This window comes from Artemia sp. Qi Xiang Cuo, chromosome 2, assembly GCF_049724085.1.
Source record: "Artemia sp. Qi Xiang Cuo chromosome 2, ASM4972408v1, whole genome shotgun sequence".
Taxonomy (NCBI): Eukaryota; Metazoa; Arthropoda; class Branchiopoda; order Anostraca; family Artemiidae; genus Artemia; species Artemia sp. Qi Xiang Cuo.
This window is the reverse complement of record NC_142795.1, coordinates 41,600,768-41,672,856: the sequence shown is the minus strand read 5'-3', so window position 1 is coordinate 41,672,856 and position 72,089 is coordinate 41,600,768. Positions and strand designations below refer to the sequence as shown.

Sequence of the window (72,089 nt, the reverse complement as noted above, 5' to 3'; positions counted from 1 at the left end):
GTCTCACATAGTCCCAGAATACCAATACGATTACTATAAAGAACTGTGGATAGAAAATCTAAACTACTACACAGTCCTCTACAAGTCCACAACATGAGACGAGATGATTTTTACTGATCAAAGGTAAGAATTTTTTAATTATTTATACATTTACCACGCGGAAACGACTAAAGAAAAAGATCAAAAGTTTCATCTCCAGTTGATCCTATCGATTTAAAAATTTCATTTAGGTCAAGTTGTTTTTTCTCAAAATCATAGAGCCGGTCCGATGTTCTCTCATTTAACAATTTATATCATAATAATATCATACACATAAAACTTAACAAAATCAATATGAAATGATTGGCTAATGAGTAAAAGTTGGTACCTCGGATAATTCTCAGCATGCGAGGAGTGAAAAAACGAGCAGAACGAGAACTTTTTTTGCACAACTAGAGCTAGACAGAAAAGAAGGAAAACATGAAAATAATCACACATAATGAAAAGGCACAAAAAACACACTATGACGAGATCAAATCCAGTCTTTTTTTTCACTTGCGGAATATAATAATAAATCAAAATTGATGTCACAACTAATTAATTAACTAATTTTGACACTAGACCACGAAGACAAAGCAGATCCTATAATTTCCAGCCATGTGTCTATGCCTTTTTGACAAACCCGAGAAGACGGTATTTCGCCTTTTCTTTCCATCTCACGTGCTTTGGCCAATAGCTCACTTCTTTGGAAATTCAGTTCAGGCAGCAAGTCTGTGGAAATAACGATGCCACTGGCCTTAAGTTTACCGACGTTTGACATTAGAGCTTGAATCTTATTTTCGGACCCTCAAGATACAAGCAAAGGCTTCACTTCCTTTCGCTTACATTTACGTTGGTGGGAGTCAGTAATATTTGCCGAACGAAAATTAATGCGATAGCACTTCGTTATCATTACTGGCTCATCGATTCCTAGCTTATTCGCAAAAAGGTTTTTCACATTAGCTTCAGGCGTTTCATTAGATTTTTCTTCCGGTAATCCGTGAACCAACAAGTTAAGCTTTCGGTCTTTTACTTCAAAAAAATTATTTGAAAAAAACTACGTTTTCTAAAGAGTTAAAGAGGCTGAGTTACAAGGTCGAACCTTAAAACGTACAGGGATTAGGAGGCACAGTTGGGGGGCTACCGCCCCCCAAACCCCCGCTTTCGCAGCCTTTAAATATAAAAAAATTTTCTTTAAACTGAAAGTAAGGAGCGACATTAAAACTTAAAACGAACAGAAATTATTCCGTATATGAAAGGGGCTGTGCCCTCCTCAACGCCTCGCTCTTTACGCTAAAGTTTTTATTGTTTAAAAAAAGAGTTGTGAGAAAGTCAAACAATGTCAAACAATTTGTTTAACATTGTGAAATCGCATAGCACAGTTGGGGGGCTGTTAAAGAGGCTGAGCCACAAGTTCGAACCTTAAAACGTACAGGGATTAGGAGGCACCCTGTACGACGTGATTTGAGTATTCAGGAATTAAAAGCCTTAACACAAGAATGTTCAAGAGCGGGGGTTTGGGGTGCGGCAGCCCCCAACTTTAACTCCTGACACGATCAGCTAACAGTTAGTCAAGCAATAATAAGTAATAAATTGTGCAAAAACGTGCAGAAAATATTTGAAAAAAACTACGTTTTCTAAAGAGTTAAAGAGGCTGAGTTACAAGGTCGAAACTTAAAACTTTCTGTGATTAGGAGGCACTGTTGGGGGGATACCGCCCCCCAAACCTACTGCTTTCGCAGCCTTTAAATATAAAAAAAAATTTCTTTAAACTGAAAGTAAGGAGAGACATTAAAACTTAAAACGAACAGAAATTATTCCGTATATGAAAGGGGCTGTGCCCTCCTCAACGCCTCGCTCTTTACGCTAAAGTTTTTATTGTTTAAAAAAAAGAGTTGTGAGAAAGTCAAACAATGTCAAACAATTTGTTTAACATTGTGAAATCGCATAGCACAGTTGGGGGGCTGTTAAAGAGGCTGAGCCACAAGTTCGAACCTGAAAACGTACAGGGATTAGGAGGCACCCTGTACGACGTGATTTGAGTAGTCAGGAATTAAAAGCCTTAACACAAGAATGTTCAAGAGCGGGGGGTTTGGGGTGCGGCAGCCCCCCAACTTTAACTCCTGACACGATCAGCTAACAGTTAGTCAAGCAATAATAAGTAATAAACTGTACAAAAACGTGCAGAAATTATTTGAAAAAAACTACGTGTTCTATAGAGTTAAAGAGGCTGAGTTACAAGGTCGAACCTTAAAACGTACCGGGATTAGGAGGCACAGTTGGGGGGCTACCGCCACCCAAACCTCCCGCTTTCGCAGCCTTTAAATATAAAAAAAATTTCTTTAAACTAAAAGTAAGGAGCGACATTAAAACTTAAAACGAACAGAAATTATTCCGTATATGAAAGGGGCTGTGCCCTCCTCAACGCCTCGCTCTTTACGCTAAAGTTTTTATTGTTTAAAAAAAGAGTTGTGAGAAAGTCAAACAATGTCAAACAATTTGTTTAACATTGTGAAATCGCATAGCACAGTTGGGGGGCTGTTAAAGAGGCTGAGCCACAAGTTCGAACCTTAAAACGTACAGGGATTAGGAGGCACCCTGTACGACGTGATTTGAGTATTCAGGAATTAAAAGCCTCAACACAAGAATCTTCAAGAGCGGGGGGTTTGGGGGGCGCCAGCCCCCAAACTTTACCTCCTGACACGATCAACTAACAGTTAGTCAAGCAATAATAAGTAATAAACTGTGCAAAAACGTGCAGAAATTGTTTGAAAAAAACTACGTTTTCTAAGAAGTTAAAGAGGCTGAGTTACAAGGTCGAACCTTAAAATGTACAGGGATTAAGAGGCACAGTTGGGGGGCTACCGCCCCCAACCCCGCTTTCGCAGCCTTTAAATATAAAAAAATTCTTTAAACTGAAAGTAAGGAGCGACATTAAAACTTAAAACGAACAGAAATTATTCCGTATATGAAAGGGGCTGTGCCCTCCTCAACGCCTCGCTCTTTACGCTAAAGTTTGACTTTCTCACAACTCTTTTTTTAAACAATAAAAACTTTAGCGTAAAGAGCGAGGCGTTGAGGAGGGCACACCCCCTTTCATATACGGAATAATTTCTGTTCGTTTTAAGTTTTAATGTCGCTCCTTACTTTCAGTTTAAAGAAATTGTTTTTTTATTTAAAGGCTGCGAAAGCGGGGGGTTTGGGGGCGGTACCCCCCCAACTGTGCCTCCTAATCCCTGTACGTTTTAAGGTTCGACCTTGTAACTCAGCCTCTTTAACTCTTTAGAAAACGTAGTTTTTTTCAAATAATTCTTTATTAGATCTCCCAAAAATACTCAGTTAGCATTACCCATTGGCAAATCAACTGCCATTATTTCAGTTAGTCTTAAGTGAATGTAGGTAAAAAGAAGAGACGAAACTATACTCATTTTGTCAATAATAAATAATCGTGTCCCCTTAAGTGTCTTTCTCAATGTAAGAAGTTTTTCAGTAGGGAGAGATGTGTATTTTGTGGTAGATTCCTGATCAATAACTAGACTTAAACAACTATGTATTGTTAAACCATTTATGCTATGTTCAGCAATACCAGTAGGTGCCATAACTACAACGGGACAGTCTTCATTCTTGAATTTGTTGCAAAGTAGTCTTCTCACGACACTGATAACCCTAGATTTTCCTGTACCCCCACATCCAGATACAATCAATTTCAAAGATATTGCACCATTGCGCTAGGTAACTGAGTCTAAAATTTTGTCAACAACTCTGTTGATCAATATTGAGGGACTCATAGTCATTTTTCAACCTGTCTTCGGTGTCACTATTTAAAATCTGTTTGTTTGCGTCTAACAAATCCTCCGTAACATCTGCTGCTCTGTCAATGACTCCTCTCTGAATTGTATTTTCCGTGTCATCTTCAAGGTTATCGTCAATATTATCTCTGCCTTCAGACTTTTTTGCACGTTTTCTTCAAATTCTATATCGCTTTTGACCTTAACAACAAATTTTTCGTGGTAAGCTACCATGTCGGGATAGTTTACGCTTTCAACACAGTAGGTTTCGTAATTTTTATTGCCACTGGCTACTAGTTAATTTTCATTTCGCAAAGGTTTAAACAATTTTAAAAGATCTCCATAGTAAGCATCCTTCTTCTCGTCAGATTCAAATGGGTTTACCTTTCTTTGCTGTATGATATACGGTTTAAAACCTTTTTCTAAGGTAAAAAGACACGTCACTTAACATCGTATTACCATCAGAACCATTACGCTCCTCTTTGTACCAAGACAATAACTGAAAAAGACTGATGTTTTCCATATTTTCCGGTCTTTTAGGGTAGATACCAATAACACAGTGGGCAGTGTACAAATCACTACTCTGTGGATCGTTTTTAGCAAGCTCTTCAAGCTCCTCATACCTTCTCAGTGTCCTCATCACCTCGCTCTTTTTTGCAAGGTCAAGTCAATATATCTAAATTATAGAGATAATATAAAATTTAGTACCAAGAAGCCTATCAGCAGCTTAAACTGCTCAAACTTGACGGGTTCTTATGGACTTCAACAAGTAAGACATAGTTCGTTGACCAAGACTTTTGTATGTATTATTCACTTCCCCCATATTACTTCTATTTCGACACTCTCTGCTTTAGTCATGTAATCGGTAATGTAATACGGCAATTTAGAGCCCAAATGACCAATGTATTGAACATCAAAGTTTGCTTGATTAGTAATTAGTGACGCAGGAGAATAGTCATTTATGTAACGTGTAATTGCTTAGAGGCGGAGTTTATATGTGTCTCAAATAATTGAGACACGTTACTGCTAACCAGGCAGAATGCTGCTTTGCTTTCAAGCGATTTCTTTTAGTGCTTAAGAAGGACGCTAGATGTTGTGATTACCGTTCAAACGACCCTTCCCCTGACTACTGGTTCGATACAATCTCTCGTGGGAAAAAAGAGAAGCATCAGGGCTGTCCATGCACAAAAGGGATTTTCCTCGATGTTAAAGGTGGGGAACTGGAAGTCTCCAGTTTAGGGTCATTGAAAACGATGACTCCAATGATGCACTTTTAATTTCTATCTACCGCTAATTTTGAGAGGTTCTAAAGCTTTTTCACAAAGTCAGCGAAAATTAAGCTATCAGTAGCATTGCAACGATTTTGGATCAGACAAGACACTAACTAGTAACAAGCCCAACAAATCTTAGGACAAAAGGGACACCATTGAGAGTTATTGGCCATCTTTTGTTATTTTCTTTTAAAACTTTAACTAAAAATTATTTTTAACGTTAGGGATTCAATAAAGCGACCAAACTCTGTAAAAGTTCAGCAAAAATATGTTCTTAATCAAGGTTGCAATATAGCTATTCCAAAACAGCGTCTTCACATCACCCTGAACGCAACATAAGGCTCTTTGCTTTCTTACAAACATTGAATTATTCTAGGGACCAGGATCTAAGCTTGATCTTCGTCATTATTGCATATGGACATCCAAAAAAGGAAATTATTTTCTTTCTCGCGCTGCATACCAGGTTATTTTCTGTTCACAAAACATAAGGGGAAATATTATCTTCGTAGTCATAAAGTGCTATGAAGTTATCTTTTGAATTTTGGTGCATTTGGAGATAAAAGCGTTCCTTGAAAAACTCTTTTGCATGCAATTGTTTTTTCTTACTTTTAGTATAATCGGTACCAGAGGTTTGCGACAGAAGAATTTGTTCTTTCTGCTGGAGGAGTGCTTTGTCCACAACCAGGCTGTGGGATGGGAATACTAGCGGAGCGTGACTGCAAACGAATACAGTGCCAGATGCTAGGATGTGGGGTAAGTTTATTAGTTCTATTATTGACAAACCTGGTGACTTCAGTACGTGTGTACTTTTATTAGTAATATTTTCCTGACATAATGATTTTTTAGTAATTTTCTTTTGGAAAACGTTTGTTTAATTCTGCAATTCTGAAGAATGCTGTTTTTTAATGGGAAATTGACAAATTCTCATTGAACTGACGCTTTCTCACAAGTAGATAAGTAATAACACCAGGCACAATAAAATTTGAATACTCCGATAAAACGCAACTAATCGGGTGGACTATTTATTTTTTTTTATGACATTTCTTGCTTTATAAAAAGTCAAATTAATAATAATAATAATAATTTATTTTTGACCCACATCATATACAAAAATAATAATAGTGGAGTATAACAAAAAAAAAAAAAAATAATAATAATACACTATCTACGTGAGTACATAAAACTTAAAACTTCACAAGAGCAGAGTAACCAAAGAAAAGAAAAACATTCAAGATACAAAACACGAAAAAAATACAAAAAACAAACGAGTAAGGCCACTGTGGGCTGGCAGATACTTATATGTAGACTGGGGTAGTTTGCCGGCAAGTTCCGTAAGCCTTGATCCAATATCCAGAAGACTGTAAACAGATATGAAATTCTGATTTCTATACCATGGAGGCAGATACAATAGAAAGCGGGAAAGCCGGAAATAATATGAATGAACTGATCTAATGTCTTTTTGGTGAAAAATAGGGTAAATTCCAGACAGAAACAAAACCGAGTGATCTGTCAAAACCGAATATAACTTAGCAAGAGACTCTCTATTGTATCTACCTCGATTTGCAACAATTTTAGAATAACTTATCTGAATGTTCTTGCAATCAGCGACGACGAGCGTTCGGAAAGATTTTAGTGTTTTACTAACATTGATACCCAGCCACCGGAAATAGGGAACCGACGGGACAGAAAAAGATCCGCAAACTAGATGGGTCGTATTATTGCTATTAAATTAGAGGTATTCACACTTTGAAAGATTAATTGAAGAAAAAATTGTTTTCTTTTCTATGAATTTCTATCTGTTTCTATGAAGTTCTAAAGTAATTTCTCTTTTTCTAATTCTGCTTGGATATCACGATTAATTTCAACTCCATTTATAATTTGGTTGGAAAATCTGTTAGTGATCAATCTAATGTATAAAAAGCACAGCAGATACAAATTTGTAAATGATGTTTTAGATTGCAAAAGAATATGATTTTTTCATATATATAAAAAAAAAAATATTGTTTTTGTCCAAAAAGTAAAGAGCGAAGTTATAAGTTAAAATGAGTTAATGCTGCTATTTACCGTTCGCGGTAGTGAACGAAAGGTTAACAGCAACCCATGTCAATACCAAAGCGCTTAAAAAATTAAAGTTTGAAAACAATATATAGGCTATGACAAGGAGTCTGTTTTTTACACTGATTCAATGCTTGAAGAATAAATTAACTTTTAACTTACCCATTTAAAGTTACTGTCAAATTAAAATCTATACAGTTCTGGATAATGGGTAGTACGTCCTAAAAAAGGCGCACGATCTTGATGAATATTGAATCATCAAATTCAACATATTCGAGATTCCCCAAACATAATATTTCAGCTTGTATTTTGTAAAACATGAAATTCAGAGTATTTTTCGAAAAGGTCAATTACGGATTTTTTTTTTTTTTCTCGACATTTCCTCGGTACTCATCTTAGATAAACTTTTGTCGCAGAATATCGGGAGAGGAGTCGTTTGACAAAAAGTTTGGTCATTCGAAAATAATCGATTTCAATTGGATTCTATTTTTAATTTTTTTCAGAGGATCTAAGATTTCTCGAAACTCCCTGTAAAGCTCCCGATCAGCCTTGTAAAGCAGAGACTGCAAAATTAGGAGCAGAATGGATGATTTATTTGGGTAGTCACAACGTAGCCAACCAGCAGTTAGTCCATTGCCAGATATAGACGTGCGCCACTTTTAAAACTCCAATCCATGACCTGCTTAGTTAGCTACAAGAGTAGAGACATATCACTCAGTTTGATGTTAAATGAACGCCATTTTAACACTAGGGTTATTTAGCGGCAAATGAGTTCTTAATTTGCAGTTTTGGGAGCCCTGTAGTAGGACAAAACTTCCACAAATTTTCGATTTATATGAAAAATAAGCCCCTTCGACATCCACTCGAAATTTATAGTAAAAGTACTATTAAAACTTATAGCACACTGCTACTGCTGATGAAAAATTTAAGTGAATATTCAAATTTTATCCCAAATTTAAATTACAGTCCAATATTGTAATTCTAAAGTGGAAAACTGGGAAAAAACTTCAGAAATATTCCTAATATTAGCCAATAATAAAACTGCGTAATTTAAAAACGAACATATATTTTCCGAAAAAGGGAATAGCTTTTCCGATCAGGGAATAGCTTTTCCGAAAAAGAAGTTTTTCAAAGATAATAAGTCTCATATTAAAATCTAAGACGGACAGAAATGAAGCCATATAGTAGTTTAAGTTTAAAACGTACAGAAGTTACTATCAATGAAAAACTTTAACCAACAGTTATTAAAAGGAATGATCAAGCTAAATTAAAACGAGCATAAATAATCGCAAACAGGAGTAGAGCTATCGCCCCTGAATTATGGTAGTTTTTTTTTTTTTTTTTTTCAATTATAATACATTTATATAAAATCGATAGTCCAACTTATTTTCCATCGAGTGAGCTCCTAAAAATAGTTTTAGGATTTTTTTTTTTTTTTTAATAAACACCAAAGTTTTGAAGCTTGCATTGTAGTAATAAGCCAATCTACTAATGAACATTTCGGTAAGCAGGAAGCATTTATGCAGAAAAGAAACTTCATGCTATCTGACAGATATAATAACTTTGTTGATGAACAGAACAGTTTCTGTGGAGCAAAGTCGTTTTTTTTGTGAGTGCGCCCCCTACATTAATCCAGTTAGCTGTTAGTACTGGTAAAAAGAAACATCTCTGCTAACATACATTCTCTGAATAAAATGAGTCTCTGAATAAAAGTCTTTGGCCATGGTGTACTGTTGACGATTTTTTTCCGATCTAACGCGATTTCTGACGGGCTTTGGGTTCTTTTTTGAAGCACTTGAATTTTTCTTCAGACTATAAAATATTGTAAGCTTGATCCATAGAGCAATTATCTTTTTTAAGCATAAACTGCAAAAATATTTCTCACGATCTGGTTTTTCCAAAAATGTGCTTTATTTGTCGTTACTGTGGGTATCTGCTGCCACAACAATGATTAATCGTTTAAATAATTCCTGACCCTTGACCCTACAAAAGCATTAATTATGACACAAATTATAATTTTGTGAAAAAAGTTATATGAAGCCGCTTACTTTTCGTGATGTTTTCAGCCAAAAATAAGCCTGGCCCACAAAACATTTAAATGCATGACGGGCTACTCTTGGAGGAAAATTATCGGACTTTTCTTCACCAGTGTTGAAATTTGATGTTTTATTTTTTTCAGTTTGTATTTTGTCGGGACTGCTTGCAAGGTTCTCATCTTGGCGATTGTCAGCTCGTTGCAAATGGAAACTGTGAAAGTAACAATGGCAACTATAGTGTAAGTGCTGCAAGAGCGGCTCAAGCCAGGTGGGAAGAAGACAGTGAAACAACTATAAAAACTATTACAAAACCATGTCCTAACTGCCGAACGCCTACGGAGAGGGACGGTAAGGACTTTAAAACAAATTGTAAAACTACAAAAAAAAAAAATACCTTAGGAAAAATTATGTGGGTGCTATCTATAGAATGAGAAATAATGATCAGCTTCTTTATCAGCGTATTGATTTTCAGAAAAGAGAGTTGGCAAAGTGGCATTTTTTTTTGGGGGGGGGGTGTACAACTATGGTTCAAATTTGTGTATTTTTCAGAAGAAAAAGATGGATTCCCCGAACCTCTGGCTACAGAACTGACTAAGAAGTTAAAAAACAAGTCTACTTTTGGTGTTTCAAGTTTATATGGCAATAAACATGTACATTTCATATAAGGTTAAAGACTAAGATGTTAATTTTCAGCCGTCTTTCAACCAATCAATTTTTATTTCACAAGGTTCCTTACAGTATTTTTTACTGCAGTCAATAGGAATGCATCGGACAGTGAGTATATTGCCAACCTAAAATGTTAGAAGAGATTTTAGGCTTTCTAGAAAACCAAAATACAAATAAATAATCACTCATTGTTGTCAAATTGGTAGTTCCCCAATGAAAACCAACCAGCCTTCAAATCTGATATTTTACCTAGAATTTTCCATCGAGATTTGTAGTAATTTGTTGTAAGTTAATTATTAAATGAAAGAGATGGTTCATTGCCTCAGGGAAGCCTTATATGGAGAGTAAGAAAGGCCTTTTGTGCAGAGGTAAGATTTCACTCAGGGTTTTCAATCCGAATATAGAATAGTCAGTTATATAAAAACCAATTTTGTTTTATTATCAAATAAATTCACAAAAGTTCAAAATATTAAAAAAAAGTTTTCATTTTATGGAAAAGAATCAAACCTGGAAGCCTTGCATACTCTGAATTCCGTCTTGACTGCGGGTCCCATGGTTCTTCACGAGTTTTCAATACCTTAAGAAACATTTCCAGTTCTGTGGAAAAAAATACAACCGACACAGTCCCAAAAATTCAAAATAAAATAATAGCAATAATTGTTGTGTAAAGAGCTTATCCGTTTTTGCCGATGAAAAATCTTATACCTTTAACTTAGAACAGTTAAGTATTTGCACGAAACAAATGAAACTGCAAGCAAACAATGGCCACATTCTTCTGAAACCTTTGATACAATTCTATTGAGAGATAACAACCGGCAAAACTATGACACAAACCCTCCTTTTTGGATTAAAGCAACTAGGCATATGTGCAAATTTTGTTACTCAAGATCAAGGATATAGCTATGAACCAAAGAGAAAGGGCTTTTAAGTCCTTATACTAGAATAGTATCCCCAGGCTGTATATGATCATTGTCTTTCACACAGATGTGTGAAAAACAGTAAGAAACAACTCTGAAATTGTCTGAAAACTTCTGAAATTTTTTTCATGGCACTAGAACGCTAAATAGCTTCGCAGTCAAATTCACCTTGTTGGAGCAAAATCCCAAAAATAACATTTGAGTGAAAAAACATCTTGTGCTGTTTGAAAGATTAAAGTCGGAAGTTGCAAACGGAAACTACATCTCTAGAAGTGTAAGGTAAAAAATTTATGGTGAGCGAGGATGAGTCTTATCTATCCTTGACATGTAGTTTTTTTGCAGGCTATCCCCTGCCCCATCCAAATTCGTGTTTACACCCATTTATGTGTACACATATTGTTCTTTGTACATAATTATGTGCTATATCATTGCTGCATCTCAAACTTTTCTATTTATTGACAGGAGGATGTATGCACATGCAGTGTACACGATCAAGTTGTCACTATGAATGGTGTTGGGTGTGCCAAACGGGATGGACTCGAGACTGCATGGGTTCTCATTGGTTTGGTTGACATCGTTCCAGAGAAAAAAATCTACTTCTAAGTCATCTTGACTCTATCGATTGTTTTGTTCAGGGAACCACTTTTAAATTTTGTAACGTTGTTTTGAATCGAAATTAAAGTCGTAGAATACTACAAATGTGTCTGATTTCTTCTTTTCTATATTGCAATAAGACGGAAAGCTGAATCTTTATCTATAAATAATTGTTTTTTATTTCTCCAATTCGTCCAATGAAAAAAAAAAAAAAAAAAAAAAAAAAAAAAAGAAGGTGAATTTCATTGCAACTACCATACGGAATTCACCTTTAAGATATACTTGGATCTTAAAAAGTATAAAAGCTGTCTTGTGTGTTTTCTATTTTTTATTCATGGCTTGTTTACTCATTTCTTATTGTTCAGAAATTGGGGCTTTTTATTTTTTTTCTTATTTTTATCTTTTATTGTCTCTTTTTTATTTAGGTTGACTTTTTTTTGTGTATTAATTTTTTCTTTGCGGTTTTTCTTTGTTTTTACTATGTTCCTAACATAATTCATGTTTGTTCTTGTTCTGGCCATTTTCTAATGTTTCGAGACTTCTTGTTGCGTTAAGGACGATCTTTTAGAGATTTTTTTTTGCCGAAACATCTGTATTTTTCTTAATTTGCTCACTGGCTAAGATTTATTGCGTTTTTGTCCATTTGTATGTTTTGCTGCAATTAGTGGCTGCTGAAAGTTTTATTTTATACAGCAAATCTGTTTGAAAGAAAAAAATAATCTTCAACTTTCTAGAATATTTTAGTTATGTTGTAAAATGCATAATTTTGTATTAAAAAAAAAAATCGGAACTGGTGTTCTAAATTGTAGCTACCGCTATTTATAAAAAGATGAGAAACTTACACATTTTCAGTTTGTAATTCTTTGGAAATATTCATTTAAGGAAAGATTAATGTATGTAAGCAACATAACATTTAGCATTTCAGGTGTTGCATTGTGTATAGTTGGGACAAACTGAATAGAACGACAAATGGAACTTTTTACAAAAAAAAATATGTAATATATATTAAATATATTTAGGCCCTCAGCTGGCTGTTTATTAATCTTTAAAGGTTCCTGTTGTAGCGCAAGATCTTTCCTTCTAAAACTCAGTGACATTACTTATAAATCAAGTCGAAAGAACAGTAAATAGACAAAAATAAAAACAACTAGAAAAAAGCTGAGTATATAATTTCTGAGACCACACTGGCTAATCTTGATAAACAAAAAATCGCGAAGAAAGGAAACGAGGACAATTAACAGCCAGTTAAAAAATTGAAAAATTATGCAAATATTTCGGTCAAGACCTCCGCTTGACCGTCCTCAGTGCAGAATAAAACTGATAAAAATATAAAACCAAACCTTAAAATAAAAACACCAAACTAAAATTGGACGACCCTTTCCTAGTACCGGTGAAAGGGTAACTGAATAAAAAACACAAGTCTAAATGGCATTTCAAAATTTCATTTTGCGTAAAGCACTTTTAAAGGCTGATCGCTTTCCAGTTTGATTGTTATCGGAGACTCTATTCGATTGCACAATATAACTTTGTGGATGTATGTAAAAACGATCAGAATTAATAATTTTGTCATAAATGGGACTTAGAAAAATTTCTCCAGTGTCTCTATTGAGAGCTACCTTTTGGTGAATGTGCTTTTTTATTTCAACTGCCTCCCTGAAAACTTGCGTGAGACCTTTATTCTGCACTGAGGACGGTCAAGCGGAGGTCTTGACCGAAATATTTGCATAATTTTTCAATTTTTTCACTGGCTGTTAATTGTCCTCGTTTCCTTTCTTCGCGATTTTTTGTTTAGCTGAGTATATAAAAGACAATCTTTTGGGAAAGAATATAGCTTTTACAATGCATGGTTTTGTAAGTTTTGTTTTTCATGGTAATGACTTATGAACCATTCAGCGTTTTTGTAATATAAAGAATCGTGCCTAAATCTAAAAACTAGTTAGTAGAAAAAATATTAACAGAAAATCTTACGTAAACACAGAATGAACTTGAGCATGAGAATAATTGAACACAATTCATTGTGAAGGGGAAAATAAGAAATTGAAAAAAGAACAATAAGAATTGGCACAAGAGGAAATAAAGGGGAGAAATGAAAAATCGTTTTGTGGTCCGTTCATGCCATTTTAAATTTTCTTTTTTAAATGTGATCTTTAGGAATGATAGCATCATTTTCATCGGAGGAAAAAATAATTACTGGAATTCTGGTTAAGGATGGAGTTTCTGAGCTAACTCCTTCCCTCCCCTGTTATCAGCTTCATCATTGCTATATATATTAAAGAATCGAAACTGTTGCATTTTCCCTTTTGGGCTTTTTATCCTATTTTTAAAAATAAATTCCCTGAGATTTGTAATTCGATTTTGCTATTGGGAATCTCTTCATTTATTTCCAGATGTCATCTGTAAGCATTCAACTAGAAAAAGCTAGTCATGTTTACTTGCATAGTTCATTGTGATTGAACTTATATTCTATACTTAATATTATTATGACGTCTTTTACTGTTACATTATATCCCTATAATTAAGCCAAATGTTGTAAGCTTGAATGAATGAATTGATTAACTCAACTTAGCACAACATTAATACCCAGTAATAATGTGCCCCAAACGGTGAGTGGAATTCGTCATTATTGGGGCAAACATGAAACTTAACTAATCAATGTGACCAAAAAAATAAATGAATAAATAAACCACAAAACCTTAAAATGAAAGGCTGGAAAAAAAGGAAGTAAAAAAAAATAATTATGGCAGGCAAGCAGTGCAAGGAAGGTGACCCTGACATGGGCAAGCAAATAAAACAATAGAAAATGCTTATACTCCATCATCAAGGCTCAGTAAACAATACTTACTATTTTCTGTTTCAAATTATACTGGTAATATACAAATGACCCGTTGTTATTTTGTCTCTCAGTCTTTATTTATTTGAGACTAATGGTATTTGATATCTGATTGAAAATGTGATCTTTGAAATTGACAGAAGGAAAGGTGGCTTGGTGCTGCGGTGAGTTGTTAGTTGAATGAGTAGTAAATCAATACGCTCTAGAATGTCTAAGAACCAAAGAAGGAGGCCGAACCAACAGAGACCTCTGTCGATTGTACATTAATTTGAATGAAACACATGTTTGTCCAGATCAAAACATCATATATCAGCTTGTTCAACAGATTCGGTTTTTTAAACTTGTCTCAAACCTATTTTTACATTCATTTATCATACATAGCAGAGCCTATACCTGGGGTATAAGCCACAATTGGCCCTCAGTGACAGCAGTCTGCTTATATCAGTTGTTTATTATTATAAAATTGCTAGTAAGTTTAATTCTATCGTTGACCACACATAATGTCCTGTTCTACAAAAAAACATTGTGACATTTATAGAATGATGCATTTTGAATTGTTTCTTCTGTCTCGTGGCGAAGACAACCTCTGGGGGTGACATAACCCTTGCGTCAAAAATTCAAGACCTGCTAAACCTGTGCTCTCAAGTAAAGGAGTTCCCACGATGGTTTATTCTCACCACGATTGTTATTATTGTTATTATTGTTTTTTTGTGGCTTTTGGTGTTGCCGTCTATATGTGTTAATTTTCCTCGATTTTATTGTTTTTATACAAGCTCTAAACTACAGTCAAATTTGATTATGTCGATAATATACCAACTTATTAATTCTGTTTCGCAGTTTTAATGGTCTAAATTTTAGTTTTATTTACTTTTAGTATTATTTTAGTATTTGCTTTATATTGTCTAACCTTTTGTTGTTGCAGGCTTCAGTATAAGTCTACCCAACATCCTGTTCATTCTTTAAGAAGAAAATAAGGGAACATGTTTGAATTTTATTTAAGATCTCTTCGACCTATACTCCGTACCCTTGCTACTAAATCAAAGAATAGACAGAAAAAAGACAGAAAGAACTTCAATTTAAAATCTATCGTAACAGACATTGAGATAGAACCTGAGGAAAGTAATTTCCAATATGTAGACGAACATAACCAATACGACCATCTTCGTCGTGTAGTGACGCCTTTAGCAGATTTACCTTATGAGGAACAGCTGGAACATAAAACACAAAATGTTAATAATATTATGAAACAGTTTCAAAAGGTTTTGATTGATAATAAAGCAAGAATATCTTACGCACAAGGACCTTTGCCATGTCCTGTGGATTTTATAAAGCCTTCGGTAAGTAAAGTTGAACAATATTTACTTGATAAACAGAAAATAATTTTCTATTTCTCTTTGTGTTCAATTAGTAAACAAAGTTTTTTTTAATAAAAATTAAAGAGTGGTATTAAAAATTAAAATGAGTAGATATTAACGAGTTTAAAATTTTCAAAAATAGCAATTAATAAAGAACTGACTCCCAAAGACAAAAATTTAACAAACGATTAAAGGGAACTGAAATAGGGATCGAATTATCACAAATATATGATTTTACCATCACCCCTCAATCTCCCTAAAGGTTTGGCTATTTCTCGATTGATCTCTAAACGATGACAAGTCGAAAAAGGTGCGACGTGTCTATCTTTAACAATTTTTTTTTTGGGGGGGGGGCTGAACTTCGATCAAAGGTCTGGCTTTAAGCCATCAAATTATACGGACGAAATATTGCACAGATCAGAGAATCTGTTGATTCTATCTTCAGTAGGAATTGTAAGATGTTTGTTGATGATTTAGGTTATATAACGTGTTTTGTTTTAGACTACCTATGCTGCAATTTTAGCCTCATGTTTCTAATTAGTGACTTCAAAAATCCTTGCATATCAACTTCTGTTGAACCAATCATGTGTGAAATATCTTCCTACAATGAATTGGTTTAGGTCTGTCATTTGATCATTTAAGACCATTTTCTAAAATTTTTCTGATTAATTAGGACCTAATAAAGATGAAGTATTTTGATATTTTTTAAGCAGGGATGGGGGGGAGAATGGGTTCCATGATCCTGAAATTGTATGCTCCAGTAGTCCTTACCTAAAGTAATGTAGACCAAATAATCCTCTGTACAAACTGCGCAGGAAATTGAATGGCTTTTACTTAATTATACAAAATAGGAGTATCTGTAAAACTACCCTGAACTGGAAGGGTTTTGTTACACCCTTTTATCACACTGTACCGTTTAGATGCTGCTGGTGCTTCGCATATCTTAACAGCTACATATCTTCAATACTCAACGTTTCTGAAGAAACGATAAAATAATTTGCTTCCTAAAAAGGAAATTAAATGATAAGATTAGCTTTCAATTCTGCCTTCAGTCATATGTTTTTCGACCCTCAGTTCTACATAATGATCCGCTGAGGAAAAAGGCGACACGTCGCTGCTGTCAATGGTAAAATGTGGTTTTTGTTGATTTTCAAGAAGATGGAATTGTAAACCTTTGTTAATGCGTTTTCAAGCATTACAATTCCAGTGGTGCGCTTTCTATATCAATTTGCTATCATTTTCAAAAGGTTTTAGATTCTCTCTCTAAATTCTCGAAACTATCTGTGTAATTAAAAATTATTATTAAGCTAGACTAGAATGTTGATTCAATTTTAATTATTTTTTTTTCCATTTGCATCATTTCTATATCGTTTTATCCATTATTGGATGCATGTATTAGAATAAAAATTGCTGCACCCACTTCTATTTTTTTTTCTAATCTAATGTCTGTTGGTCGTGGAGTTAGACAAGGTGGAGTTTCGTCCCCTTATATTTTAATATGTGCTTGAAGAAGCGTCTTCGTTTACTATCTACAATCCTTATCTCTCGGGAACGGGTTGTGTCTTTTATTGCATATGCTGATAATATTATTTTATTGAGTCGTTTCAAAGGTAGTCTAATTAAGGATTTCAATACCTTATTAATAAGCTTAAAGATAGAAGCTTTTGTATTAGTGTTAACAAATATTAATATTTTACCATCAATGATAATAACCGAGCCGAATTAGTTTGCAACAGGAGTATTTCGTTTCAGATTTCTGACACTGTTGTTTATCTAGGGCTACCTTGTTGGGTTTCAGCTCGAGTTTCGAAGTTGATGCTAATTTTAATATTAGAGACAGAAATAGAAAGGCATTTGGTTCAATAATACATGGTACATATCGTCGTGATATTTTTGGTTCTCTTTTTAAGGCAGTTGCTCTCCCGCATGTTCTCTATCCTTCCAATCTGTTTTGAGAATTTAAAATCTGCTACTTTCGTTCACCTCACGTTTGCTATTTTAAAAAATTTTGCAATTTAAAGTACTACAACTGTTACTCAAGAACTGCTATCTAATATCTCAAGAACTGCTAAGGATACCAAGTTGAAACTTCCAGGGAATGTTGAGGGGGATGTTACACTAAACCAAAAGACACTAGATGCATCTAGGTTTTCAAAAAGACGTATCTGGGTGTGTCTATTTTGGTCTCAGGAACGGCTACGGTATTAAGTTGAAACTTTCAAGAAATGCTATAGGTGATTTTAGACCACATATAAGGACATTACATGCATCCAGGTTATCAAACCGCCATATCTGCAATAGATCAAGAACTGTTAAGTGGATTAAGCCAAAACTTTCAGACAATGCTGAGGGTGATGTTGAGCTTGAATACACTATGTGTATCCCGGTTGTCAAAAGGGTGCAAGACATAATTGATTCATAATAAAACTCCCATACAATAATACACTATACTAATCCCTCCAAAGGTTCCTTGGCCTGTATCTGCAATATCTCAGGAACAGCGAAGATTATTGAGTGGAAACTTTTAGTAAATATCAATTGGATATTGACCTAAATAACAAGACACAGTGTGCATCCAGGTTGTCAAAATGGCGTATCTACACTATCTCAGGAAAAATTAAAGATATTAAGATGAAACTTTCAGAGAATATTGAGGGGGATGTTGAACTCAACCAAAGGCATTACTTGCATCCAGGTTCACAGAATAACATCTATTGCATACCACACCAAGCAACCACTTACGTCAGTGTCACAAATACTACTTCTACTACTAACAACTTACTAAAGCACCAAGCCGCGCGATGCCAACAGCTGCGAACACTCCTCCTCCATCCCAATCTATTCAAAGCCTCCCTATTTACACCCTTCAAGGGAGTTCCAATTTCCCTTAAATCTTTCCTTACGACATCCTCCCACCCCAACTGAAGACGACCTGCTTTTCGTTTGGCCCTAGACGGTTGGCCGACAAGTACAATATTTGGAAATCTAATCTGCTAAAAGATGCCTTAGCCATCTCAACCTTTTTCTTATTATAGCCCCAGAAGTCAAGATTTATACTACACTTTCTGTACAGCCTACTGTCTGAGATGCGGTCAGTCAGTCTGGTACCCAAAATAGTCCGTATGCAATTTCTCTGGAAAACATCTAGCAATTCTTCCTCCGTTTTTTTCAGGGCACCCAGGCTTCATAACCATTCTTGACCACTTTCATCAATGTAGCTTCCAATATTTTTATCTCGGCTCACAGACTTATCTTCATATTCTTCCAGACTTTTTTTCAACCGTGAAAAAACACCCTATGCCTCGGATATTCGACTTCTAACAGAATTCAGTGCTATTGCTATGTCGTTTACTAGGCTATAATTTCCCCGAAAGGTTTCACTCCTCAAGGTCACCCTGCAGCGCTGTTAGCAGTCATAGTTTTGGTTAGGAAAACTATTGAAAGGTCCACCCTGATGCCACTATGAGGCCACACAAAGCAAGGATTTCCCTGTTAGGGGTAGGGATGGAGAAAGGAACTAATTTTGGAGCGAAGATCCCATACCATCTCATAGTACCGGAACAGCTCTAATCTTTTATTCCCAGCCTATCCTCGTCAGGGCATTCATCAGGGCGCGTATCACAAATATGTTGAACTTAAAAAAAAAAAAAAAATAATATGTGCATCCAGGTTGGCAAAATATTTTGTGTGATACCTCAAGAACGGTATATGTATTAAGTTGAAATTTCCGGAGAATGGTAAAGCGGATGTTGAAATCAATAAAAAGGCACTATGTACATCTAGGTTGTCAAAAGGGCGTATGTGAAATATCTCAAGAATGGCTTGGGTATGAAGTTTGAACTTTAAGAGAATGTTTATAGAGATATTGAACTCAATCAAAAGACATTATGTGTATCCAGGTTGTCAGAATGATATCTTTTCCATACCACACATAGAAAACGCTCATGTCAAAGTCACAAATAAAAGAACCTTGAGAATCAGGACTGAAGAGAGACGCTGCTGAATCAAGGACCATTCCAAACCATGATTTCAAGTTGAACGAAATTTATGCAATAATTATATGGGATACAGTCAAAGACCCCGCTCAGATCATCTTGTGCGTAGAAACAGATATTTAGATTAGAATCCCATATTTTAAACCTTAAGCCAAAAACCTGAAAAACTGGAGAAATTTTACAATATTAACCAGTAATAAAACTTTGGCAACAGAATACGAACAGAAATTGATTAAAAAAAAAAAAAAAAAAAAAAAGTAAGGTTTCAAAGACGAGACAAACTAAAGACGAATAGATTTATGAGCAAAAACAACGCTTACATCGCCTTCAACGATCATTAGGGAAAACCACTGAGTTGTATAGTGATTGCTTCCATCCTTATAACCTTGTACTATATATTGTACTATACTATATATTCATACTACACCTATAAATCAAAAATCAAAACTATAAATAACCAAAAATAAACAAAATAAATACATAAATTTTGATAGAAATCATTTACAACTTCCCAGAGGGTAACATTTCCACCTACTTTTTAATGGTTGACATTATCTGCTATCTTTATACCCTCCGGGAATTTCATAACTCTGGTCTCGTAACACGCGGAAACAAAGATCCTCATTGGGTACTGTGAGCCGCAGACACTATCCCCAAAGAATTCCCAGTTCCATAACCATGATAAAAAGAATTGAACCCATAAATTATCGATTTTATGACAAATAAAGCACACTGTTCAAAGTACATATGGTATTCTTTGATGGAATGCATATTTGTTCTTTGATAGTAATTTCTAGTCAATTTAAGTTTGCTATTATAGGACATTATTTCATCTCTTCCTAAGTTTTAATATGGCTCTTTACTATTCTTCTAAAAGCGTTTTTTGAGATTTTTTTTTTTTTTTCAATTTGTATCCTACAAATGAAGTCTCCATTTATAAACCAGCTCAGTGAAGCTTTAATTTTTATCAGAAAATAGAGTCGATGCACTACAAAAAAGTATTAAAATATTAAAAAGAGTGTTGAAATTGAAGAAAAATCACCACAGATTATTTTATCTTTAATGATTTATAGCAAAAACTTAGGGGAGATGAGGATTAAGAAGCCTATTTCTGGGGGAGGGCTTAGAAACTTTTCCTGGGGGAGAAGTCCTTTGGTTTATTATAAAAGATAAAGTTGATCGGTTATATTGTAATAGTTGGTGTCTCCTGGATGCAGCTCACGGGGGGGGGGGGGAGGATCTTCACAATAAAGATTCTAATTTCGCGAGTTTTTTTTCCTTTTTTTATGACTATGTCTCATTATTTTTTCTAGCCAGTCACTCAGAGCTACAGGAACAATGATGAATTTAGTTTGGGACCTGGAATTGTCGGTGATCAGAAAATAGAGTCGATGCACTACAAAAATGTATTAAAATATTAAAAAGAGTGTTGAAATTGAAGAAAATTCACCACAGATTATTTTATCTTTAATGATTTATAGCAAAAACTTAGGGGAGATGACGATTAAGAAGTTTATTTCTAGGGGAGGGCTCAGAAAGTTTTCCTGGGGGAGAAGTCCTTTGGTTTATTTAAGATAAAATTGATTGGTTATATTGTAATAGTTGGTGTCTCCTGGATGCAGCTCACGGGGGGGAGGGGATCATCACAATAAAGATTCTAATTTCGCGAATTTTTTTCCTTTTGTTGTGACTATGTCTGATTATTTTTTCTAGCCAGTCATTCAGAGCTACAGGAACAAAGATGAATTTAGTTTGGGACCTGGAATGGTCGGTGATCAGAAAATAGAGTCGATGCACTACAAAAAAGTATTAAAATATTAAAAAGATTGTTGAAATTGAAGAAAAATCACCACAGATTATTTTATCTTTAATGATTTATAGCAAAAACTTAGGGGAGATGAGGATTAAGAAGTTTATTTCTGGGGGAGGGCTTAGAAAGTTTTCCTGGGGGAGAAGTCCTTTGGTTTATTATAAAAGATAAAATTGATCGGTTATATTGTAATAGTTGGTGTCTCCTGGATGCAGCTCACGGGGGGGGGGGATCTTCACAATAAAGATTCCTATTTCGCGAGTTTTTTTCCTTTTGTTATGACTATGTCTCATTATTTTTCTAGCCAGTCATTCAGAGCTACAGGAACAAAGATGAATTTAGTTTGGGACCTGGAAATGTCGGTGATCAGAAAATAGAGTCGATGCACTACAAAAAAGTATTAAAATATTAAAAAGATTGTTGAAATTGAAGAAAAATCACCACAGATTATTTTATCTTTAATGATTTATAGCAAAAACTTAGGGGAGATGAGGATTAAGAAGTTTATTTCTGGGGAGGGCTTAGAAAGTTTTCCTGGGGGAGAAGTCCTTTGGTTTATTATAAAAGATAAAATTGATCGGTTATATTGTAATAGTTGGTGTCTCCTGGATGCAGCTCACGGGGGGGGGGGGGGGATCTTCACAATAAAGATTCTAATTTCGTGAGTTTTTTTTCCTTTTGTTATGACTATGTCTCATTATTTTTTCTAGCCAGTTATTCAGAGCTACAGGAACAAAGATGAATTTAGTTTGGGACCTGGAATTGTCGGTGATGTCACTGCAGGCTTCTTTGTCGGTAGGCCCAAGTATGGAATGGTATCTGTACGCCCAAAGGGACTGATAAACATGAAATATCCGCACATAAAACTTGCAGAGGTATGTGACTTATCTAAATTGTCCAGTACCTATATCTAAAGCCTCTACAAATGTATGTATTAAAATATGATATTTATGGAAGCTTTGCTGGTACGTACGCTATAGCTTGTTACGGAAAAGGAGGGGGGGGGGTACAACGTTGAAGATACGCCCAAATGTAGGTGAATCATACGGAGAACACAGTAAACCACTGGAAAATATATATAAAAAAAAACACGTTGGGAGACATGGCGGGAAAATGTAAAGAAATAAAAATTAGCGATTTATTGCTTTTGTACAAAAATTAGGGATGGGGCGATCGCAATGTTATTCCTCATTCTGGTGTCGATTATGAGTCCATCTTACAGTCTCGACTCTAATACAATTCCTGATTGTGTTAGCCAAATCGAGTGTCCTGTATTATCCTTATATTATATCTGCACTTAGTGAAAGGGGGGGGGGGGCAAAGGATACGATTGCTCCTTCTAATGAACGTTAGTTTTGTCGTCTTAAGTCTATTCTCACTTTACTTTCTTAGCTTCCGTTTTTTTGGTCTAATATTTTTTTATTTTACTAAAGTTTATATCTGTAAAAAAATGTCTTTTCTTCAAAGGCAAATCAAATACACCGCTCTCATTTTTGGTAATTTAAGTTTATCTTTACTTTTCATGTTTGTTTTAAGTTTAATTTCTTCTTTGATAGTTCTTAATTTAAAAAGTTTTTCCACAAAACAAGTTTTTAAAAGAAAAGTAAAGAGCTCCATTAAACCGAAAATGAGCAGAAATAAAGTTAAATTATCTTCCAAGAGTAAAAATACCACAAATCACTATAAATAAATCAATTAAATTGAAGACAAACAGAAATGACAATAAATAGCCGAGTCAAGCTCAATAAGAGCAGAAATTTACATGAGTAGGGCTGATAACCCACATGGCTTCTCAATACCAGAACATAATTATCACTTTACTGAAAAAAAAAAATTTTCAATTGACATTAAATATTTATTATTTAAAATTTTGATAATTTTCTATTTATGAAGTTAAAAAAAAGTGAAAACATTTCAAATGTTTTTTTTTCGGTAAAGCACCCTTCAGTAGCCCTTTTTTTTGCCCACGTCGCTCTTTACTTGGCAATTGCTATTGCGGTGCCTATTATTTGTGCTTGTATAAGCCTGACATGTTGCATAAGTGTATTTCTGCTCGTTTTACGTTTTAAATTCGGTCTTCAGTTCTCACGGAAAAGTCATTTTTTTTAAATAATTCTAAAGCAAGAACTCTTTTTAATACTTCTTAGGTAAAGGCTTGAATACTATATAGTTTAAAACCTGAACAAGGCTTGGCTAAGTAATAATTTGCGTCTTGCTTTTGATTACGAAAACATTTCTTCTGTGCAAATTAAAGGTGCAACTCAGTGCAATATAATCAACCTGACAATCTAAGATTATAGTTCTTAAGCATGAAAGATAATACAAAAGGAACGTTAAAAAATCCTAAAGCTAGGGCATGTTCAACCTATGTTGATTAAAATGGAACAAAAATTGATTTAAAAATATTTGAAAAGAAAGTTTCTTGAAGAATTGTTAAGAATGCTATTAAAACTTAAGACCAGCAGAAATAGTCTCATGACTAGTAAAAATTGAATGGATTAATGAATAAATGAAGCCCACACGAAGAGAAATTAAAAAAACAATCAAGTGAAACCTTATGAACAGAAATTACAGCAAAAATATCCATTGGACTGCCCTCCCCCTAAAGAACGAGCTTTTTTTTACAATTTCCTGAACACTATACAGATTAGTTCAAAATTTGCCAATTGGCCTTTTAAAACTCTTGGCATTCAAAGGAAAAATAAAATAGAGAAACTTATAGAATAAATTCTATCAATATGGAATTAAAAGAAAGAAAATAGTTTCGAAAAATTTTGCTTTTAAATAGTGAATCTAAATAAATTAACGAGAGCATTTTAAGAAAATAATGTGAAATATATAAACATATTCTAAACACTTCAAAGGAATGTCTGTTTTTCCTGTAAACTTGATTGATATTTTGATTTTGTTGCTCTTTTTTGTGACTATGATAAGAATTAAATATGTGTTTCAAATTTATGTTGTTTTCAGTTAAGTGCAAAATATGTTCTTTTCTTTAAGAGAGATTTAAATAGGGCGCCAGATCAGCTCTTATAGTACCATGCCTACTCTTAATTTTGTACGATTATAAAATAAAGATTATAAAATAATGTAACTCTTTTCGAGCAAATGAGAGAATTAATCGGCAATATATATCATTTTTTCTAGGCCATTGCTTTTTCATGGACTATGTTGATTTGGCTTCTAAACGTCTCTAGTATATCTCTAACGATTTTTTCTAGTTATACGAAAAGTTCGTCAATAACTCGAAGTTTCCCGTATGCTTTAAGTTTGATGAAGGTGGACATTGGAGAGGAATAACTGTTCGATCAAATGAAAGGGGTGATCTCATGGCCACGGTTTTATTTCACCCCCAGGATCTAGAAGAGAGCCAAATAAAGGAAGCGAAATTTGAAATATGCCAATATTTTTTGAATGGTGAAGGGAAAGAAGGCCAACTGAAAAGTTTGTTTTTCCAGGGATGGTAAGTTGTTTTGAACAAAAATGAAAGAAACATAGAAAAAAGTTTGGAAAAATAGGAAAATAAAGTCTGTAAACTAAGATTAGAATATTGGAAAGTACAGTAATGGCAATGGTCAAGTTTGATTCTGAAATGTAGGCGTTCGGAAAGACGGAGGAGGGTTTGCTAGATGTTGTCCGTAGAAATTGCCTACGGATTGTTTTGGGTATCTGACTTACTAACCGTACCTCAAAAAGTAAGTAGCACGAAAAATTTGGTTCAATCCCGATTCCTAGGGCTATAACGAGAAAAAGGTTGAGATGGCTAGGGCACGTTCTGCGGATGAAGAATGACAGATTACCGCAGATGTCGTAAGGGAAGATTTAAGGGAAAAGGGAACTTCTTGAGAAGGTCTAAAGAGGGAGGCTTTGAACAAATTGTAATCCAAGAGGATTGTGGGTAGCTGTGTTTGTCTTAGGTGGCGTGGTGCTGCAGTAAGTTGTTAGCAGTAGTAGAAGTAGTGTTTATATAATATATATACATGTATATATATATATATATATATATATATATATATATATATATATATATATATATATATATATATATATATATATATATATATATATATATATATATATATGTATATATATATATATATACTATCAGAGGCAACGCTGTAGCGTTGCCTATAGTAAAGGCCATACGGCTTCAATGTTTTATTATTTATTTATTTATTTTTTTCCTAGAGGCACTTCATATGGAAGGTGTCGTCGTAGAAGCTTCAAAGCGGGCTCATTCGATGGGAAATCGAGAGTTCTAGTGCTCTTTTTGATAGTCGAAAATGATTGGAGGGCAACTAGCCCCTCCCCCTCGCCCATCATTCCCCCAAACACCTCCAATCAAAATTTTGAGATAGCCATTTTGTTCAGCGTAGTTGATTTCCAAATAGAAAATATATTTTTGAGGAGGATACTCGCCCACAACCCTCAGGGCAAGGGTTTTAAGTTATACCGTGGGGGCATATAAGGTTTTTATAGAAGGGGTTCTCGTAGAAACTTCAAAACAGGCTCATTCGATTGAAAAGTAAAGAGCTAGTGCCCTATTTAATAGTCGAAAGTGATTGGAGTGTAACTAGAATCCCCCCCCCCCCCCCACGCCCATCATTTCCCCAAACACATCCAATAAAAATTTTCAGATAGCCATTTTGTTCAGCATAGTTGATTTCCAGATAGAAAATATATTTTTGAGGAGGAAACTCCCCCACAACCCTCAGGGCAAGGGTTTTAAGTTATGCCCTGGGGGCATATAAGGTTTTTATAGAAGGCGTTGTCGTAGAAACTTCAAAACAGGCTTATTCGATTCGAAATTAAAGGGGTAGCGCCCTTTTTAATAGTCGAAAGTGACTGGAGTGCAACTAGCCCCCCCCCCACGCCCATCATTTCCCCAAGCACATCCAATCAACATTTTGAAATAGCCACTTCATTCAGTATAGTTGATTTGAAGATAAAAAATATATTTTTGAGGAGGATACTCCCCCACAGCCCTCTGGGCAAGGGTTGTAAGTTATGCCCCGGGGGCATATAAGGTTTTTATAGAAGGCGTTCTCGTAGAAACTTCAAAAAAGGCTCATTCGATTGGAAATTAAAAGGGATAGTGCCCTTTTTAATAGTCGAAAGTGATTGGAGGGCACCTAGCCCCCCCCCACCCCCAGCCTTCTCCCAAACACTTCCAATGAAAATTTTGAGATAGCCATTTTGTTCAGCGTAATTGATTTTCTGATAGAAAATATGTTTTTGAGGAGGACAATCCCCCACAACCCTCAGGGCAAGGGTTTTAAGTTATGTCCTGGGGGCATATAAGGTTTTTATGGAAGGTGTTGTCGTAGAAACCTCAAAACAGGCACATTCAATTGGAAATTCAAAGGGCTAGTGCCCTTTGTAATATTTTTGAGGAGGACACTCCCCCACAACTCTCAGGGCAAGGGTTTTAAGTTATGGCCTGGGGGCATATAAGGTTTTTATGGAAGGTGTTGTCGTAGAAACTTCAAAACAGGCACATTCAATTGGAAATTCAAAAGGCTAGTGCCCTTTGTAATAGTCGAAAGTGATTTGAGGGCAACTAACCCCCCTCTCACGCCCACCTTTTCCCCAAACACATCTAATCAAAATTTTAAGACAGCCATTTTATTAAACGTAGTTTTAAGTTCTGGAAATTAGGTCTTTGAGGATTACAACTCCCCCAAAGCCCTCAGGGCAAGGGTTGTAATTTAAGGATTCTCCGAATCCTTCATATTACTTCTTATGGAAGGGATGCTCGTGTATACTTTAGAGAGGGCTCATTTGATTGAAAATTGAAAGTTCTTGTTCACTTTTAAAGAGTCAAAAGAGAATAAAGGGCAACTAGCCCCTCTCCCTCCTCCACGCCCTAAATGCATCAGATACTAATTTTGAGATAGACTATTTGTTAAAATAGTTCAAAGTTCTGATAACCAAAAACTCCGTTGTCAACACAGCCCACCAGGGCCCAGTAGTAGGCGTTGTAAGTTATCCCCTGGGGTATAACTTATTAAAGGGGGCTTATAACTTATGGGAAGGGATTATGTAAGGGAAGAACACATAGGAAATTTATTATAATTATCTAAATATACGGTTAAAAAACATACTCCGTGATAGAGGCAAAATTGCTTTGGTACACAAATTCCTATTAAGGTCAATTCCAAACAGTCGTGATCCCTTTGTTTCAGCAAGTGAAATGGTCTAAACCCCCTTATTGGAGCTATTTTTTCAATCCATTCATTGTTGTCAATGCTTTAAAATGTGCCAGACATCTTTGTAAGCAGCATGTCCCAAATTTAAAGACCAGCCCAATTAGTGTTTTAAAACTGGCAAATTTCCTCCTAAAAATGTAATACTTGCAGGGATAAAATGAGGGCTAATTAAAAGCAGCAAAACATATCTTAAATGTCAGCAATCTGCACCAGAAGAAACACGACCGGTAGAGATGATAAAATGCTAGACATACCTAGCCCAGTCCATTCATATCACCTCCCTCCACATACCTGGAAGGAAGGGGGACAGCTATCCTTCGAATAGAGCCAAAAACCAGCAAAATGTATGTCTAAACGGAAAATGTGTTATAAATAGGGGACTCATGACGGTTTTCTCCTGTTCTCTGTGGTACGGTCAATTAAAGGTATCAAGAAAACATCCCAGCGTCCTGAATCCTAGATCAGATGTGGGCAAACCTTTCCTTCGGAGGGCTACATTGCAAACTTCACTGTTAACGGGGTAATTACGATAACATATAGTCTAGCCATGAACTGCTTACAAAAAAAAAAAAAAAAAAAAAAAAAAAAAAAAAAAAAAAAAAAATCCGATTGGAAAGAACAAGCTTTACTTAAGAAAATAAATGTAATAATTATTTTCGGTACTTATGAATTATGTAGTACCCACCGCTAAAGACTGTACAAAGAAGTACTAATAGAAACCCGTCAAACGGGTATTTGCAAGAGATAAATTAGTCGCAAAGCTGTTTTTTGCTATGATTGTTTATTTAATTTCTGTTCGTTTTGGGTTTCATTTATTCTTTAATATTTGCTATGATTGCTTAATTAACTTCTGCTCGTTTTGGAGTTCATTTATTTTTTAATATTAGTTTCTTGTCGTTTTGAGTTTGTAATTTAACCGGTATTTTTATCTGCAGAGGATATTCCGAAAAATGCAATAAAATTGATTTTAAAATATTTTTTTTAGGAAATTTTTTTTTATTAATCTTTATAAACGAGGAATAACTGTATATTTATGTGTATATTTATGTATTTTTCTTGAAAACGGCTCCATATTTTTTCGGGAATATTGGTATCTTGGGATATTTTCGAATAAAACACGATCTAGATAGGTCAGAAGTCTGATAAAATTCGTTAAGAGCCTTAATTTTGGTTTCTGCAAATGTCGTCATGTACTATGTTAGTACATCATATAAGCATTTTTTATGACATCATTTAAGCATTTTCTTATATGATGCTATGCATAGCGTAAATAAGAAAGTTGAGTTGCCAACACATCAGTTATTTATATAATATAATGTCTGTAGGAAGGCCCCAAAAAACGAAAATTTTCAGTTGCAGTTACTATAAATGATGATTCTTTGGAACCAACACCTGAACTATCAAACGTGATAATGTGTGAAAATCGACAACCTGGACCACCATTTGCGACAACACTAATACGGGTAGCTAAAGTAAAGGCCATTCTAAATTCGCTGAAGTGATCAAAATCCAAAAACGTGTAAAAAATGAAATTAAGAGAAAAGACTCGGCCGGTTAGAAGATATGCAAAAACGACAATTAGAGCGTGTCAAAAAGTGAAAATGAAGAGCAAAGACACACGTGGTAAGAAGATTTGCGACACTGAGCAAGTGAGCGAGTCAAAAATGAAAATGAAGAGCGAAGATACACGCAGTCAGAAGAAAAGTGGCGGCGTGTCAAAAATGAAAAGCAAAGAACACACGTGGTTAAAAGACATGCGACGCCGAGCATGTGAATGAGTCAAAAATAAAAATGAAGAGCAAATACATACGTGGTTAGAAGAACAGCGGTGGCATGTCAAAATGAAAATGAAGAGCAAAAACAGACGTAGTTAGAATACATGCGACACCGAACATGTGAGCTAGTCAATGAAAATCAACCTGGACAGTGAGAATCAAAACGTGTGGAAATTGAGAATGATAGCAATAACGATTGGATTTGGGATTTTGACATGGATAAGGTCATCAATGCCTACCATACCTTTGTAAAAAAAACAAAGGTTCGGCGACATGTATTTCATAATGACAAAAGATGAGCCGAGGTATAACGAACGAACCAAATTTAAAATGATAGGTAAGATGATTTGATTTTGAATCTTGACATGGTTAAGGTCATCATTGCCTACTATTCCTTTGAAAACGAAAAACTTGGCCTAGATAAATCGTTGGAAGAAAAAGAGTTTTTTGCCCCGCCTCCTGGACAATTAAAATAAAACAAAGGTTCGGCAATACGTCTTTCATAATGACAAAAGACAAGCCGAGGCAAAAGAAGAAGTTTTTGTCCCACCACCTGAACAATTAAAAGAAGCAAACGTGGTCATCAATGCCTACCATACCTTTGAAAATCAAAAACCTGGACTAGATGAATTGTTGGAAGAAAAAGAAGTTTTTGTCCCACCGCCTGAACAATTAAAAGAAGCAAAGGTTCGGTGATATGTCTTTCATAATGACAAAAGACAACCCGAGGCAAAATTTAAAAGTCCAATAAAAAAAAACTTAATTTTACTAGGACACTACTTCTAATTTAAGGTTGTCTGCGTTTAAAAGACAAGCGACAGTGAGAATCCATGTATAGAAAAGTGCAGAGTTCCGGTACCCAATGGCGAAGCCACCCGGGCTCCCGGTACTATATATATATATATATATATATATATATATATATATATATATATATATATATATATATATATATATATATATATATATATATATAATTATCTAATTCAAATTCATTTAATTCAAAAACAAGACATCACTCTCATGGGCAAAGCCCAAATATGATGTCTCTTAGTCATAATTAGCAAAATAAAGTTGTCTGATAAAACTTCGTCATGATAAATAAACTAAAGGATAAAAACATTTGAGATGAAGAATAAAATTGTCTGATAAAACTTCGTCAGGATAAAATAAACTAAAGAATAAAAACACTAGAGATCATTGTATTATTTCACAAAGCTTTTACTGTAGTTCATGGTGTTATAGTGAACCGGGATCAGCGGAACCATCTCAGCTACTTCCCTGGGGGGATGAGATCTGACTGAGATAAAAGGTGGGGGAAGGAATTATCGGGAGATGGGATGTTGGAGGAGGGAGGAGCCAAATCTTTGGCATAATTTTTCTTGGTGGGAAGAAAGGGATTCAAGTTTAAATTTTTTTAGGTAAAAGGATTAAGGTAGAGGGGAACTACCATAATTGATTTGCAGTGATCTCTTCTGAACTCGTTCTATTTTATCAGTTTCATCCTGGGTAAGGGCAAAGTGTTAAACCGGACAAGCACATTCAACTAAGGGCTGGATGAAAGTTCAAAATTTTAATTTCAGCTTGTGCTTAGGAACTTGAAATTTTGTCAGTGTTTTTAGCATTTGGATTGCGCCATTAGCTTTTTTTTACAATTGTCTTTGTATTCTCCCGCCATGAGAGGTCAGAAGAAATCACCATACTAAGTAAAGTTGTTGTATGAATTGTTAGCTCAGAAGCGATAGGAGGTTCGAAAGACGGTTGAGTATTCCGAAGAAAAGAAAATGTCGTGACCAAGCATTTGTCTTTATTCACGACCATGTTTAGTTCAGCCGCCTCTGAGGTAACTTGGTCGATGAAACCAGCAGCATTGCTCTTCGAATCCTCAGATACGACTTCCGTTAAGGACAAGTCGTCAAGGTATTTCCATCTGTCCTCCAGCTTAGCAGCAATGTCATTTATCATGAGGAGGAAGCCCAGCGGCCCGATCACAGTTCCTTGTGGAATTCCACAAAAAAACTGACAGAGAAGTGGAAAATTGGTCTTTATAGTTCACAGTTTGCTCTCTATTTGTTAAGAAGCTCTTGATGATTTTAATAATGAACCTGGGTATATTTTTTTCCGCCATTTTTTCTAAAAGGATTTTGTGATCAACAAGGTCAAATGCTTTTCTGAAATCAAATGCAATTAAATTTATCCTTTTTCCATGTTCATCCAGGTGTTTTAAAACAAAATCAATTAAATTAACGAAGTAATGAACTGTCGAACACTTAGGGATGTTACCAAATTGCTTTCGATCAGTTACTTTCAAAAGATATTTTTTCAGCTATGCGGCAACAAAGCTTTCGTATACTCTGCTAAAAACTGACGTAACTGTAATCGGTCGGACACCAGAGAAATCATTAGCTGCTCCTTTCTCTGGAATGGGGGTAATAAACCCTTTCTTCCATTTCTTTGGAAAATATCCTGTTTTTGTTATATTATTGAAAATTATCTGAATAGGAAATGATAATTCTTTAGCAAATGCTTTAATGAGAGCAACTGGAATTTCAAAAGGGACAATGGAAGTTCTTTTTAACGAAGAGAGTTTACGGATTATAATTGCCGATGAAATATCCGCAATTAAATTATCATCTGAAGGAGTAGTTAAATTTACTGGACGATCCTCAGGTGGAAGAGGGGGGTAAGACTGCACAATTGAAGCAAAATGGGCATTTAAACCATTCGCAGTTTTCTCTAGAGGCTCTTCCTTCATGAAGTCAACTGGTTGAGAACTTTTGCCATTCAGACTTTTTACTTTACTGAAGAACTGCGAAGGCTTGGACTCCAAAAGATGGTCAACTTCGTTTTCATAGTAATTTGCTTGTGCCTCTTTGATTTTCCATTTTATTTGGTTTGCCAAAGGATTTGCTTGGTTATCTTGACCTTTTCGTATTAGGTGCAATTTATGTTTTATCAGTCCCTTTTTACGGTTTGATTTGATACGGTTTATATATATACATATATATATATATACATATATACGGTTTTTACGGTTTTACGGTTTTGAGCTACGGTTTGAGCTACGGTTTGATTTTTCTGTATTATGCCTGCCGTCAAACAGACTTCGCTACTAGTACTTACATAAACAAAATACCGTACTTCGTAGCATTTCTGTGTAATCGTTTTACAGTTACGGTCTCCTTCTTCAATTAAAATAAAATGAGGTTCTTTGTATTTCTACGGTTACTATCCATTTGCTGCTAGTCATAATTTTAGGGATTTCAATAGTTAAGGCATAGTAGCGTAAAGGGTAGCTTTTAAATATACACAACTTTGTTAAATCTTTTTTTTTTTAGTAAGTGCGAAAGTTTTTCTTTCTCGGGTAAACCAGACAAAAGGGAAATAAATATATGGAGGAGTAAATAGTTTACAACTTTTAATAATAATAAAAAAATCTATAAAAATCTAGACATGAAGGGAATATCTACAAAAAAAATAACCAGAAAAACAAGAAACCATTTGTCAGAAAAAAGCATTTTTTAAGGGTAGGATCAGCAGATTAGTTTATGCTCAATCACACGTTGATTCTCTGATTCCTTTGATCCATATGTGCATTGCTCTGCTGACCCTCCCTTTGAAAACAGATTAGAAGATAGTTTTTTTTTAGTTGTCTCAGAAGCACAAAAATTGCAGAGACGACCTTTATACGTAACAGCAACGATTTGGGCCATGGGGTAACCCTATAGCCCTATATAACCCTATAGAAACTTTCCGAAACGACCCTACTAGGGTTATTTTGAAAAGTTTCTATTTTTCGATAATTAATGAGCAACTCATATGCATTTTTTTACCTCGTACCCTTGCATAAGAAGTTAATTTTGTTCAGCCCAAGGGAAATAACTTAAATTTCAACAATTCCCAATAATTTTTAAATCATCTTGGGAGGGTATGTGACCCACGGTTCTTCCACCGTTGAGCTCTGCAACTGTATAGGTTGACTGGTATATAGACCGATCACTATTAAAGTGCATCAGTTCTTGAAAAGAAACTCTTGAGAAGAAGGCAATTAAATTTTAGAACTATGTGTCCCTTATCTTAAGTTATTGTTTTTAAGGCCGGTAAGCAATTGCAAGTACCATGGTGAAACATGTATGATGATTCTTCCTCGTCACTGAGTGCAATAAAACAAATTAAAGGATTTGATATCTTTGTTCATAAGTTTATTGAAAAGTGTTCACTTTCATTATTGTTGGAAATTTTTACTTTTAAAATGTTAGAAAAGAAAAAAGGGCTACATCTACTTAAATTCTCCAATTCTAGAATTCAAAGAAATAGCCGTTACTACAATAAACCGGATCTTAGCTAAAGATAATCTTAAGTTTTATTGAATTGCAGTATAGACAAAATGGTGCCGGTAATCTCTCACTAAATTGAAGCTGTATCTATTTAATGATATCAAAATATTTAAATGAGAATATTTTACGATCATATGACGAAAGAGTATTTTATTATATCATTTTTATAATTTACCACTGAGATCATGTTTCAACAACCAAACTAAATGATAGATCTTCAAAAGTCGTCTGTTGTTGCAGCACTTTATTTTTTTTACTTCCAATATAAATTTCCTTTTTTTTCTATTGGTGTCCATTGGGGGGGGGGGGGGGTCCGCCATAGTTTTTGAAAAAAAATTGGTATTTGCATTGGAATATGCCTTTTTTGGCATTTTCGTCGATAAAATTAAAAAAATTGCAAACCCCCTTGATTTGAAAAAATACATTTACTCCCTCTAGTTTTCATGAATTGACGCCACTGTATTTTCTTTCTTTTTTTCATTTTCAGTTAGATTACACTGTATGAAAATTGTCTAACATCAGAACTTATTCTTCTTGTCCATTATCTAGTCTCAAATACGGCCAATAGTTGGACCGTACAGTGTTGAGTAATTTGGAAGACTAATTCAATAATCTAAATGCATTTGCGCCATTTGGCGCTTTTTTGAGTTGGTTGCACATTGAATTTTTCAAATTGGCGCATTGCGCGGATTTCACGCATGTCAAAACAATTCGGCGCAAAGTGGGCGCATTTTGCCTTTACATTAACAATGACAAAACTCAAAATTTTAAATTCTAGTGTTTACTGACAATTTCTACTGACAGATTCAGGAATCTGTCTATAAAAACAAGTGGAATTTTCAGAACCCTGTAAGGATCCTCATATCGCAATTCCAGGCTTCATGACGACCTAAATTTTAAATTATCAAAGCGTACATTAACCTTAGCGTGAAAAACCAAATGGGAAAGTGGTCAAATTTCGATAAAAAAAAAATACAGAAAAGAGTGGGAAAAGCTGACCTTTGTTCGACATAGCTCAAGCAGCTCTTTCTGTCTTAAGCTTACCCATCAGCAACCCCCTCGTCGAGAGAGTGTTTTCTGTTATGAATCATGTCAAGTACAAAATTTGAAACAGGATGCACCTTAAAATGCTTAACTCTACTGTGGCCTTCCGACTTAGGCTAAATTTCCAGGGAAAGTGCTGCAGGGACTTTGTTCCTGCACCTGCTATGCTGAATAGATTTACCATTGACATGTATGACATCAAAAAACCACCCAATGACAATGAAAATGAAACTCTTGAGGAAATTTAGGGCGATATAGATGGAGGGTTTGCTGTTTAACTTCGAAAATGATGTTGAATATTAGTCGAAGGTAGATACAATATATGATTAAAAAATGTACGAAACTAATTCAAAGTCCATTAAAACACAAATAAAATAACAATCGGAACTGTTGAAGGACCTTGCCAAGCACAGTTTTGTCTCATATGTATGTCTCTGGCTTCTGTTTCATGACAAAATCTCAGAACAGTGTCTTTAGCCTGCAATTTTATAGATAATTGCATTAATAACGGCCAGTCTAATTTCTTATCTTTGACTTGGTCGTTCTAATATATTTTGAAAGCTACGAAACATTTTATTCTTATAAATAAGTTTAAGAATTCACATCTTTTTGAAGCTTAGAATTGCAATGTCATAAAAACTTTGTATAAAGAAGTAAACTTTGGAGTCACTTACCTAAATGACATTTTAGAGAGATGTGACCGTCAAGGATCATGCTTCTCTTTAGTTCTACATTAGAAAATCCTATCTATTAGTTATCTTTATCAAATGCGACTTTAACGTCCACGTTTTTGTATAACTTATCTATATTACCAGACCAGCATACTGAGTACCTATTTTTTTTTTTAGTTCTTTAAACACAATTTCTATTGTTGATAAGGAATAATTCAGCATATTAGCCAGAAATTAATGTAAAATACTACCTTAGATATTAGCAAGTATTTTTTTTTTTTTTTTGTTAGATCTTCTTTAATTGCCTTTTTTATTTAATTCTCTGACATACTAGAGAACTAAGGAAAATATCTTTCTTGTCAAGTCAGAGACTGAGAACAGAAAATTTCGACTACAATAGCGCATGTAATCAGTCAAGAATGCTTCACTGTTTCAGGTTTCGGAATATGGAGCCGAAATCTGTCAATGAAGACTGAATCCTACCAATTTTGAGTTCTAGTATTCTGAAAAGCAAAATTCGCACTATCTGGTAACGTTGTCTCTGAATTTCTGTTTTTTTTTGTTTGTTTTCTTTTTTTTTGCACTCATCCTTGCAAGATTTACCCTGAATTTTGAACTCCACCCAAAAAATCTATAGCGAAAATGCGCCGATGGTGCATTTTCGCTTCCCTTGGTGCGCTATCTAAAGTCAGGCACCTGGCATCACTGACACCCACCTTCTCAAAACGAGAAAAGATTCTTCATTGTCACCCAAATTTTAACTTTGCATCTTTAAAATACATGTGAAAATGTTTAAAATCTAGAGTTTAGGTGTTACAAGCAAAAGCGAAGTCGGATTACACGATGATTAAAATGATGCTCGACGTCCAGGTGTAATCGTACCATCTTCTTTTTAGTCGTCATACGAAATGTACAAGAGAACAAGCTCCATTTGAGCTACTTTTCGGTGAACCTTATCTCTACGAAACAATAAATGATTTGAAATTTCGAATTTCTCCAGATGCTTCTTTTCCGCAGAATAAATATTCATCTGAAGTATTGTATGAAACTGTCAAAGAAGTTTCTGGACTGTGTAGAGCCACCACCGTTCTGGACATTTGCTGCGGAACTGGTAAGAAATCCCTAATAATTTTAAGTAAAGTTGTTTAAGTTCAATAGTAAATGTCTTGGGATCAAGATAAAATCCCCCAGGGCCATTTCTGGCCCATCCTTTTCGAGTAATTAAGACAATTAATAAATAAAAACTGATTAAAAAATCACCTGTGTGTTTGGTAGGGTGTTATCTTGCAGATTCTTTGACAATGTTCCCTTTGGTTGCTTTATTTCTGCTTGTTTCTTTATACTTATCGCACTGAAAGTTGCTACATACACGTGGTTGGAGGTTGAAAGGGCTGACTGTAAAGCTTGGTGGACTTACAACAATGAAAGGTACTAAACTCTCGTAATAAACAATCAAAAGAGCCACCTCCAAGACGACGGTCTCGACGCAATTACCCATGAGAGGAAAATTTTTTAAGACTTTTGAATACAAGCATAGATCTTCTTTTTGAATACTCCAAAAATTCATACGCCTGCTAGCCTCCCCTCCCCTTAATCTTAAAATCAGGCAGGTTTTTTTTTTAATTCACATGTTTTTTAATCCGTCTCGGTTAGTGACCCTCCCACAAAGCTTGAGCAAGGTTACCAGGTTAAAACATGTCACGGGATAGGAAGTACTTTGCTTACTGTGTCTATCAGGTAGAGTACTGTATACGTTCTTCCAATTCGAAACTCAACTTTCACTAAATTTCATAATAAGAAAATTAACTTGCGATTCATTCTCTATTTTGGATCAAAAGTCACTCTAGTATTTTAGTGTTGCAAGGTAGCTGCAAAATCTTTTGAGGATTTCCAATTAATTTTGCTAAGGTAACAACAATGGTCGATGGTTGCTACTTATCTTATGAAGAAATTTCGTCTCCGAAACATGTATGGGGTTATGATCCAGAGGGCTGGTAATTTTCTAACCGCTGAAACGAGACCTAAATAAACCAGGGTCTCCTCATGGGAATGCAGCTGTAACCACTGAATCAGTGCTCACACTCTCTAGGTCTATACTCTACTGGCTGGATCAACATCATGACCAATATTGATTAGGACAGACATGAAGCAATTGATAATATGGCTTTGAAAGACCAAAGTATAATAAGACTGGGGCTATTGCAGTTTCCAATCCCTAAATGACTTTTAAAATGGTTTCGCCAAAGAAGAATCCCTCACTAGCTTCTTCCCCCCCCCCCACAAAAAAAAATGTTAAACTCTTTCCCAAAATATCCTACATATCCGTAAAACCTTCTTTGAAATCTATTTTCTGGCAGCAATGAGTGTTGTTAGTTTTAAAATACACCGTGCCCACAAGTTAATGGTGTGTTACTTTGACCCAAAACATAAAAAAAAAAAATTCAAAAGTTGCAGCATATGCAAGCCAGCGCTACTTTACCGTTACGACAGTATAGCGTAAAATTTCTTTCTAAACGTTACATTACTTTGCCTCCAGACATAACAAATATTATTATGTTTTCCATCTAATTTATAGTGAGAGAAATTTGATTAAATGTGTTACTGAGTGATTGGCACATATATGCTTTATTAAAAATGTAAAATTTACGGAATTGCATTGCATTATTGTTTAAAGTCGTTGCACGAGCACTGACTTTTTGATAAATTTCTCTACCCGAAAATGGATTAAAAACGAACAAAAGGTAGAGCAAATATATAATCCTTCTCCCTTAAAAATAATCTTTTTTTTAATTTTTGCTTACAAATCCTCCGTGATCCCCTAGAAATGTAACTGTGAAGCCCGCTAGCAACTGGGCTGTATAAGCCACAACTTTTAAAATTACTTTATTAGCATAGGAGCCAACTAAATTTGAGGTGAATACATACATTCTGGTGCGGAAGGGAGAAAGAGCTCAGAAGCGGTAAATGCCTTTGAAAATCCATCCATTTTGTCCCTTTGGTCTAAAATAACTTGCCCTATAAGTTTCAAGCGGATCTGAGCACTCCTGTTACAAATTTGAAGAATTGAGCACGCCTTAAAAAGTCCTCATTCCCAAGTCCCATTCTCAAGATCCAAGGTATTTGCCCATAAATTTCGAACCAATAATAGATAAAAAAAAAGTATGCGTACCTTTACACTGAAAAAATGGTTGTCGGCTTTGCTGGAAGGATCACAGGACTAGTTTGTGCCTCCAATCATATAAACAAAATACGTGTGTATGAGTCCACTTCAAACAAGCTGTAATTTGCCTACTATGGAGGCATTTTATGCCTCAAATCATGCAAATTGAAAATCTTTGCAAATTTTGATTTAAATAAGATACAACATGCCTGCCTTTACTCTGAAATTGTATAGTGGGACCTCTTTGATGAGAAGTTGGTGGTGGGAGGGGCAGTTGGATTTTAGGGACCAAAGGTCCATTTTTTTGTCTCAGCTATTACTACTACTACTAACACTCTCCGCAGCGCCAAGCCACCTGAGGCCAATAGAGCTACGCACGCTCCTCCTCCGTCTCAATCTATTCAAAGCCTCCCTCTTTAAACCCTCCCAGAAAGTTCCCATTTCCCTTAAATCTCTTTACGACATCCTCCCAACCCAACCTTGGACCACATGCTTTCCGTTTGGTCCTAGACGGTGGGCCAAAAAGTACAATATTTGGCAATCTGTCATCCTTCATCCTCAGAACGTGCCCTACTCATCTTTACCTTTTACTGACTATATCCCTAGAAATCGGGATTGAACCACACTTTTCGTACTGGCTACTGTTTGAAATATGGTCAGTCAGTCGGGTACGCAAAACAACCCGTAAGCGATTTCTCTGGAAAACATAGCAAATCTTCCTCCGTTTCTCGGAATGCCAAAGCTTCAGAACCATATTTGACCACTCTCATCATTGTAGCTTCCAATATGTTAATCTTGGCTCGCATACTTGTCTTCCAATTCTTCCAAAGCTTTTTCAACTGTGAAAAGACACCCTGAGCCTTGGCTATTCTTTTTTTTTTAACATCTTAAAGGAACCCACCGTCTTTAATAATAATACTAGCAAGGTACTAGCAAGGCTATCCACTTGATCGATCTTTTCGTTACCCAACGTCACCTTTTCATCTTCACTTATTCCTAGCATTAGTGACTTAGTCTTCTTAACATTAATTTTCAAACCTATTGTAGCACCCTGAACTCGCAAAATCTCTAAAAGTTTATTCAATTTACTCGCACTTTCATACCAACGAGCCATACAAGATTATTGTCAAGTGTAGGCCTCGTAAGCTTATAAAGTTGACTGAAGTTCCTCACATCTAATAAAATGGTTAGGGAATCATGGACGAGCAAAACTAAATATATTCCCCAGGCAAAAGGAATCCATGGAAAGAATATGAAGGGGTTAAATCCATAGTTATGAAAGTGTGAAAACTTTCTAAAATAAGACTCTTTTACTATTCCCCAGAAAAGAAATTTTGTATGGAGGAAATTCAATCACTATCAAAGACATTAACTAATATCTATCCTAGGTACTATTGGACTGCTTTTGGCGGGGTCAGCGAAACGAGTAATAGGAATTGATGCTTTTGGTGGTGCGATAGAAGATGCTAAAGCTAACGCGAAATTAAATAGTATCGACAACGCTGAGTTTCATTGTGGGGACCTCCCTAATGTGAGTTTCTGCTTTTAGTTTTTATAGTGAAATTCTAAATTCTATTGTTAATATATTTTGTTTCCTTAAATTCTTTAAATTAGTTTAAATCTGGAATTTTATTTTTGATAATTATTTAGGATCTCTTGAGGTATAACTATTTACTATTATAGTTGCTTACAATATTATTTACTGTATTAGTGCTTTAATTTGTGTTGAAGGGGAAAATTGCCAGGGAATTACATCCCAAAAATTGTATGGACTAGATACTATCTACAGTTAGAGTGAAAAGATAAAGACTATCAAGTGTCGCTATGTCGTGTTCGACATATTTGATTCTTTTCCTCGATTTTTTTTTCACTCTAAATTTGAACTAACATCCTAACTGTTTGATTTGTTTTTCTTTTGAAATATTTTGTTTCTGATTTCAGTGACGGCATTTTAGTTTTACGTGAACTTAATGTAAAAAGTTGTTAGAAAAAGAAATTGAGAGAAAAGCCGAGTAAAATGAAATGAAAGCACAAGGAAAGGCTTCGCCTGCCTATTTCAACAATATATCAAACGAAAGTGTCTCAAATAATAGTTCATGGTAATGAACAGTAAATAAGGAACGACTCGGCCCAATAGAAAGTGAAGCTCTAAAAAAAGAAATTTTGACTGCAATTAATACATCAAAAGAATTGGCTTTCTATTGTAATTAATTTTAAAAACTTTTTCACAAAATAGGTTTTTCAAAGAAAAGTAAAAAACTCCATTAAACAAAAAATGAGCAAAAATAAAATCAAATAATCTACCAAGCTTGAAACTACCACAAATCAGCATCGATAAATAAATGAAACCCAAAATGAGCAGAAATTGCGATAAATAACCGAGTCAAACTCAAAACGAGCAGGCATCAAAATAATTATTGCTCGAAGCTCCTATGCCTTCCCAATGACAAATCAAAATTTGTACGTAACTGGATGAAATATAAATGTTTTTACTTTCTAATCTTGGATCAATATACTAACGTTAACATTTTTGTTGCTAAATATAAGTATATGTATATTAAACTGACAATGCACATTCATTTGTATTTTTTTCAGCAAAGTGCAAATTATGTTCTGGCCTTCCAATCGAATGAGTCATTTTTGAAGTTGCTACGACGACATACTCATCACATGCCTTATATACCCCAAGAGCATAACTAACAATCCGTGTCTTAACGATTGTTGGACATCGTCCACCACAAAAACATAATTTCTCTCTAACAACCAACGACGCTGAACATAATACCGATCTAAAAAATTTGGGTGGAGATGCTTGGGGGACAGATGGGCGAGAGAGGGGGGCTAGTTGCCCTCAAATCACTTTCGACTATAAAAAAGGGCACTAGACTTTTCAATTTCCAGTCAAATGAGCCCTTTTTCAAGTTTTTACGACAAAGATTTCAATAAAAACTTCTATAACCACAGGGCATAACTTATAACCCTTGCCCTGAAGACTGTGGGGGGATTGTCCTGCTCAAAGGTATAATTTCCTGAACTTTAACTGCGTGGAACAAAATTGCTATCTCAAAATTTTGATTGGATGTGTTTGGGGAAATGGTGGGCGTGGAAGGGGTGTTAGTTGGCTTCCAATTACTTTCGACTATTAAAAAGGGCACTAGCCCTTTCAATTTCTAATCAAATGAGCACTTTTTCAAGTTTCTACGACAACGCTTTCTACAAAATCTTCATATGCCCCCAGGGCATAACTTAAAACCCTCGCCCTGAGGGCTGTGAGGAGGTTGTCATCCTCATTGATCTAATTTCTAGAACTTGAATCTATGTTGAACAAAATGGCTGTCTCAAAATTTTGATTGGATGTTTTTGGGGCAATGATGGGCGGAGGGGGGGGGGGCTAGTTGCCCTCCAATCATTTTAGAATATTAAAAAGAGTACTAGTCCTTTGAATTCCCAATCAAAAGACCCTGTTATGAAGTTTCTACGACAACGCTTTCTATAGAAACCTTATATGACCCCAGGGCATAACTTAAACCCCTTGGCATGGGGGTTGTGGGGAACTGTCCTCGAAAAAAACATATTTCGTTCTGGAAATCAACTACGCTGAACAAAATGGCTATCTCAAAATTTTGATTGGATGTATTTGGGGAATGATGGGCGTGGGGGGGGCTAGTTGTCCTCCAATCACTTTCGATTATTAAATAGGGTTCTAGCCCTTTGAATTTCCAATCGAATGAGCCTGTTTTGAAGTTTCTACGACAACGCCTTCTATAAAAACCTTATATGCCCCCAGGGCATAACTTAAAACCCATGCCCTGTAGGTTGTGGGGGAGTGTTCTCCTCAAAAACATACTTTCTATCTGGAAATCAACTACGCTGAACAAAATGGCTATCTCAAAATTTTGATTGGATATGTTTGGGGGAATGATGGGCGTGGGGGGGGGGGGGCTGGTTGCCCTCCAATCACTTTTGACAATTAAAAAGGGCTCTAGCCACTCCCATTTCCAATCGAATGAGCCCTTTTCGAAGTTTATACGACAACTCCTTCGATACGAAGTGCCCGGGTGGAGAAAAAAACACATTGTGCCCACATCGTTCTTTAATTAGGCAGCGCTAGCGCGCGACGAGGCTGAGAAAATTTGCCTGATCTTCGGAAAAGTAAGGAAATACCTTCAAAAAGTCAAGTGATCTTAAGGAATATCATACCATCAGATTTAGCATATCAGAAAACCCTACTGTACAGGTTTCAAGTTTCTTCTGTAAAAATGTGGAATTATGTATTTTTTGCCAGAAGGAAGATCACAGATGCGTGTGTTTTTTTTGTTGTTTTTTTTTCAGGGGTGATTGAATCAAACTAATTGTCTAGAAGTTCGATAGACGACTCATTTGAACGGAAATCAAAAGTTCTGGTGCCCTTTTGAAATGGCCAAGAAGATTCAAGGCTGCTAAACTCTCTCACACGCCCCTTTCTTCCTTAAAGACATCCAGTCCAAGTTTTAAAATAGTCGTTTGTTTCAGAATAGCTGAAAGGTCCATTAACTACGCCTCTGAGGATGAAATGATCCCCACGCCCCCTAGGGAAAGGACTGTAAATCTTTGGGCAATTGGGGAATAATGGGCAATTTGCCCATTATTTGCGTACATTTGGCTCATAAATTATGGGTTTCCTTTTTTCAGTGAGGTTACATGCCCACCACTCAAGAATGAAAAATGGTTCTTCTTTGTTCAAGTCTTACTTATTAGCTGATTGTGCATATTTTCTTTTGTATTTAGGTCATGTCAGAGGCTTTGGAAAGTATTAATCCAAATGATGACATAATTGCTGTAATCAATCCAGGGCGAAGTGGTTTACGTAAGTACTTTCAAAAACCATTTTTTTTCTGTGTTACAAAAAAAAAATTGCAACCGAAAATCTATCTACTTTTCCTTGCTTAACTAATAAAAAACAAACAATAACTATTTAACTTTTTTCTTTGCGCAAAGAATAGTATTTTTCGAAAGTAACTGATGATGACTTCAGAATCATTTCAAGGGATTATGTTAAAGACATTCCCCCCCCCCCCGAAATCTCACGATTTTTTCATTTTCCCATAATTTTCTGAATTTTCTCACCGAATAATGGGTTTGAAGGATTTGGCCCCCCTCCCGAAACAAATTGCCCCCCCCCCGAAACAAATTCCTGCGTACGTGCCTGGCAGATTTATTCTGTTTTTTTCTTGGATTTTCTTAATGGTTAAAATGTTTTAAAACATAGTCGCTTCTCACCATATCCTACTGAGTGGCGGGGCCAGGAATGTGTGGAATGAACAAGGTGAGAAATCTTGTACGGTTGCAGGTAAATCGGAATTTTGTTCCTTTCTTGTGACTTCCAGGCTTTTTCTTATGATGACAAATGATAATGCACTGAACTAGTCTAAGTCGCCTCGTGATCATCTTGAACTGTTATATGCTAGTCTTAGAAAGCGATTGAATGCTTTAGGGCAACAATTTTAATTTTAAGATTTCAACCATCATAATTAACCTGATGTTACACAGAATCACGTAAAACTTCTGAACGTTTCATCTTTGCCAATACTTTTGCTCGTCAATCAATCAATATATGAAATATCAATTCTTGTTCCGTCCCTGCTGCTTACAGTTTAAATAATGGCGTTGAATAGAAAAAAAAAACATTACAATATTCGATCAGGTAAATAGCTACGTGGCATGTCTGGTGGAAATAGAGAGGTACAAATAAATAAGCGGTTTATCTGCTTCCTACACCTATTGGGGGCATGGAAGAAAGAGTGCAAGGAGCTTGCCCAAATACATGCTCTCTCTAGTATATAATAAAATAATACGTTTCTGGATACCTCAAAGGACGAAGAAATTGGTCTAATCAGGGGAAGAGGGATTTTTAAGGATGGGAAACCGTAATTTTGAACTTGTTTTCATTATTTTTTCATTCCGTTGCTCGATTTTTTTTACCATCAATCTATGGCTCGTTGATGATTCATTTTTTCTTTTAATTTTTATAAATTCGTTACATTTTCCATGGTCCCAGAGACTTGTTTATAATTTTATTATACTTCCGTATTTTAGTCTACTTCTAAGTTATTCCGTCCCTTAAGAATTATATTCTTGAAGGAATCTTGAAAATTCACCATTTCTTGTGCAGAATGAACGAAAAACAATGCTCTAGTATGCTTAGAATTTTCTTTAAGAGTGATTATTAGGTTATAGATTTTTTTTTCCTAGTAGATCCATGCTTGCTGGAGGGTGAGTGCTCTAGGGTCACAAATAGTTAAAATATTAGAACCCCCTTTTGTTTTTTATGACTTTTGCATAACTTGGCTGTTTTTTTGTTTGACAAATCCCCCACCCAAGAAACCTCTATGTGCCTTTGTGTCTTACAGTGTAATGTACTAGCCGTTAATGCTCTATTGTGCCTCTAATTTTTCTTACATAAAACAATAACATCAAAATTCATTGTCACGTCCAAACCGGAAGCAGATAAATACATATCCGTGTATTTTGTTTACTCATGCATTTGTTTTCAAACCATTAGTAAAATACAGTAAAGAGCAAATCCATTTCTTAAAGTGGTTTCTAATAATCATACAATTGAATCGTTCACTTTAAAAGGACGCCAACACTGAGTTTTGGACATCATTCCATTGAAAGTTGCAAAGTAGAAATTAGTTGATGTTTCTAAAAAGATAAATGCGGTTCTTTCTCTCTTTCTTAATCTTTTTATCTATTTTGAGTTGATATAGTACTATATTTTGGAAAGTTGTTTGATTGATTGTCAGTTTTGAATTAAGTATAGGTAGAAATAAAATTTGTCTTTTGTTTCGGAAGAAAAGAATATAAAAAATATGACCGCTTCAGATTTTTTATAACCCACGTTATATTTACCTTTTCTAGCGAATTCAATGATAAACGAAATTAAATCTGCGACTGTCATCGATCGAGTTGTTTATGTTTCTTGTAAACCCATGGGAAATTCAATGGACAACTTTGCGAAGCTGTGCACATCGAAAAGTCGGCAGCTGAATGAACAGCGTTTCACTCCTAGTTTAGCAGTTCCTATTGATAGTTTCCCACATACAAATCATATAGAGCTAGTTTTACTGTTTGAAAGATAAATAGTTGTGTGACGCAGTAAAGAGAAAGATTCTTTAGTTATTAATGTGTCTTCTTGTAATTTATTAGCTAGGAATTTTTTTCTATGGATTGGGTCATTTATTTCATTTCAAAATACCTAAAAAGCTCAGCATATCCAAATAAATTCTTCGAGACTGTGTCGATAAACTATACTTCTTTGGAATATGAATTGGCTAGAGATCGCAGAAGAGGTTGCCGCTGATACATTGTGTTGGGCAACATCAGTCATTCTCCGTTCACTACCAGGTAGGATGAATTATCGTTTGATTCTCGCCGACACTATCCTCTTACAACAGCCTTAATGGCACTAAAATAGTAAATGACATTTGACCAAGTGATTACACCGCTGCCCTCACTGATAATGACTCATCAAAACAAGTTTATTTTAATGTGACTCTGCTGCTCTGTAATAATTTGGTAAATTTTGTATGCAGTTTTCTTCCTTTTCTTTTTTTCACGTTAAAAGAAATCGTTCCAAGACCAAGATTCGTACGTTTTACGTGCCGAATTACAGTTCTAGGCCCTCATGTAAAATTGTCAATAAAAGAAAACACAGTATATCATAAGTATTACAATTTATGGCGTAGGCTATGCATGCATGTTGGAGGGGATCCCACATTAAATTTTCGAAAATTTGGAAATAATCCACTTTTTGATGTTTATTATTTTCAATATAAATTATTATCTATAGATCTATAATATAGATAAATAGATCTATAAATATAGATCTATGAAATTATCATATTGACCAAATGCTGTGGTTATACATTGATGAACTGTATATTTATTTTCATCTATTTTTTAGCAGTCTTTTTTAGTAGACTGGCCGACTTCTACGTCGTCCAGTACAGATCGGACACAGAATGTGAAGCTCAGGTCCTATCTACGTCAAAAGTCTAACATGAACTAAAAAAAACTTCAGATATAACTGATCTCAAAATATAGAATATTCCAAGTTTTGATTTAAATCTCATGGTTTGATAGGTGCGACTACGCTTTTCTTAAGTCTGCTCTTACCAGGGACTCCTAGGAATATTAGGGTCACAAAACACAAGAATACAGATGTCAAGACGATATTCAAATTTTTTCGAGACGACAAACTGTTTTTAAAGACAGTTCTCATCCTACCTAGCATTTGTACTGCATATACGGGATGTTTGACGATGTACGCCAAAGACAAATTTAATTAAAGAATAAAACCAAATAAAAAAATTTAATATCAGTAGTAATACATAATATCAGCATATTTTAATTTGTGCACTGGTACAAGGCACTCACATTCAGAATTACAACATTACTTTTACAACTAAGTAGATACATTGACGTAAATAGTTATTTGTCAAAATCTGGGAATGTTCAAAACCTTGAGGAATGCACAAGGTTCAATAGCACTTCAGAGAGAATCTATCTTGTGGTAAGGCTATTCTTGAGCCACCTGTTGTAATTAACAGATTTCATTTTCAGAGCATTAAAAACTATAGTTTTAGCAATAATATCCAAACAGCGCCATAATAGTAAAAAGCACATGTAGTGATCCCATAATTTTTGTTCGTGCTTTAATTCACATTTCTTAGTTTTTAACTTAAAATGGCTTTTTGGGACCAAAAGTTGAGAGAAAATAAAAATAGGACAGAGATTCCACACACAAAAGAGTAAGTAAGCAGCTAAATAAAATACCAAAACCAAAAAAAAAAAAAAAATTCAAGAAAAGTAAAGTATTTAGTCATTTTTAATGATATTGTTGAGTTGATCTTTGATTTGTGGCCAAAGAGCATTCGTTTCTCTTCCGCTAAATTTGTAAAGTATTCCTTCTTCATAAAACATCTGAAGAATCGACTCCATATTGCGATGATAGTTCTCTAGTCGTCTTTTGATGACACCGGGGTGATCATCTGGTCTTTGAATCAGAGGTTCTCCAGTCGGATCGTCAAATCCATGTATAAGCGGAGGATTCCATTCAGTATTATACACTCTTCCGCTCGGCATGTGGAGCCATCTACCTGAGATTCGGGAAATGATTTCGTCATCAGGTACATCCAAGGAAATTGCAGCATCAATTTTGTATTTTTTCACGAGGTTTTTAGCCTGCACGATTGTTCTTGGATATCCATCTAGGACCCACCCATTTTGTTCCAGTTTTTTTAATTCGTTGAAGATCAATTCTACAACCACAATATCCGGCACTAAGTTGCCCTTTTCTATGTATTTTTGAGCTTGCATCCCGGCGGAGGTTTCTAAGGCAATTTGTGAACGTAGTAAGTCTCCAGCTGATAGATGCTTCAGATTAAATTGTTTCGATATTCTGTTCGATATAGTTCCCTTGCCAGAAGCGGGTGGTCCAAGAATAACAGTTCTTATCAGTTTTCTAGGTATCATCTGAAAGAAAGAAAAAGAATGAAGATAAAGTTGGCACTATGTCTTGTAGTTGTTTTCACCTTTTTCTTCATTCGGACTCAAATTGAAAATAGCCTACGACTCTTATGTCACAATCTTCACATCCCAAAACTTAAAATAGGAAACAAAAATGCGACTAAGCCACTCTATAGATTATCATTACAGCGAGTGTTATGAAGATGAAAAGAATAATCTAATAATCTGTCGCAAAATATAAACTTTTATCTTTAAAAAACCTTTTTTCTTGAAAACAGGTGACTGCACTGAACAAGAATGTATTCTGATAGGCTACACAACTACCAAACTACATTGTAATATTTAATGCTAGCTCAACAAAAAACCTAAAATAATAAGAGCTGAAGTCAGTGAAAACAAATGAACAGAAATAAGCAACGAATCTGCTACTTTCGTTTGCAATTAATATTTTTAAAGAAATTAAAAGCTCCTTAGAATGGGGAAAATTTAAATATAATCAAGCCATTAAAAAGGCAAAATAAAACTGTAATAATTACGTAACCTTAATTATATTTTTACATCCTAGTTATCTTAAACTTTTGGTAATTAAGATGAAAAACACTATGATTAAAAAATATGAAAGTTTTAAACTGTGTACTAAACGAATGTTTTAGCAGTAGGAGAAGTAGTAGTAGCATGCACATAATACCTTTTGGCTGGTTCAACATCCCCCTCAACATGCCCTGAAAGTTTCAACTTTACACCCTAAGTTGTTCGTGAGATACTGCTGATATGCCTTTTTAACTTCCTGAAAGCACAAAGTGTGCTTTGGTTTAATTCAACATCCCCCTCAGCATTCCCTGAAAGTTTCAACTTAATATATTAGCAAAAGTAAAAGTAGTAGTAGCAGTCCAAATAATAAATTTTTGTTTGTTAAACTCCCCCCCCCCCCCCTAACAATCCCTGAAAGTTTTAAGTTAATGCCATATTCCTTTTCTTAGATATTGCTGATATCCACTTTTGAAAACCTGCATGCATATATTATGTTTGATGTAGTTCAACACCCCTCTCAATATTCCCTAAAAGTTTCATCTTAATACCCGCAGCCTAAGTAGTAGTCGTAGTAGTAGTAGTACTGTGTTCATAGTGCACATTGGTTAGTTCAGTATCCCCTTCAATATGTCCTTGAACTTTTAAATTAATAATCTAAGCCATTTCTGATATAGTGTCCTTTTGACAACCTGCACATAGTGTGTTTGATTTAGTTCGACATCCCTCATAAGTTTCACCCTTAAAACCTTAGTCTTAGTAGTAGTTGTAGTTAAAAGTAGTAGTGAGAGTAGTAATAGTGGGAGTAGCAGTAGCAGTAAGCATAGTAGTGGTAGTAGTATGCACATAATCCATTTTGTTTAGTTCAACATCCCTGAAACTTTCCCCCTTTTTGACAACCTGAATGTACGTACTGTGTTTTGATTTAGTTCATCATTCCCTGAAGGTTCCACCCTTATAACCTGAAAGTTTCACCTTAATATACTTAGCCTCAGTAGTACTATTAACTGTATTAGTAGTAGCAATAATGCGTTTTAATTAGTTCAACGACCTCTAACATACCCTGAAAGTTTTAAGTTAATGCTCTAAGCCACTTCCGATATATTGCTGATACGCCTTTTCGACAACCTGCATGCACATAGTGTGTTTTGATACCCTTTTAATAGTAGCATACCCTTTGAAATAGTAGCAGCAGTGGTACTAGTAGGAGTCATAGCAGTAGTAGTAGCAGCTAGCCTAGTAGTGGTAGTAGCATGCGCATATTCCCTTTTAGTTACTTCAACATTCTGCTCAACATGCCTTGAAACTTTTAACTTAATAGTCTAAGCCATTCCTGATTAGTGTTGATCCGCCCTTTTGACAAATTGCACGCACATGGTGTGTTTTGATTTATTTCACCATACCTCTATACACTGCCTGAAAATTCAGCTTAATGCTCTAACGCTTTCCCGGAGATATTGTTGATATGCCCTTTTGATAACCGCATGCACATAGTGCATTTGGTTTAGAAAATCTTTTGCTTATAATGGAGATCGTCTTGATCATTATACAAAAAATATGAATAATATAAGTCACGAGTTTAGAAACACCACTGGGGCATTTTTGTAAGTCACCATTATGTTTCTCATGTTTTGGAGCACACAGGTGCTTGTTTGTATTGATTAATGTGATAATTAAACTAGTGTTTATTCTCCGAATTTATAAAAAGGGCTCCCTAAAAAGCTCTTGCTAATGGAAGGAACTTTTTATTTGTGTGTGTGTGTGCCCATCTGTGAATAGACAAATAAATAAATAAAAAAATTCTTAATTATGGGAAAGATACTCCTATTCATCCTGCTTTCAATTTAGGTTAAAAAAGTTTAATGATTGTCAGTGAATAGCCCAGCCTACCCTTTGAAACCTCATTGCCTTTCCTGGCAAGTGAATCATATATATCGTTTGCTTTTTCAATAAATTAATTAAAAAAAACTTTTTCGACAAAATAAGTTTTTCAAAGAAAAGTAAAGAACTCCATTAAACCAAAAATTAGAAAAAACAAAATCAAATAGTCTACCAAGCGTGATACTACCACAAATCCGCATAGATAAATAAACGAAGCCCAAAACGAACAGAAATTACAATAAATAACCGAGTCAAACTCAAAACGAGTAGAAATTAACATGAATTGGGCTCCAAGCCCCTAAGCCTTCCCAAGGCCAGAACATAATTTGCACTTCACTGAAAAAAAAATAAACTTTTTTACTTTTATAACTTTAATAAATCAAATAATATTAACATTTTGATTACTAAATATCAGTATATGTATATTAAACTGACAATGCACATTCATTTGTATCTACATTGTCATACAAATACCTGCTATTTGCATTGTGGCCTGCTATTTGTATGCTGGAGAAACATTTTCAGCAATTTTCAACAACATACACCCTTTTAAAAATCTGGAGACACATAGTAGTGTTTAATTTAGTTTCATACCTCCTCTAGTTGACCTGAAATGGAAAACATGACACCATTCGCAAAAAAAAAATCTGTTTACTTTCTTTGATAGCTTGGATACACTTACGCTATTTTGATTCGGTTAAATTTTAAGAGCAGAAGTAACCCCGAAAGTTTGAAAATAATACCCTCGGTCGTTCTTGGGATACTGCCGAGATTCCTTATTGGGAATGAGCATTAACACAGTGCATTTTGATTTATTCTTAAGGCAACATTTAGTTTTTTCAACATAAGGAGCAAATTGGAGGGTGGGAGGGGGATTAGTTGCCCTCTAATCACTTTCGACTATTAAAAAAGGCATCAGTCCTTTCTATTTTCAATCGAATGAGCCATTTTCGAAGTTTCTACGATAACTACTTCGATACGAAGTGCCCTGGTCTAAAAAAAAAAAAAAAAAAAAAAATACACATTGTACTCACATCGATCATTACTATAAAAATGTCAAGCCTTCCAATCACTTTCGACTATCAAAAAGGGCACTAGGCCTTTCGATTTCCAATCGAATGAGCCATTTTGAGTTTCTACGACAACGCATTCTATAAACACCTTATATGTCCCCCAGGGCATAAATTACAACCCTTACCCTAAGGGCTGTGAGGGGGGGGGGTTGTCATCCTCAAAGAACTTTCTACTATGTTGAACAAAATGGCTATCTGAAAATTTTGATTTGATGTGTTTGGGGGAATGGTAGGCGTGAGAGGGGGGTTATTTACCCTCCAATCACTTTCGACTATTAAAAAAGGCACTAGCCCTCTTTAGAACTTTCAAATCTACTGAACAAAATGAATATATCAAAATGGTTATGTGATGTGCTTGAGGGACAGGTAGGCGTGAGAGGGGGGTTAGTTGTGAATAAATCATTTTTAACTATTGAAAAGTGCCCGAGCACTTAGAGCTTCCAATTCACCATGCCCTTTTTGAATTCTCTGCGGCTATACCTTCTACAAAAACCTTATATTCTCCCAGGGCATAACTTACAACCCTTGTCCTGAGGGCTGTGGGGGAGTGTTCTCCTCAAAAACATAATTTCCATCTGAAAATCAACTACGCTGAACAAACTGGGTATCTCAAAATTTTGATTAGATGTGTTTGAGGAAATGGTGGGCGTGGAAGGGGTGTTAGTTGCCTTCCAATCACTTTCGGCTATTAAAAAGGGCACAAGCCCTTCCAATTTGCAATCGAATGAGCCCTTTTCGAAGTTTCTACGACAACTTCTTCGATACGAAGTGCCCTGGTCTAAAGAAAAAAAATAATAAATAATACATTGTGCCAACATTGTTCTTATATACCCGCAGGGCATAACTTAAAACCCTTGCCCTCAGGGTTGTGAGGGAGTGTCCTCTAAAACAAAATTTCTATCTGGAAATCAACTATGCTAAAGAATATGGCTATCTCAAAATTTTAATTGGGTGTGTTTGGGGAAATGGTGGGCGTGGGGGGGGGGGGGCTAGTTGCCCTCCAATCACTTTCGACTATTAAAAAGGCCACTAGTCCCTTCAATTTCAGATTGAATGAATCCTTTTTGAAGTTTCTACGACAGCTCCTTCGATACGAAGTACCCTGGTATGGAAAAAAAATAATAATACATTGTGCCAACATCGTTCTTTACTTAGGCAACGTGATTGCGCTACCTGTGATATTTCTCTGTGTCATGATTTTTTGTTTCGAGCCACTTTTTACGACAGATGTGATCGAAGAGTACCGAGAGGGAGGTTACTTGATCGAAAATTAAAAGCTTCGGGACCTTTAAAGGACCAGTGATGTCTAAATGGTAGCTAGCGCCTTTCTCGTACTGTTTTTCGCCTCTAGGCAACCCATACAGATATTAGGGGTCGGGAACCCATAGCGACATTAAGGGGTCAATATTTTCCCTACAGTCCTAAGGGCAATGCTCCTAAATTATGGAAATTACTTATTGACCAAAGATAGGTTTTAGTAGGAAAGGTGGGCATGTTTGGTTTTGGCTGCCAGATTTGTTTTGAACTCTTAGCGACCATTCTTAAGACCAATATTTCCCAAGGGTATACTCCTGAAATTTACTCCTGAAATTATGAACCACTGTGGGACTGTTTCGCAGTAAAATAGTGAGGTATGTCGAATGACACTGTGTACCGGATTACACTATCTTAGGAAGAGCTCGTGCTCAGTTGGAACTTCAAGGGAGTGCTCGAGGGAGGCAGGGCAAGGAAACCAAATTTTGTTTTGGGGGAGAGGATGAGGGAAACAAAATTTGTGTATCCAGTCCGTCTAAACGTTTTCCCACAATAAGCTCTATAGAAACAAGACAAAAGTGGAAGATGCTTTTCTTCCCTGGAGTGATTTACCAGAAGCATGTATCACCTACAAGGAGCTGACCAAGTGCATTTGTAAAAGAGATTGTGTACACGAGAGCAATTGCTTGAAGTAAAATCAGCCATATACTTTCCGATAAAAACGCAGCATTACTAATTTTGTGCTGTAAATATTTGTAAATTTATTAATGTCGCCATTTTCTAGATTTTTACTCAAAAACGTAAAATCATCGTTGTTTGTGACTGAATCTCACACTCACAGAGTACTAAAGTTTTATTTTTGCTATATTTCTAATAACATGTGAAAATTATTTATTCATAGACTTATTAACTTTCATGTGCATTGTGTAAAGCATTGGTTAGTAATAAAACAGATTTTTCATCATACCAATATATTCTATTTTAGATATGACGTTTTACAACCAAACCGGAAAGCAAATTTACCAATTAAACTGTGAAAAAATCACTTCCAAGAGAGAAAAGGAGAATGAGGGCTTCCAAATTTCTTATTTATTTGGTATTGTTAATAAAACAAAAGGAAAAAAATGGCTTAACACATAAAATATTTTCTAGATAGCGCTGGTATTCTTTTCCTGACAACTGACGCAACCAAGGAACACAACGTGATTTTTGCCTATAAAAAAAAGTTTTGTCAAAGGAAACATTAAAGGCTTAAACCTTAGTTCTCATTATATAATTTCAGTTGAATACAAGCAGTTTCAAATGTAAAATTTAAAGTCTACCTTTCTTTTAGAGGCCACACTGTTCTTTAGAAGCCGCAAAACCGTCAAAGAAGAAATACATTAAAACTTCCGGCAAGACACACCTGTCCCAGATCAATTGTAAAAAGATTAAATAAACATGTCAAGTAAAAGCACCCCCAAAATGAAAAATTTTCAAAACAAAAGCAAACCCGCAGATATAAGGGGTAGTAATATTAATGCTGCTAAATCTGTGGCAGATGCGATTAGGACAAGTCTTGGACCAAGAGGGATGGACAAGATGATTCAAGCTCCAAAGGGAGAGGTAAGACAAAATGCTTAGTAGATAACCCTAATTGAATTCAGCTGTACTTGGCCAGTAGGCTATGTATCCTGGACAAAATATTTTGACTTCAGATTATCCTGGTCCCAAGGCTGTACCAAGAGGAGGGACTAAGGGGGCTTCAACTCCCCCCAATATGTTTGTTTGAATTGTAAAAACATAACCAAAATGGATATAAACAAATTTTGTATGTGTTTTTGAGGTTTCTTAGTGTAACCCCCCCCCCAAAAAAAATGAGTTAAACCCCCTCAAAAAAAAAATTTTGGGTACAGCCTTGCCTGGTCCTAGGCTAGTTTACTTCTACTATTCAGAGGGAAAGACTAAGGTTCCAAAAACAATTCCAAAAAATCATAAAATAGGGTAGGCTATTTACAGAGGACTAACTAGAGAGAAGGAAACATGGGTAAATATTTACCAAATCATATTATTGACTTATGAATAAAGTGGATCTACCACTTGATGCCTTTTTTTATGCTCTTTATAAATATAATAATTATTTTTGTCAGAAATGAGTTTTAGCCCCCACCCCTATATAGAACAAGTCAGGGCATGTATTTGCACATTAGGGGGTGGGGGAACGTTTAACCTTACCTCTCATTTACATCAGAAATAAAATTTACCCCACCCCCTAATCTGCAAATATATACCCTGAACTGGTATATATAGGGGTGGGGATAAAATTCATTTCCAACAAAAATGATTATTAGGCCTATGTTTGTAAAGAGCAAAAAAAAGGCATCAAGTGGTATATTCACTTTATTTGTAACTCAATAATATGATTTGGTAAATATTTACCAAAACATGTAGCCTACAGGGAACAACTTTGACGCTCTAAAAACATGACTAATAAACTAAGCATATGTGCTGATGATTCAAAACTTGGTGAATTTCTAGGTGGTGCTATAATTTAGCAATGATGAAAGTGAACACATCATTTGATGCCTATTTTTATGTTCTTTCATAATTCAATAATTGCTTCCTGGGCTAATTGCATCTTGAGCCCTTAAAAGGGCTCCAAAGGTATTCCATTTTTGTAACCACACAAAGAAGTTATCAACACTAGTTAAGTTACTGAAAAGTTGTTAATAATGTATGACTAGTTTATAAATAAGTTGTTCAAGAGTAATATATTCCAAAAACACTTATTTACAACAATTTAATCCTCATTTATTAGGCAACTCAAATATAAACTGTTTTCCTACTGTTTCTGAATTATGAAAGAGCATAATAAAAGATATCAAATGATGTTCTCACTTTCATCCTAGCTAAATTATAGTGTCACCTAGAAATTTACCCAAAACTTGGTCCTACTGGCACATAGCAAGATGTAGCCTCAATAATGTCTGACCTAGATGGCTTTTGCAAATGGACCAATATATAGAGACTCAAGTTTAATGTTGAAAAGTGTAAGGTTCTCCATTGTGGACAAAATAACCCATGATGGTAATATTCAAAGTTATCAAATTCTGGTGAGAGATAACCAACTTCCAAGAGTACCTCAGAAAGAGATTTAGGGTTGTTATGGATAAAGACCTCAAATTCAACTGCCACACCCATGCTACAGTAGCAGGGGTTAACCAGAGTCTTGGTATCATTAAGCAAACAATCACTAGTAGATCCCCAGCAATAGTGACTCAAATCTATAAAAGTCTGGTGAGACCTAGATTGGAGTAGGCCTATAGAATGTGCATTGCCATGCCAATTAATAAAACAGACCAGATGGCTTTTGAACCTGTTCAGTGACAGGTGACAAAATGCATAAACAGTCTCAAAGAAGGCTGCAGGATGAACTGCAGAGTCTGAAGCTACCAACTCTGACATACTGCCAATGTAGAGGCAATAATATGATAATGACCTATAAGCTGCTCAAGTCTGACAACAAAGATATATTTGAATATATCCTTTGCCCAGTTGTCAAGTACCAGAGGTCATTCAGCAAAGCTGTTCTGCTAGCATGCTAAGACAGGAAAAAGAAACAATTTTTTATATAATCAAATTGTAGGTCTGTAGAATGGCCTAAGAAAGAGGACAATGAGATTTATAACAATTGATAGCTTCAAATCAAATATCAAAAAAGACTGGGCAACAAAACCATGGCTCACTCAATGGGATGCAGCAGATATCCTGCAACCCCATCATCACTAACTGGAGTACACTGGATTTGTCCATATTGCTAACAAGTACAATTTAAGGTAATGTTAATAAAACAATTCTTAATTTGTAATACGCAAAATAATCATAGTTAACACATTTTGAATACAGCCCCACTATACTTTACCCTCAACCCCTTATATAACTTGATTGTTATACCTACAAAATTGCAGCAGTATATACCTAATACTATTTTCTTTTCTCAAACTTCATTTACCTAGGATAGGATTCCATCCATCTTATTTCAATGCACCTAGATGTTAAGATCCTCTAATAGAAATATCATTTTTCAACCTGGGATCCTGTCAATCAGTTCCTGTTGTTGTAAGTGAATTTCATTGGGATCACTACTATTGCCATCAATCAGTTTTACAGGGGTAATACTACTATGAGTGATACCCTGCACTGTTTGGTCATAAAATGAGCAACTGGCATTCTATTATTAATACCTTCCCAATCTAAATAAGACTTAGTAGCTTCCTTATTCATTGTGACCCCTACTCCCTGTCTGTGCATCCTATCATTCCTGTGTGAGTAAATAAATTCTGTATCACCAAATTTTATGTTTCCTACCCCTTGAATATGAGTTAGTGGTGGTGCGTCAAAATGTCAATGCAATAGTTTTTTTTTACACTAACATTCAAAGTTGCAATTTTTATATCCTTTAAATCATTGAAATTATTATGGCCTCATGAAAAGCACTGTTCCAAGAACCAATACAGGAAAAGGACTAACACATCTTCTCCAGTCTACAGAAAGTACTTAAGCTGGCTCATGACCAGACAGCAAGAAGTCCCTGTGACCTTCAGTTTCAATAGAGGCTTTGTGCAGTCCTGGGTCTATCTTGGTCTCAGCATGCTTTTATATGCTTGGTGATGCCAACAATCTCAAGCTTATTACCTCTGACTCATTAAATATTCATGCACACAAATATTAATCCATTACAGGGAGGCAACCAATAATAAATAACTTAGTTAGGAAGAGGTTTTTCAGCCCAAAAATGCCCACCAAAACAGACCAAACCCAGAAGAGTTATCCATTAAGGAAAATCCAGTGCAAAAACTGTGTTGTCTACTAGGCTATAATTTCCTCAAGGAGCACCACTACTTGGGGTTACCCTGCAGTAATGATCTTGATTAGGAAAACTCATGAAAAGTCTACCATAAGGCCATGGAAGCTGGGTTTTGCAGTTAGGAATAGAGATGAAGAAAGGAGCTTATGCCAGAGCAGAGACCCAGAACCTATTGCAGCACCAGAATAGCTCCAATCTTCTACCAGCCTATCCTTGTCAAGACATTCATCAGGGTTCTAGAAATTGCTGAAGCAATATTAATAGAAGTAGTTACAAATGTTTCTGGTGAGCAAGTGGTACTGGCAGACCTTTGAGCAGTATCAAACAATAGGGTATTGGCTGTTAAATCTTACTCATCAACACCATAAAACAAAGCTTTTTCACTAACACTAGTCACATTATTTACAAGAAATCAGATGTGTTATTTTACATTCATGTTAAATGTCTATGTCATGGGATCATTCCCCCTGACTTGCAAAGTTTTTTGAAGCAATGTAGTTGTCTTTTACATGCATTGGATGTACTGGTAAAAAGCAGTGGGAATTGTTGCTGGCCAGTTTCTTATTAAACAATACAGTGAACATTACTGCCAGTGGATTTGTCTACTTAACCAAGGATGCTCCTGATTTCATTATATACATTCTTACAAATCTCTTCAGAATCACGTTTGTTTGTAAGTGTTTATGTGTTTATTCAATACTATCAAGTTTTTTTTTCAAAGGCAGCCAACTTGTTGTCAAGGCTAATTTGTATTTTGTCACATTCTTTTGATAGTACCTGTTATTTCAGATTCTTTTTATAATAGCTGATATTTCAAAAACTCTGGGACTATCAGTAATTTTTTTTTTTTAGCATTTCTCATTCTTCTTTGGATATTTTGAACTCAGTGCTTACATCCAGCATTTACAATAGTTTTACCCATATGCAGAGGAACACTCATCCAATACAAGATTGTAAAAGCTGCATTTTTCAGGATGCTATTTGTGGGTCATTTATTTGGTTATTTTGATGGCATGATAAAAGATGGCAAGGATTTCAATAACTATCAAATGTGAAACTGAGTTTTCCAGCAGAAAAGTCAAAACTTGAAAAAATACAAGATTGCAGAATCCTTTTGGGGCCAATAAAACGAAAGAAATTTGGGGAAAATTAGAACATGTGATGGAAATCTAAAAAAAGAAGAAATGTCTTATATTAGAGTTTCAGCCCAAAGTTGACAAAACATATAATTATTGTGTTTATCCACAGAACATTGTCATGTAGATTCATTTTACCTGTAAAAATGTAGTTTTTTGACGAGCTTGCATCCAAAAGGACAAGATACTTCTGTCATTAGTTTCAGATCTATTCATTCACCAGCCAGAATCATAATATTGCTCAAACCTTTTCTTAGGGATTGCTTAAAACCTTGGATCAAAATAAGAAATTTTCTAATTTATATGTTATCAACCTATTTTTAATCTAAAAAAAAGTCAAATTTTCTAGAGATATCAGTAATTTCTGCATACAAATTTGGTTATCCAGTTTTGTAGGGTTCAAGCAATAACTTTATAGGATTTAAAAAAGAAATGTGCCTTTTTTTTGTAGAACAGCTTAAAGAACTTAACAATTATTCTTACAATTAACAGGAAACTTCTACCAGTTTAAAAGAAACTAGAAACTAATTAAAGCAATTTTCTTTGCAAATATGTAAATTATAAGAGATATTAAGTCTAAAGCTGCATAAAAAATGGATGGATATCACATTCCAGAAACACTATGACTGCAAGAAGACACTCAATGCCAGCAGGCTTGGGACTGGTTGTTAAATAGAAAGTGTATATATCTTCACTGCAGGGAAGGGAGAGTAAGAAAAAGTAGGCAATAAAATTGAAGTTCTGTCATTTTTTTTTTACTTAACATTAGTTTTCTTACTTTTACTCTGCTCTGTGTAAGTGTACAAAACTTCCCCCTCCCCTTGTACAGAGGGTTATCACAAAAAAAAAAGAAATCTGTTGTATGCTCTAATACAATTTCTGTATGCCCAATTTTCTTTCATTTATATTAGGGCTTTTTCCTCCTGATGACAGAGTGCTAGACAAGAAGATTTAGTGTCTTAGTGGGGAGGAGATGTGTAAAATATTTATAATTTTCATACTTATCATAATGTGTTACCATGTTTCAATAGAGTTTGGTGGAAAGACAGTGGTTATTTCACCTTCTAATCTTTTTAAAGTCTGGATTAAATTTGACCTGTGTAGGGGGGAGGCAGGGAGTCATGCAATTCTCATTGTCACTATGTCTTCCCCAAAGGCTTAGTCTGATCTCACCTATTTATAGTGGGAAGTAAGAGTTATCATCTCTGTTGTGCTTTTTGAGTATATTGGCATGATCCAAGGGCTGTGAGGGGGGAAGGCTGATAAATATGTGGCATTAAAGCATAAAAAGATACCCTAATTTAACTTGGTGGGATTAAGAGCTTGTACCCTAGTTGTTGGTTTTGGGTGTTTAGTCATAATTCAGCCCCTTCAAGGGATAGGAGAAGGAATCTCTAAATATATCTCATCAGGACATCTGCCAGGAAGGGATATCAGATACCAGATTAAGTCAGCACTGGGTGATTATGAAAGATGGTCCCTAAATTTTTATCATGAGCATGTATAACAGAAAGTGTGCCATATTCTAACGAAACTTGGTAGGTTGTAAGAACTAGGCTCTTATTTAGGCCTTTTTATGCCCTGTAGCTGATCTGACTACTTTAAGAGGGGGAGGAGGATTCAAAATAGCTTAAGTAGGCCCTAGCTGGGGCAGCCAAATCTCTTCAACAAAGCCTGGTCAATAGCTTTGGTGACTGTCTTAGGTATCTATGCTTGGTCAGACCTCTGCTAGGGAAGGGCCACATTCTTGTCATCTAAGTCCATAAGAACTGCCTTGGGAGTTTCAGTTAAATTTTGTAGGGATTATCTGCAAGTATTTTAATTTAGTGTCTGGTAACTGGGACCCACCACTCACATCTACTGTTATGCTTAATGGGACTATGGTACTAGAGTGGTAGTTTTTTTTCATCTGAAAGCTGTTTGATCCATAAGACTTTTGTTTGCTAAAGTACAAAGGACAGTAAATATAAAACCTGTTTTTTTTTTCAATTGGGGTACTAATATAAACACAAACGTCTTAAAAATTAAGAAAAGTTGGGAACTCAATTTTTAGCAAAATAGACCTCCTTATGCTGTCTTGCAGTTTTAGTACTTAGTGTGTTTATTTACTTAGTTTACGCCAAGTATGTGAAATATCGGCACCAAATTAGCCAAAAATATATATCATCATGTCCTGATTACTGTAGTAAAAGACAAACACTACAATTAATTGGTAGTAAACTGGGTAAAAAAAAACCAGCAAATGAATGAGTATTAATATAACCCTGACATTTTGTTAGCAAATAGGAATTTAAAAGAAATGCATAGATCATGAAATAGTTATAAACCTAATCTATGCACTAAAATATTAATTATTAAAATCATTCAAGATTAAACACTTCAAATTACTAGTCTATTGAGATACCTATAAGAACATTATAAGAAGACTAATTATCCAATTCTGTTATATTTATCTGTTTAGTGTTTCAAACTTAATTTGGACGTCACTAGAATCACTATTTTCTTCTGATTCCAACAATTTCACTTTTATTACTTAATTCTTATTAAATAAAGCACAAATATTCAATTAAATAGATCAAATTCAAAAATTAAAATCTAGGTTTGATGCACATTCATAAAAGGATTTATTGAATAATAAGAGCTTATTTTGAGGGTATTCCTTCCGTTTACACTAATTGCATAAACAGAAAATAAGGGGTGAGGGTCTGAGGGCATTAAGATATTGTTTGGATTTTTTACAAGTGAAAAGTATAGTCAAATTCATAAAATTAGTTCTTGCTTTTGTGTTTTGTTTCATGGTTCAGAAAGGAGTTTTTTGCTCAAAACTGTTTACCTAGATATTAGTGAAAAACTAAAAGAAAAATCATAGAAAATCCCAGTTTTCAAATTAAATAGACCTAAGAATGAGCTAGGGGGTAAAAAGTGTTTTCATTTTGATTACCTTAATTACCTTAAATCACAGCTTGGAGTGAAATAAGGACTTTCGATCCTGTTGAATCACTCCTTGTGATGACTGTTGTAGTTGGTTAAGTTCTGGTGCTTCCCAGTCAAACTTCCACGGTGTATCTTTCCACTCAGCATCCAGATGGCGTTTGAAAGCATCTGTTGATTCAGCAGCAACAGTGTCCTCCTTGAGGTTATTCTAGAGGTTCTCGATTCCGATTCAAGAAGAAATTGCATCTTGCTCCAGTTGTAGCGTGATGTTTGCGGCTTCGTCTAGGGTGTCCTTGTGTTTTGTGGGAGGTCTCGATCTCCAGGATCTCATTTTCTCGATTGGTTGAGAGGAGTTTGTGCGCCTGGATCATGTCTCCACGTTTCCATCTGTATACTAAGGAGGGGAGGTTGAGTTCCTTCAGCCGTTCACTGTATGTCTTGTTTTCTATGCCGGCAATCATCTTAGTGGCCCTTCGTTGGATTTGCTCAAGAACTTTCTTGTCCTCTTTGAATCAAGGGGTGGCCAGTATCATTCCCACCTCCAGTCTAGGTCTTACTAGTCCTTTGTAGAGTTTGGTGATTACGTGTTTACTCCTACTGGTGATGCTATGTTTGATGATGCCTAGGGCTCTACTAGCATTGGCTGAGATGTTCTGTGAGTGGGAACTGAATTTCAACTGGGAGTCAACGATGACGCCAAGGTCTCTCTCCTCCTGGACAGGCTCAATTGTGTGGTGACTTCCAGAATTTTGGGTCATGAGGTACTGATTTGGGGGTTTTTGGGGTTTGGGGTTTTTGTGTCCGAAGTGTATGACCTTGCATTTTTCTGCGTTGAATTCCAGCAGCCATCTTTTGACCCAAGAGCACATGTGGTCGAGATCAGTTTGGAGGGATTGGATGGAAGAAGAGATGTTGGCAGGACCTATGAGTTTCGAATCATCCGCATATAGGGTGGTTTTGTTGCTGGTGATGAGGGGTAGCTCATTTATATAGATGTTGAACAGGGTGGGGCCCAGGGCGCTGCCCTGGGGAACCCCACTAGTGACTTTGATTTCGTCAGAAAGGACATGGCTGTTTGGTCCGGTTATCACTTTCACTTGCTGTGTTCTGTCCCTCAGAAAGTCCTCTGTCCAACTGACCACTTGTGGACTGACAGATAGAGTAAGTAGCCTGTGAATGAGGTATCAGTGACAAACCTTGTCAAATGCTTTGGCTAGGTCCAACAATGTTATATCCACAGGTAATCCTCTCTCGAGTAGGTCAGTTACAAGACTATATGACTCAAGAAGGTTTGCTTCCACCGATCTCTTTGAGCAAAAACCATGCTGACTACTGCTGATAAGTGAGTTGGCCTCAAGATGGTTAATGATACGCTTGATGCCTTTGGTATTTTTAAGAAAACATCTATTGAGGAAAGAGATTCACAGAGAAAGGTTGGAACAAAAAGTAGGATTTAGGTTTGAAGGTTTATCTTATTTGTTTTGATAACTTTTAGTGGCAAGGCTTTTTCTGTGAAGGTGTCCTTTTTTGGGGCACCTTCAATGTTCAAACAGTGCAGGTAAAACTCTTCCCCTGGGTGATGGCAACTTTTGTGTGTACCTAATGGCAGAAGTGACACTTACCCAGATGCTAACCCAGAAGTTTTAAAAAGTATGCTTGAACTCGGGGGGCATGGGGGGATTGCCTTCCTAGATTTTGAAAATACCTGTTTTTGCTATATTCATTTTTAAAGATAAAAAAAAATCAAGAATCACCTCCCCTTCACTAGATTTTGGAAAATGTCTTCGTTTTTGTATCTTCATTTATAAAAGGCCAAAAAAAATCCTTGCTGTGTTGCACTTTCTTCCCCTTTATGTACTAAATCAGAATGGCTCCATTCCAGGTACCACTTTTTAAAAGTGCCAATGGAAAACATATGATGTTTCAACTTAAAAGTATGCACTAGATAACTTTTTTTTTATAATTATGGTAAACACTGTTTTATTAACAAGCAAAAAGTTATTTGCCTTTACTTGCAGCAATAAGTAGTAATTTCCAGAACCTGATATATTGTAAGTTTCAGTTGTAATTTTGAGACAGAAATAATAGTTCTCATTTTATTCAAGTTTTTGTTTTATTCAAGATGTACTTGTCTATGTTTTGTGAAATGCAAAAATTCGAGATTGAGATGCAAAAATTCAGGATATTGTTAGTCCAAATTGCCTGCAGTAACTGTTGTACAGTATAAATTTCAAACATGTCGAAAAACAAAAAAATTGTGTTGAGTTTTTTACTGTTAACAACTACCAATTATCAGTACAAGGTAGGTATTTTACATATATAAAACATAATGCAGATAACCTAGTATTAAAAGCTTTAATTCCTAACTAATTTTGTTTGTGAGAAAAGAGGATGTAACATATCTTTAAGAAAAACAACGGAAACTTCTAAACATCTTAAGAACCAAGTAAGGTATCAATTCGGCTGTAATCAATCTATAGAACTTGTTTAGTTTAATGGTTTTGGCTTTAAATCTAAGTTTTTAAATGAATGTCATAGAGTGACATCAAATTACTGCAGCCAAAATGATCGAATGATCTCGTGTAAAAGTGTGGTTGCAAATAAAATATACAATATAATTGTTGTTGAATGAGTTTCTGTTTTTTATTTTATCCTTGTATGTTTTAGGTTACAATTACAAATGACGGGGCTACCATACTAAAGCAAATGAAGCTCCTTCATCCATCAGCCAAAATGCTAGTTGAGCTCGCTAAAGCACAAGATGTTGCTGCTGGTGATGGCACCACCACTGTTGTTGTCATTTGTGGGAGCTTGTTAGAAGCTTCATTGAAGCTCCTTGAGAAAGGAATTCATCCAACTACTATTTCTGATGCTTTTATGAAAGCTGCTGTAAAGTCCATAGAAATTTTAGAAAAAATGGCAATTCCTTTGGATTTATCAGACAGACAGAGTCTTTTGAAGAGTGCTACAACTTCACTGTCATCTAAAACAGTATCTCAATATGGTAATTTGGCTCCAATCGCTGTCGATGCTGTTTTGAAGGTTATTGACCCAGCAAAAGATCACGACGTGGATCTCCATGACATTAAAGGTAAAATCTATATTTAAAAACAAATATTTAGATGAACGAGTATAACTTTTTGTGTTTTTATGTGGATTTGCAGGTAGGTTAACTTTGAACTTTGACTTTATTCAATATAAAATCTCATGCACACTTGCCTATGTGTATTTGCTCACAAGCACAAATAAAACTTGTTGATTGTATTTTTTTTTTATATTTTTCAAATTATAGTGTATTGTTTTGTTATTTTCATTTAAAAACTATGCCTTTTATATCCTCAATGTCTATCAGTCCCAGTGTAGCCGTATGATGCTGTACTTGTAGACCTGGCCAAGTAATATTTTACATGTAACTTGCAAACAAAATGGAAATACAAAAAGGAGCATAATGAGTATCCTTGTAAAAAAAAGTTATTCAACATGTTCAGGTAGGAGGGAAAGCTTCCATTTTAGAGTGTAATTCAGATAAGTAACGTTTTCTTTATGAATAGTCTGAATTCAATAGTCAGACCCCTTTCCAGATCATGTGACTCAAGACAAAATATTTTGCTTGATTAGTTATCTATCCAGTACAATACGTATATAAAATATTACTCTGGATTTACTCCCCCCCCCCATCATATCTTCTTTCTGTCTTCCCCTTCTCTCTGTTTTCTCCTTCTTTCTCATCCCTGCTAAAGTTAAGGGATCAAGAACAACTTTTAACCTCGCTTGTACTAATTACCTTGATTAAGAAATTTCTGGGTAAGAATATATATCACAAAGCTTCATCTGGCGATCAGTTGCCATATGGAATAAGCTCTTGGCATAGGATTTTGCCCAGAAACCCTTGTTTAAAGCGGCTTGTTTGCTCTTTTATGCAATAGTTTGAATTTAACAGTATTACTGCCAGGACTTTACTTTTACTGGTGCTGCAAATTTTGCAATTAAAAAGTATCATTTCCATCTCGATTCTATGGAATTTTCATTGTAATCTCGCGTGAGTCAACGTAGGTTAGCCTAGTTATGGCAATCTGATAGGATTATTACGGATAAATAAAAGTATGTTGAAGCTTGTTAGTTCACTGAAAGATTTACCCTATTATCATTCTACCAAAAGCTGCCTTATTCTGACAATGTACCCCACAGTCCTCCGCCCCCTCCCCCCCTGCTGGTCCCATGTGTAGTTCTATGATATATACAAAACTAAAAGAAAACACCACAGCAAAACAATTATTACTTTGTAATATGCAGCATGTTTCAATTAATCAACTTGTAATGTTTCCTTCCATAATTATCTACATCGACATAACTGAATATCATCAACTCTCGACTGGACCCACCCGTTATGTGAAGCGTTACAAAATGAAAAACAGAAGAAAAATGTTATCAAAACTGTTTATGGAACCATGTCAGAAACGCAAATATCATATTCGAAAAGATGGTAGAGTAAAGCATTTAATGGTACTGCTTTTGTTTTGGCGATATATTTTCCTTTTGAGCAGCTCCTAATCTACAACGTTCTCAAACTTATTGGATCATATATTTCATCATCTATTTTATGTACATTGTTTGGAGCTTACACACTTTCGAAACTTCCTGCTGTAATTTGTTTTTTTACTTTTATTTTTTCTTTGTTTTTCAATAGAATTACAATCTCTTTCAGTAATCCAAAAACTTGGTGGTACCATGGAGGACACGGAACTCATTGATGGGCTGGTTTTTCTTCAGAAAGCAAGCAATATTTCTAGTTTAAGCAAAGTAGACAAGCCTCGCATTGGACTGATCCAATTTTGTATTTCACCACCAAAAACAGACATGGATAACCAGGTACTTTTTCTCTGTCTTCTTTTTGCGTATTAGGAGGAAAGTTTATTACTTTCTTATTAGGAAGTAATGATTAATTTGGAAAAATGGATGGCCAAAAGCTTTAAAAACGCTAAAGTTTAAGAAAAATACCAGAGTTTAGACAGACTATTTGGAAAAAAAGGCATTTTTGTAATTCATGTAAAGTTGTCGTTTTAGTATTGTTAAGATTATTTTGAGGCTTTCAAAGGGAAAAAGAATAAACATTTCTACAAAATTATCTGTAGATATGTACGAGTACTTAGATTATTTAAGTTTTACGCTTAAGCAACTATTCCACCGAGCTGTAGATACGTTAGAATTTTTATTACAGGATTAATCATTGAGCTAGAAGGGAAGAAGTTAAGTCAGAAGTATGACAGCTTGTTGATAGGCGGCAAAAAAGAGAAGGAAGATTCTTTCTAATGTTCACGCGGAACACCAATATTGGTGCTCCCAAAAAAGGAGCTAGAAATAGCTTCGTCCTCTCCCGTCTTTACTCTAGGATGAATCAACGTATTTCCGAGAAACTACAACTACTGCTACTACGTACTAATTACTGATGTACAAAGCTTCCTGATGTCAACACTGCTACATACACTCTTCTCCCATCCCATACATTCAATGCCCGCTTCTTAGAACCCGCCCAAGAAATTTCCATGTTCTATAAATATTTATTTGCGATGTCTTCTCACGCCACCTGCTTTCCGTTTAGTCCTTGACGGTTGGCCGAAAAGTACAATCTTCGGCAATCTATCATCCTTCATCCCCACAACGTGCCCTAGCCATCTCAACCTTTCGTTCATTATAGCCCTAGAGAGCGGTATTGAACCACATTTTTCGTACAGCCTATTGTTTGAAATACGGTCAGTCAGCGGGGTACCCAGAACAATCCTTAAGCAATTTCTCTGGAAAACGTCTAGCAAATCTTCATCCGCTTTTCGGAGCGTCCATGCTTCAGAGCCATATTTGACCACTGTCATCTCTGTAGCTTCTAATATTCTAATCCTTGTTTGAAGACTTATCTTCCTATTCTTCCAAACTTTTTTTTAACTCTGATAAAACACCCTGAGCCTTATACCCTAGGCTATTCTACTTTTAACATCTTCACTGCTCCCACCATCTTTACTAATAATACTACCAACGTAAGTGAAGCTGCCCACCTGATCAATCTTTTCATTACCCAACGTCACCTTTTCATCTGCACTTATTCCTAGCCTTAGTGACTTGGTCTTCTTAATATTAATTTCCAAACATATTCTGGCACCATGAACTTGCAAACCCTGTCAAAGTTTACTGATTTTTCTCATAATTGCATCTAGGATGCTTAAATCATCAGCATAATCTAAGTCCAGGAGAATTTCCTCCCCATTTGATTCCGTGGTCTCCCATTGCCTTTCCTGTGCTCCTTAAAACAAAGTCCGTCAAAATAATCCATATAAAGGGGGGTAGAACACGGTCCTGCTTAACTCCTGATTTAATACAAAACCAGCTGCTAACCTCATTTCCTACCTTAACCGCAACAGTGTTATTCTCTTACATAGCCCAAATCACTTTAGTGTTTTGGTCTGTTATGCCATACAAGGATAAAACCTTCACTAAAGCTCTTCTATCAACAGAATCGAACGCCTGCTCATAATCTATAAAACTGAGGACCAAAGGTGTTTGAAAACTCAGGCACTTCTCAATTATTAGCCTAAAAGTGAAAATTAAGTGGCTTAATTAAGGTTTTCCTAAAATCGTTTGGTACTTCCCTTTTTCAAAAACCATATTCATAATCTTCAGTAACTTATTTCTAACCTCCGAGCCATCATATTTAAGAAACTCATTTACCACCCTATCAGCACCTGGAGCCTTATTATTTTTTAATCTTTTTAGTACTGTTGCTAATTTCTCCTCACAAAACAAATCTTCCTTCACATCCAAGGTATCACATTTTTTTTAATTTTCCTCTATATCTTTTCCTGCAACTCTATCTCGGTTTAGTACATTCTCAAAATATTCTGCCCATCTCTCTTTAGCTTTTTCCTTATCACTAATTGCGGCCCCATTCCTATCTTTAACTGGGCCAAGTTCGGATTGACTACTCCCTCTCGATTTATTAACATACCAAAACAATATTTTACTATTATGCCGTCTAGCTGCATCTTCCTGATCCTAAGAAAGTTTATCATTGGTTTCCACTTGACACCCTCTTAGTTCATATTTAATCCTGTCTGCGCTTTCTTTATATTCCTCCTATTTTCATGTAATCTATCACTAAGATAATTCTTGTACAAGTCCCTTCTCCTTTCTATTAACATAAAGCTTTTGCACTGATATTCTTAGCTGCAGTTCTAGCTTTCTTCCCTAATACACCATCAGAAACTTTACAAATTATTTTTCTAAAATTATTCCAAACACCTATGGCATTGTAAAATTTTAAACTCTTTAAGTTTAGCATTGAAATGTTACTGGAAATTTTCTCTCAAATTCTCATCCTGGAGTCTACCAACATCATAACTTCCCGGGAGGTAGTTACCCTTCCGATATTTCAGCTTTAAATTAACCCTTGACACTACTAGATGGTGGTAAACATATGCAAAATTAATATCCCAATAAAGGCGATTTGGTACATCTTGTATTCTGTGCTTGTTGACATAATAGTTGAAAATGCTGATCTCTATGACCGTTTTGAGGTTTAGTCTGTTTGAAAGTATGTAAAAGGAGTCGTTGGAAGTTTGATTAGTGGAATTACTTTTTTTTTGTGCCAGCTTGTGAGAACAAACTTTTAATTATACTAATAATGTAATATGTAAGTGTGGCAAGATTTTAAAATCCTATGAAATATCTCGTAGACCAGCTACTGGTCAAGTTGCTGCTGATTGAGTGAAAAGTCTTCGTTGACTTCCATCTCAAACCTTTTAATGCATAAACATTCCTTCAATGATAAGCAAACAGCAACGCCAAAACTTCGGAATAACAGAAAATACCTTATATGAATGAATCAAACCTAAAACAAACGTGAATTAGAATTAATGGTGTTCTGACACTTTCTCTTAGGGGGGGGGGATACAGCTTCATCATCTTATAAAACCCAGGTATTTAGTTTTTGTTAGATTCTAAATATGTATGAAAAATCTCGAGAGGGACCAACTAACTAACGGAGAACTATCGGGACTTCAGGCTAATGAAGTTTAGGGAAGAAAACTGCCGTGCAGCTGTGTCCCACTATAGATGTCTTGTTTAAAAATTGTTGATTTTTTAGCCTGTTGCGTTTACACAACTTCACTTCATATCTGCTTTATAGTTTAAATGCCTAAAACTTATGGTAGCCCTACATGTATGTTAAAAAAAAAAAAAAAAAAAAAAAAATAAAAAAAAAAAAAAAAATATGGTAGAACTTGCTATTTCGTCTGGATATGAAATGCAGAACATTTTTTTGTGGGTAGTCATTGAAAATTTAGAATATAGCGAATTTTGAAGGGAGATATGCATCCACTATAATGCATATAATCGTAGTTCCCTTTATGGTAGAGAAACACTTAACAGAAGTTTTTTTTGTTGTTGTTTGCTTTCTTAAATATTAACGTCTCAGTCTTTACACTGGTCACCCTGTGTGTTTTTACTTCTTTTTTTCTTTCTGTTAATATATCTGCCCTCTCCTTCCTTCCTCTCAGAAAATCCTCAGTATGCCCCTGTTAATTAGCACTAAATTGTGTCTTTTAAACAATGATAATGACCACCATGTACAAGAATATCTTCTTTTTTAGGTTGTCATATCCGACTACGCAGCTATGGATAGAGTTCTCCGTGAAGAACGCAAGTACATCTTAGACATTTGTAAACAGATTAAGGCTGCTGGTTGCAATGTTTTGCTTGTTCAAAAGTCAATCCTTCGTGATGCTGTTAATGACCTTGCTCATCACTTATTAGATAAGTTGAAAATCATGGTGATAAAGGACATTGAACGGGAAGATATTGAATTCATCACTAAAAGTCTAGGATGTAGACCTATTGCGAGTTTGGATCACTTTCTCCCGGAACATCTAGCGTCGGCCGATCAGGTTGAAATTATTAGCGACGGAACTGGAAAACTTGTTAAAATCACAGGTCTTCAGGGTGCTGGTAAAACTGTCACGATCATTGTAAAGGGTAGTAATAAGCTTGTTATTGAAGAAGCAGAAAGATCAATCCATGATGCCCTTTGTGTCATCCGATGTTTGGTGAAGAAGCGATTCCTAATTGCTGGTGGAGGGGCTCCTGAGACAGAAATCAGTCATCATCTCTATCAATACGCCCAAGGTTTGTCTGGAGTTGAAGCTTACTGTTTTAAAGCTTATGCCGAAGCATTGACGGTTATTCCATACACTTTAGCTGAGAATGCTGGGCTTAGTCCAATAGGAACAGTTACAGAGCTTCGAAATCAGCATGCGCTTGGACTTTTTTCATCTGGTATAAATGTCCGAAAAGGCTCAATCACTAATATGATTGATGAGAATGTACTCCAACCACTTTTGGTATCTACAAATGCTATTATGCTGGCCACTGAGACGGTCAGGTCAATTCTTAAAGTGGACGATATTGTCAATACCATTAGATAAAAAGATAATAAGTTTCGGTAATTTCTCCATTTTTTTTTCTTATAACAATAAATTTGCTGCTTCTATTTTTCTTTACTTTTGTATATTGTAGAATGTTAGTATGTCTTGCCATTGGGGGAGGGGGTATTTGGCTCCGGGATTGGAAGACCCAATACCAAGATTCTGAATTATTATGATAAATTTTATGCTGAACCCCTTATTTCATCTTGGTCGTAAAAGATTCAGTGATTTTACTGTTTATGAAGTTTTCAAAATAGAAGAGACTGACTGCTAAACAAAACCATATCTGCTTCCCTTTTCAATTGAACAAAACGAGAAAAGGCAAGTGATTATTCCGTAACACTTCATGTTTGACTACATTTTTCAACAGTACTTTCAGTTCAAGCTCAGCAATAATAAGACAGTAAGCAAAGCTCTTCAAATCCGCTGACTCTAAATCATTTCAAGGCTTCTCAAAGTAATTTTACCAACATTCAGAGTTTGATTATACAGGGTCTTTCAGTGTTAGATATTTTTCGGTTGGAGGAAAAAACTTTGATTGATCTAAAGAATAAGATAACGGTTGAGGACTATCACACTAGAGCACCAGCAAGGGATATAGTAGCCAGACATTGACCGAGACCAGTCAATACTATCATACGAGAGAAACGGCACCTTTTTCGAAATTTGAATAGCTTCGTAAAGATTATTTTAATTCCCAGTTTTTATTGTGAAAAAGAGGTAGTGTTTTAGTTATTGAATTGATCTGTACCTTTTGAAGACCAAAGTCAAAGGTTCAAATGGAAGAGACTTAAGGGTGGTGAGTGAAGGAAAGACAGACGGTTCTCAATAAGAGGTTTTTCAATGGTATTTCAAGCTAAAGTTTGCGGAACGCATTTCCCACCTTTTTGGTAAAACAGGTTAGGGGTAGGGACGAATGAAAAATAGAA

At 35.4% G+C, this 72,089-nt stretch overlaps 3 protein-coding genes and 1 pseudogene across 6 annotated transcripts in view; 3 read left to right on the top strand and 1 right to left on the bottom strand.

Annotated features, from left to right (window-relative positions):
• The window catches only part of park (E3 ubiquitin-protein ligase parkin), an 88,428-nt gene extending 76,984 nt beyond the window's left edge, over positions 1-11,444 (top strand). Inside the window, exons 6-8 of the mRNA XM_089108113.1 lie at positions 5,690-5,830; positions 9,312-9,516; positions 11,214-11,444. Coding sequence (XP_088964239.1) covers positions 5,690-5,830; positions 9,312-9,516; positions 11,214-11,323 — 456 coding nt within the window. The 3' untranslated portion in view covers positions 11,324-11,444. The remainder of the gene's footprint in view (positions 1-5,689; positions 5,831-9,311; positions 9,517-11,213) is intronic.
• A 3,126-nt stretch (positions 11,445-14,570) lies between these two features.
• Positions 14,571-45,711, top strand: LOC148955241 (tRNA (uracil-5-)-methyltransferase homolog B-like). Its single transcript, XM_089108111.1, has 8 exons — positions 14,571-14,644; positions 15,098-15,512; positions 22,046-22,210; positions 24,557-24,798; positions 36,268-36,482; positions 39,920-40,062; positions 43,299-43,377; positions 45,432-45,711. Exons 2-8 carry the CDS (start codon positions 15,156-15,158, stop codon positions 45,650-45,652), a joined length of 1,422 nt encoding a protein of 473 aa, XP_088964237.1. The 5' UTR covers positions 14,571-14,644; positions 15,098-15,155; the 3' UTR covers positions 45,653-45,711.
• Positions 45,712-46,824: 1,113 nt separating this feature from the next.
• Positions 46,825-61,721, bottom strand: LOC148955240 (GTP:AMP phosphotransferase AK3, mitochondrial pseudogene; annotated as a pseudogene). 3 transcript variants are annotated; one of them, XR_016142936.1, is made up of 2 exons: positions 61,701-61,721; positions 46,825-48,047 (listed from the first exon to the last, which is right to left on the bottom strand). The product of XR_016142936.1 is annotated as a GTP:AMP phosphotransferase AK3, mitochondrial pseudogene, transcript variant X3 (transcript). The 3 variants fall into 3 exon arrangements; XR_016142935.1 differs by lacking the exon at positions 61,701-61,721 and adding an exon at positions 55,196-55,282; XR_016142934.1 differs by lacking the exon at positions 61,701-61,721 and adding an exon at positions 54,100-54,130.
• Positions 54,018-71,225, top strand: CCT4 (chaperonin containing TCP1 subunit 4). The gene is made up of 4 exons (XM_089101132.1): positions 54,018-54,382; positions 64,361-64,784; positions 66,399-66,562; positions 70,330-71,225. Exons 1-4 carry the CDS (start codon positions 54,218-54,220, stop codon positions 71,158-71,160), a joined length of 1,584 nt encoding a protein of 527 aa, XP_088957258.1. The 5' UTR covers positions 54,018-54,217; the 3' UTR covers positions 71,161-71,225.
• The last annotated feature ends 864 nt before the right edge of the window (positions 71,226-72,089 follow it).

Coding starts and splice junctions, on each gene's coding strand:
- LOC148955241 (XM_089108111.1), top strand. CDS start 15,156: ATGTTTGAATTTTATTTAAGATCTCTTCGACCTATACTCCGTACCCTT. Junction 22,211..24,556: donor CGCACATAAAACTTGCAGAG/GTATGTGACTTA, acceptor GATTTTTTCTAG/TTATACGAAAAGTTCGTCAA. Junction 24,799..36,267: donor AGTTTGTTTTTCCAGGGATG/GTAAGTTGTTTT, acceptor TCTTCTTTTTAG/TCGTCATACGAAATGTACAA.
- CCT4 (XM_089101132.1), top strand. CDS start 54,218: ATGTCAAGTAAAAGCACCCCCAAAATGAAAAATTTTCAAAACAAAAGC. Junction 54,383..64,360: donor TTCAAGCTCCAAAGGGAGAG/GTAAGACAAAAT, acceptor TGTATGTTTTAG/GTTACAATTACAAATGACGG. Junction 66,563..70,329: donor AAACAGACATGGATAACCAG/GTACTTTTTCTC, acceptor CTTCTTTTTTAG/GTTGTCATATCCGACTACGC.